Below are 63,545 nucleotides of genomic sequence, written 5' to 3' on the forward strand. Positions count from 1 at the left end.
TCGATTTTTCGCCCTAAAATTATGAAATTAATATTATTTATTAATTTGTCATTAATTTTAAATAAAAATTTTAAATTTTTATGCGATTCGTTCATATAACTTGCACGCACAAAGCAATGGACGCTTCGTGTTACCCTTAAGGGGTGTTGTATAGTGCGGGCATGCGACGACGAGCAAGGGAGCTCGTCGCCCGTGCGGCACGAATGCAATGAGCAAGGGCATGGTGCACGAGCACAAGGCAGCAGCCCTGCCTTGTGTCGTGTGCCACGAGCTATGGATGAATGGGCATGGGCGAAGGCAAGGCATGGCAGTCGCGTGTGGACAGCAAGCGAGCTGCGCCACAACGCGCACTGCCTCGCGCAAGCGCGAGCAGCCTCGCGCGCAGCGAGCGCAAGCTCGCGTGCCACGAGCGCTGCGCCCAGCGTTGATCGCGCGCAGCGAGCAATTGCTCGCGCACAGCGAGCGATGGCTCGCGTGCATCAAGCGCTGGAGCGCGCGCAGCAAGCGCTGGCGAGCGCGCACAGCGAGCGATGGCTCGCGTGCGTCGAGCGCTGGCGCGCGCGCAGCGAGCACCACTTGTGCGATGGCTTGCGATGGGAGATGCAGCAGCTATGCGACGAGCGCATGGGCTGCGCGCACATGGCCAGCGATGGCTGTGTGTGTGTGGCCCATGGGCGTGCGATGCGTAGGATGTTTGCGTTGCGATTAGATCGTTTTGAATGTTTAATTTGAAATTTTCAGTTTACGTAATTTTAATTAATTTTAAAATTAATAATTTAAATTATTTTCTTGGATTTTAATTTTGAATATTATAATTATAATAAATTTTATTTATTCTAATTATTTTACTAAAATTAAAATCATGAATTAATTTAAATACGACTGAAATTAAATTAAACTTTTTGGATTCAATTATAAATCTATATGAGCTTTAAATTTTAATTAAATTTGTATGTTTCCGGTTAGACTAGAAATACATTTTTATGTTTAAAATTAGTAAAGCATATGAATTTATTGGTTTAAGTGGGAGCCCTTTTAGTCATAAACTCTTGATTAGGTCTACAAATCCTTAAGGTTAAAACAACTTGATTAGAATTAATTGTTAGGTTATGATTCATATGACAGTTCATAAATCATGCGGAAAAACCATAAAGCCAGGAAACATATTATTTACACATAATCATTTAGCATAGTTTAGATGCATACTCTTTGTTGCGTGCCTTCCCTAGCTGCGCCCGAACCGAACAAGAACAAGTCTTTAGGACTCCAAGTGTCGTCCCTCCGTAGATAGTCCACAGCACGTCCGGATCCGCCTTAAGATTGACCAACTAGAATCGCCCTTAAGGTTCTAATATTTTCGGTTAGGTAGGCAAGAATATTGGCTGATTTTTCTGCTTAAAAATCTTGGTTTTGAATACTTAAAACTTGTGTATAAATAATGACCCCTAGGCCTTTATTTATAGAGTTATGGAAAAGGAATCGTAATCCTAGTAGGATACGAATTAATTGAAATTAGAATCCTACATGAATTCTATTAATTAATTTATCCAATTAGGAATAGAAATTTAATCATACACTAACTCTTGTAGATTTAGGAATCACGCATGAGCACAGACTCACACACACACGGCAGCCACAAGGGCTGCCCATGCGCGTGCGAGCAGCAGCCCACGCAGCGCGGCCCACGCATCCGTGGCCCTTGGCGCGTGCTGGGCCTGCCTTGCGGTAGGCCTGGGCGCTGCCTTGGCTGGGCTTGTGGCGCGCGTGCTTGCTGGGCGATGGCCCGGCTTCGTGCTGGGCCTTCGTCCGGCAGGCCTCGTCCGATGCTAATTCGTACGATACGCTTCCGATTAAATTTCCAGTTCCGGAATTTATTTCCGATACGAACAATATTTAATATTTCCGATTCCGGAATTATTTTCCGATTCCGGTAATATTTCCGATTCTGACAATATTTCCGTTTCCGGCAATATTTCCGATTCTGGTAATATTTCCATTTCCAATAATATTTTCCGATACGTACCATGTTTCCGTTTCCGGCAACATCTACGACTTGGATAATATTTCATATTTCCGATACGATCCATATTTCCGTTTCCGGCAATATCATCGTTTCCGGAGTATTCATTTCTTGCCTGTGACGATCTTAGCTCCCACTGAAACCAAGATCCGTCGGTTCCGAATATTCATAGATGGAGTATTTAATGCCATTAAATACTTGATCCGTTTACGTACTATTTGTGTGACCCTACGGGTTCAGTCAAGAGTAAGCTGTGGATTAATATCATTAATTCCACTTGAACTGAAGCGGCCTCTAGCTAGGCATTCAGCTCACTTGATCTCACTGAATTATTAACTTGTTAATTAATACTGAACCGCATTTATTAGACTTAACATAGAATGCATACTTGGACCAAGGGCATTATTTCCTTCATTAATAAGGACTGAATAATTGGTAGATTATTGGTGCCCTTGATTAATTGCTGCAAATGTTTACGTGATGCATAATGTGTTTAACTAACCAGCTATGTGGGCCATTCATGATAATGAATGGGTGAATGGTATATATTGTATATGTACTGTTTTGCAGGTTATGAAGTGACTAGTATGGCCCAAATAGGATAGAAAATATGGTCTACGTACCATTAATTTGAATGTAATTGGTCTAAAGTACCAAAGTTGTTTTTCAAATTCAAATATGGTCTGCGTACCATCAAATAGTTGTAATTAGTTTTAATTATAGCTTATCCTATTTGAAGAAAATGGTGCCTCCCACGGAGATTTTCAAGACGGACTTTGAAGTCAAAGCTTCAAGATGAAGTCGGGCCATACTAGATCACATTTATCTTATGCATGCTTTAAGTTATTTATTGCTTTAAATATGTCTTAATTATGCATAAGATTGTGGCTTGATTATGTTGCATGATTAAGGATTTTAGTTCACTTAAAATCTAACCAACATAGTAAGAGCCTTAAGTTCCAAACTTAAAAATTGAGTTAAAAGGTGCCATGCCAAAATATACACTTGCTTGGATATCCTTTACATCAATCTAGTAATAGTTTTCGCTCAGCGAGGTGTTACTTATTGGTCATAAAGGGGAAAGGTACACAAATAATTGTGAGTACATGTTAGTTTTGGTGAAACTCAACGATATAAGTAAGGAGTCATTTTATGTCGTGGCAAAATCGATAGGTTTACCTAATAAGTTCTTAGACGTACCTATCAACCAAGAATAGTTTCTAGACTATTAGCAAAAGGCTTTTGCTTACCTAAGATGTTTTAGGATTAAGTCGACAAACTGTGCTTAGTTCTTCAATGATTTTAGGATCTTGGAATCATTTTATTCACACCTGCCGGAACACATAACTTGAATAAAATGCTTAATAAACATTGAATTATGCATGTATGCTAGAATTTAAGTTTATTAAGAGAAACTGTGAATGGTTATTTATTTGTTTATTCTTTTCAATTGTAGTTTTAATATGGCAAACAACAATTCATTCAACATTCGATCAATTCTCGAAAAGGAGAAGTTGAACGGGAAAAACTTCCTTGACTGGCAAAGGAACTTGCAAATAGTTCTTATGCAGGAAGAAAAGGAGTATGTCCTAGATGAGGCGATGCCCGAAGCCGCAGGCGACGGGGTCACTCAGGCAGCCCTCAATCGTTGGATTGATGCCAACAAGGATGTGAAATGTCTAATGCTCGCCACCATGAGTGCGGATCTGCAGAAAACGTTCATCAACTCAGATGCTTTCACAATCATCAGTGAGTTGAAAAACATGTTCCAAGATCTGGCTCGAGTCGAAAGATTCGAGACTCATAGGCAAATTCTTGAGACCAAGCTTAAGAAAGGCGAGCCCGTAAGTCCACATGTTCTCAAAATGATTGGACTCATTGAGAATATGAGTCGGCTGGATCAGCAATTTTCTCAGGAAATGGCTATAGACACCATCCTCCATTCTCTTCATAGCGGGTATGATCAGTTCAAACTGAACTACAGTATGAATAGTCTGGACAAAACGCTCACTGAGCTTCACGGTATGCTGAAGACCGCTGAAAAGACGCTCAAAAGTGATAAGCAGGATGTGCTTATGGTGCGTGGGGGCAAGTTCAAGAAATCTGGAAAGAAGAGGAATGCTAAGAAAGGTGGCGACAAGGCCAGCCCAACTAAGCAAACTGGCGCCAAATCTGTAAAGAGGAAGGTCAGTCAACCCACTTCTGAATCCGAATGCTTCTACTGCAAGAAGAAGGGGCATTGGAAGAGAGATTGCTTGAAGCTAAAGGAAGATCAGAAGAACGGAACAGTCGTTCCATCTTCAGGTATTTTCGTTATAGACTGTATACTTGCTAATTCAACTTCTTGGGTATTAGATACAGGTTGTGGCTCACACTTATGTTCCAATCCACAGGGACTAAGAAGAAGTAGAAAGTTAAGCAAGGGTGAAGTCGACCTACGAGTGGGAAATGGAGCACGGATTGCTGCATTAGCTGTAGGAACTTAATTTTTGTCGTTGCCCTCCGGGCTAGTTTTGGAACTGGAAGAATGTTTCCATGTTCCAAGTCTTACTAAAAACATCATTTCAGTTTCTTGCTTAGATGCTAAGGGATTTTCCTTTTTAATAAAAGACAATAGTTGTTCGTTTTATTTTAAAGAGATGTTTTATGGATCTGCTAGATTAGTCAATGGACTTTATTTATTAGATCACGACAAACAAGTATATAACATAAATACCAAAAAGGCCAAAAAGAATGATTCAGATCTTACCTATCTGTGGCATTGTCGATTAGGCCATATAAACTTGAAACGCTTAGAAAGACTTCAAAAGGAAGGAATTCTAGAACCATTTGACTTAGAGGATTATGGTAAATGCGAATCATGTTTACTTGGCAAAATGACAAAGCAACCTTTCTCTAAAGTTGGAGAAAGAGCAAATGAACTATTGGGTTTAATCCATACAGATGTATGTGGACCAATGAGTACAAATGCTAGAGGTGGTTTCAGCTACTTTATCACTTTCACTGATGACTTCAGTAGGTATGGTTATGTCTACCTAATGAAGCATAAGTCTGAATCCTTTGACAAATTCAAGGAATTTCAGAGTGAAGTAGAGAATCAATTAGGCAAGAAGATTAAGGCACTGCGGTCTGATAGAGGCGGTGAATATCTGAGCTATGAATTTGATGACCATCTGAAAGAATGTGGAATTCTATCAGAATTGACTCCTCCAGGAACACCACAATGGAATGGTGTATCGGAACGGAGGAACAGAACCTTGCTAGACATGGTCAAGTCAATGATGGGTCAGGCCGAACTTCCATTAGAATTTTGGGGACATGCACTAAATACAGTTGCACTCACTATAAATAGAGCTCCGTCTAAAGCTGTCGAAAAGACTCCATACGAATTATGGTTTGGAAAGCCTCCAAATGTGTCTTTTCTTAAGATTTGGGGATGTGAAGTATACGTCAAACGATTAATTTCAGACAAACTTCATCCAAAATCTGACAAATGTATCCTTGTGGGCTGTCCAAAGGAAACAAAGGGGTATTACTTCTACAATACATCTGAGAACAAGGTATTTGTTGCTCGAGATGGTGTCTTTTTGGAGAAAGATCACATTTCCAAAATGACAAGTGGGAGAAAAGTAGACCTCGAAGAAATTCGAGTCGAACAACAAACTCTAGAGAATGCTCAAGATGACATTCAAGATGAAACTCAGAGATCTTTAGAAGAATCTGGTGAGAATCATGGTCAATCTAGAAATGTTACCCCGCGTAGATCGCAAAGATATGGATCTCAACCGGAAAGGTACTTAGGTATTTTGACGAACGAGAGCTATGACGTTCTATTACTTGAAAGTGATGAACCTGCGACTTACAAACAAGCTATGACGAGCCCTAGCTCCAAGCAATGGCAAGAAGCCATGCAATCTGAATTAGACTCCATGTCTGAAAACCAAGTATGGGATTTGGTCGATTTGCCAGATGGCTACCAAGCCATTGGAAGCAAATGGGTTTTCAAACTGAAAAAGGACAAGGATGGGAAACTTGAAGTTTTCAAAGCTAGATTGGTTGCAAAAGGTTACAGGCAAGTCCACGGTGTGGATTACGATGAAACCTTTTCACCAGTTGCAATGCTAAAGTCTATTTGGATAATGTTAGCAATCGCTGCATATTACGATTACGAAATATGGCAGATGGATGTCAAAACTGCTTTCTTAAACGACGTTTTAACAGAAACTGTGTTTATGACACAGCCTGAAGGTTTTGAGGATCCAAAGAATGCTAAAAAGGTATGCAAGCTAAAGAAGTCAATCTACGGATTGAAGCAGGCATCCAGGAGCTGGAATATACGCTTTGATGAAGCAGTCAGTGACTTTGGTTTCATCAAGAACGCAGACGAATCTTGTGTATACAAGAAGGTCAGTGGGAGCAAAATTGCTTTCCTAGTATTATATGTCGACGACATATTACTTATCGGAAATGACATTCCTATGTTGAACTCTGTCAAGATTTGGCTTGGGAAATGTTTTTCGATGAAGGATCTAGGAGAAGCACAGTACATATTGGGCATCAAGATTTACAGAGATAGATCTAAAAGGATGATTGGACTTAGTCAAAGCACTTATATCAATAAGGTGCTTGATAGGTTCAAGATGGCGGACTCCAAGCGAGGCTACCTACCCATGTCTCATGGAATGACTCTAAGCAAGACTCAGTGCCCAAAAACACTTGATGAGCGTAGACGAATGAATGGGATTCCATATGCATCATTGATTGGTTCAATAATGTATGCTATGATATGTACACGCCCGGATGTTGCGTACGCACTCAGTGCTACAAGCAGATACCAGTCAGACCAAGGAGAGGCGCATTGGACTGCTGCCAAGAACATTCTGAAGTACCTGAAAAGGCACAAAGATGACTTCCTGGTCTATGGTGGAGATGATGAAATAATGGTTAAAGGCTATACGGACGCAAGTTTCCAAACCGACAAAGATGATTTCAGATCACAGTCGAGGTTTGTCTTCTGCCTCAACGGAGGAGCAGTAAGCTGGAAAAGTGCTAAGCAAAGCACCATTGCGGATTCTACAACTGAAGCGGAGTACATTGCTGCACATGAAGCAGCAAAAGAAGCTATATGGCTAAGGAAGTTCATAGGTGAACTTGGTGTAGTCCCCTCCATTAAAGGACCAATAGCCCTGTATTGTGACAATAACGGAGCTATTGCACAGGCAAAGGAGCCTAGACACCACCAGAGAGTCAAGCATGTACTTCGTAGATTTCACCTTCTACGAGAGTTCGTTGAAAGAAAAGAATTCGAGATAAGCAAAATTGGTACTGATGACAACATATCAGATCCATTAACTAAACCTCTGCCGCAGGCGAAGCACAACTCGCACACTGCAGCTATGGGAATCAAGCATATTGGAGAATGGCTTTGATGTCTCTGTTTAATGTTTTAAATTTTTAGAGTTTAAATCTTTGTAAAACATTATTGGTTAATCATTCACAATAAATGAAAAGAATTCATTTTTCCATTTAATTTGTGGTTTATTAAATGATGAGTCCCTTCAATTTGACGATATATTCAAGATAGACTGTCAGGACCAGTCCTGTGACTAAGAAATGTCTATCAAGTGAACTTGAATGTCAAAGGTTGAAAATGGTCCCTAGTCGGAGTTTTCTATAAAATTGGACGCATAGAAAACGTTAGACGATTAGAATGCAAGATGACTAGTAGTTCTGTTTCTTGAACTATGTGGACATGGCAATGTCATAATCATTTGCATAGATACTTACTTTGGGAAGACTAGTATCGGACAAGACCTATGAAACTTTACTGTAAGAGATGAGAATCTGTCATAAGTAAATTTCATTAAAATTATTAGACACTAAATCCTCAATACCTGAGTGATTTGAGATTACTTGTTTGAGAACTGGTTGCTTTGACGTTGACCAACCGTCGCACCGTAAAAGGAGGCTATAAAGGCAACGCTCAGGTAATCACCTATCAAACGAAGTCTAATCTCAAGATCGCAAGATTGGGATTGTCCTCCCATAAATCGGGATGAGATGCTTAAAAGTTGTACAAGGCCACTCGGAGAGCTAGAAACTGTGAAATGCATGGCCGTGCTCGGATGAATCATAGGCTATGATTATCTGTTTATTTGATCAGTTGAACTCTGAAACCGAGAAACACCTCTGGACATAATAAGGATGACAACTCTTACCTTATGTTCAAGAGCAAGCATCAAGCGACAAAGGAATTAGGAAATGCACACTTGTCCCTAAGGACAAGTGGGAGACTGAAGGAAATAATGCCCTTGGTCCAAGTATGCATTCTATGTTAAGTCTAATAAATGCGGTTCAGTATTAATTAACAAGTTAATAATTCAGTGAGATCAAGTGAGCTGAATGCCTAGCTAGAGGTCGCTTCAATTCAAGTGGAATTAATGATATTAATCCACAGCTTACTCTTGACTGAACCCGTAGGGTCACACAAGTAGTACGTAAACGGATCAAGTATTTGATGGCATTAAATACTCCATCTATGGTTATTCGGAATCGACGGATCTTGGTTTCAGTGGGAGCTGAGATCGTCACAGGCAAGAAATGAATACTCCGGAAACGATGATATTGCCGGAAACGGAAATATAGATCGTATCGGAAATATAAATATTATCCAAGTCGTAGATGTTGCCGGAAACGGAAACATGGTACGTATCGGAAAATATTATCGGAAATGGAAATATTGCCGGAATCGGAAATATTGCCGGAAACGGAAATATTGTCAGAATCGGAAATATTATCGGAATCGGAAAATAATTCCGGAAACGGAAATATTAAATATTTGTTCGAAACGGAAATTAATTCCGGAATCGGAAATATTAAATGTTGTTCGTATCGTAAATGAATTCCGGAATCGGGAATTTAATCGGAAGCGTATCGTACGAATTAGCATCGGACGAGGCCCGCTAGACGAAGGCCCAGCACGAAGCCAGGCCATCGCCCAGCGAGCCGCACGCAACGCACGCCTCGACCAGGCCCAGCGCAAGGCCAGGCCCAGCCAAGGGCGCGCGCGCGCACGCAGCACCGCACATGGGCTGTGCGCTTGTCGTGGGCCGCAAGGCCTGCGCGGGTGCACGGCTTGTGGGATGCGTATGCCGGAAATCCTAATTCTATTGGGATTCGTGCGAAGATTAAAATCCTAATCTTATTAGAATTGCTTTGTTATTTAGAGTCCTAATAAAGTTCTAATTAACAAATCCACATCCTAGTAGGATTACAATTCCTTTTCCATACCTCTATAAATAAGGGCCTAGGGGTCATTATTTATACATAAGTTTTCAAGTATTCAAAACTAGGATTTTTAAGCAGAAAAATCAGCCATAACTCTTGCCCATTTTAGCCGAAAATAATAGTACCTTAAGGGCGATTCTAGTTGGTCAATCTTAAGGCGGATCCGGACGTGCTGTGGACTATCTACGGAGGGACGACACTTGGAGTCCTAAAAGACTTGTTCTTGTTCGGTTCGGGCGCAGCTAGGGAAGGCACGCAACAAAGAGTATGCATCTAAATTATGCTATATGATTATGTGTAAATAATATGTATTCCTGGCTTAATGGTTGTTTCCGCATGATTTATGAATTGTCATATGTATCATAACCTAACAACTCTGACACCCAGGACACACCCAAGTCAAAGAAAGACTCTAAGCCCTAAGCCAAGCATATGCAACCCAGGCAGATCAAACCTCCCCAGATCACATATAGGACATAGAGCAGAGCCAGACAAAGCTGCATCAGTCCAAGAAAGGACCCGCAGGCTAAACGACAACGACAAGGAATAAAGTACATCGCCGTCATACACGTGGCGGCATCCGAATAGGCCAAAGTACAGAATAGTACGCCTATAAATAGCACCCACATCACTCATGATGGGACACATTCTTACACACGGTACTTGCTCCACCTTCTCTCTATATTCCCTCTCTAAAGACTTCTTATCTATTTGCTGACTTAGGCATCGGAGGGGGTTTCCTCGGTTAAACCCCCGAGGTTAGCTCACGTTTGCTCTGCTTGACAGGGCCAAGGCACTTCGGAACGTCCTCCCAGTTCCATACTCGGAACAGATAGAATGATATATTTTAATCAGTTGAACAATTTTGTTTAATTTCATGGGATATATTTTGTTTAACATGATAATTTATCTATGTAATAGGATTATACCATAGGATCAAATTAGTTATAACATATATATTTTAGACTTACTGAATTTATTTCCAACAGAAAGTAATGTCATTAAATAATGGTAATGACCCTTTATTGAAAATACTTAATACCCAAAATTAAACAAATTAAGAGAGTATATTCTATTATACTCTTTAATTTTGGCATATTAAGTATCATAATATGTTAATAATTTTATAATACTTATACTTTTAAATAGGGCCAATGATATATGTCATATTATAAACTTTAGGTTAATATTTGCCATCTTAACATAAACTTTTATCGTATACTTATCGCAATGTAAATAATTAGCGTTATTTCAGTAATTAATCGTAATAAGTATAATATGAGTTCGTGAAACAATTAGTTCAAATTTTTTACCAGTATATCATGAACTACGCAAGATTGGAGGTGAGGATATCATGAGACTCAGTGGCGTAAATCCACTGTAGCACTGCTGCATCGAGCCATGTTCAGAGACTAAGGTTGGTAGCCTTGGAGGCTTTGTAAGCGGCGAGTTCAGTAGCATCAGTGGGGGGGGGTGAGATGTGCTCGAGGACATTGTGTACCCTCCTCTGTACCTTAAAGAGCGTGGCCCACTCATAACCAATCAACAAAAGCAAGATCCCCCTTTTAACCCTAACATACAAAAAAACCCAGTTCATATCTTTTTTCATTATTCATCAATACCCTAGTGAATGAAACCAATCAAAACAACAAAAGTATGTGAGAGAGAAAAACGAAGATGCATACATTTCCTGGTGCGAGCAGCGGGGTAAGCACATGCAGAACAACGGCTCTTCTGAAGATGGAAAATGCAGCGGCCACATCGCACACACACCTGTGGGTCTTGTTCCTTCTCTTACCAAAACTCCCTGTTCCTTTCCCCTACTCATAATAAAATGAGATAACTAATTAGACCTTTATTTGATTGATTGTTATTGTAGAAAATTCTGTGTAGCCAAAACAATGAAAATGTCAGGAAAAAATATTGACTTTGTTTTCTTTGTCAATATGAAACATTACAAACACAATGATTGACCATGTCAAAACACAAAAAATATAATCTATTTTTTCAATCTCTATTAACATTCATGCCCAAAAATTGAAAAAAAGTTGCCAAACGCAACATAACATTCATGCCAAAACATTCATGAGAAAAGAAATCAAGCATATTAAACAGAAAAAATTGAAAAAAAAATGCAAACTACACCACTACAAATGATTAGCTACTAAACAAAACGTGTCAAATTATTGATAACGGTTCAACTACACCTTTCAAAAGATTGGTTCAATGTAACCCAAACGATTGCATATATCAACTAAAGTTTCAACAACACCTCCAAAAACTTAAACAAATGAAATCCAAATTAGCAAACACAATGACTGAATTATTAGACAATTACCTGGCGCTGCTGTCTATCTTCGGCTTTCGCCAGAACCATTTTCGATTTCATATCATCATAAACACCATCATAATCAAATACGGAAGGGTCTTCTTCTAACACTTTCTTGTACTTCTCCATAACCTACAAACAAATGAGACAACTTTCACCATTAAATTCCCACTCCTAAATTCTAATGGAAGAAGGAATTATCAGCTTGATAGATTATAATACTTTTCCTTATAATCAAAACCTATCATACTAAACTCAAACCTGAACAAATTCAATCATATTCAAATGCCTTTTCCGCTACAAACAGCAAGAAATTTGACAGATTTGCTACTACCCAGAAAACATTGATTGTTTTTAATCAAAATCCCATATTTGATTCTTTAGAAATTGCAGTTCAAGCTATCAAATATTAGATTCCTACCAATTTCACATTGCTTAATTCAAATAAATCTAACAATTTCAAGAATAATCGCACTGGGAAAAAAAAGTTCCAATTTTTTGAACAATCATCGCTGTCGCCAAACCCGAACAAATTAAGAGAGGGAGGGAGCTTACCTCTTTGAAAGCGAGAAATTTAGGGTACATGCTCGCGATGATGTCTGGGCAAGGTCGGCGGACCAGATATATACTCCAATTGAATTCGAATCAAACTAAAAAGTGAAGAAAAATACTGGTAAATCCCCTAATTTATTATAGATCTTCAACAAAATCTGCAAAATTATAAATAAAAATAAAATAAAAAAACGAATTGACAATCACTCACCTCACCTTTCTCGCGCAGAAAAATCCTTAAAACCCTTTCAAAACCCTACAATGTTCCCCTGGATGATCAAATAACCGACCCAATTCAGCCTGTTGAACCAAATGTTGAGATTTCTTTCGATTCCAAAGTAGAACAGTCAGGTTTTAGCTTTGTAGAAGAATCGAAAGAATCTGGTTTGAGACAATTAGGAATTCAACCGCTCAAATTTGGTGGAAGAGGATTAGAGGAAGAAGATCGAAGAAGATGAAGAGGAACGAAGGAGAAAACTGGAGGAAGGAGAGAGAAAATGGTAGGGATGAAGGACAGAGAAAACGGTGGAGCAGGGTTAGGGTAATTTAGGAGAGAGGCTCAGCACGATAAACAATTATAGGAGGGTATTTTGGTATTTTTTGTTGGGGACACGAAAAGTGTATTTACTTATTTAACCCTCAACTCTTGGCTTATATCTGCGCTTGTGGGAGACTGATATCCCTGAATATATCTCACATGTAATAGCTGCAGAGATGAATGATAGTTTTCCTCTTTCCCGTCAAAAAAAAAAGGAAGAAAAGTGGCTCCACAAGGCAAACCCTAGTAAAACCCTAGTTTTTCCTCGAGAGAATTACTCTTATATTTTTTTTCCTTTTTATATTATCATATAAATGACTTAATATTCCGTCAAACATTGTGCCCAAATATTATTTTAACCAATTAAATTTAGTGGGGCATTTAATTTCTCACACTTTTTCATTGGGACATTAAATCTTTCTTAGTTTTTCATTTTTAGATTTTGTATAAAAGTAAAAACATTATAAATAAAAGGGACGGTGGGAGTACAAGGTTTCTCCCTTCGTTTTTTTAATGGTTACACTTTGTTTTTCACGGTCTTCGATGCACACATATGACCATTAACATATCTAATTATATATGAAACTTTTTATAAAATTTGATATTTTAAAAATACATATTGATAGGAATCCTACAATCTCAAACAAATTGTTCTGATATTTGTAATAGGGCAAGAATTTACTGTCAATTTTATAAAGTTTGACCATAAAAACCAAGTATACCATAAAACTAAATAAAAAAAAAACCGGAGGGAGTATGACCTTTTAGAAAATACCATGTACTCCATATGATATGATTAATATGTACTTTAGTATTTTTTTTTGAGAATTTAAAAATTTGTTAAAAAAAAAAAAAAATTTATAGCACAGACGGCTACAAATATTCAAGAAGGCCTTGATATTGAAATACATAATATGTATTATTTTACAACGTCGTATACTTTTAGATGTGTTTGTTTCTATGCACAAATGTAAATAAAGAACTTGCATGCAATGAAAAAAATATATTCAGTTTCTTGAATATAGGCAATCTAATTTTGGCAAAAGTCAACGACGGATGGTCGTTACCTTTCTGTAATCAATTAAGTTAATAAGACAAGAACCTAACAAAAGAATGAATGATGATAATCCAAAGTACAAAAGATTCAGTGGAGGAACTATATGCTGAAACAAGGAGTGGAAGAGATTCAAGAGGAAGAATGTGTTTTAACTTTGAACTCTTCCAATTAACCATCACCCTTGATAGTGCAACAACCATCGATTGTATCCAACAACAAATTGAATTTACAAATCTATACTATTATTAAATCACCAAGGTAAGGAATGTCATGTTGTCATGTGTCGCTGTGATTTGGCAAGTGATATGACGACGTGTCATGTCAAATGCACACATGCATTACTCAACTTTATTATCACAAAAATGTTAATAACTTAATATCAAGGTTTGAACTCATGACCTCTCATTAATAATGTAAAGTTTTAACCATCTTTACAATGATATAACATATGTCTCTAAAGTAATGAAAAAAGACAAAATTCAATCTTATAAATATTAAACCTTTAATGCCAAATACCTATTTGAATACTAACCTATTATAAAAAAAAAAAAATTACTTTATCTTTTTTAATTACTGTTGCACTACTTCTTTAGCTAAGTTTTTATGTGTTTTTGCAAAATTATACGAAGTATCATTTTTGTTATTCAATTAACCTTTTTTAATTATTGTTGCACTACTTCTTTAGCTAACTTTTTGTGTCTTTTTTCAAAAATATATCATTTTTGTTATTCAGATTTTAATAATTGATGCATTAAGAAACTTCTTGTGTTTATAAGTGAATTAGAAAACAAAAGCTTTTGTGTAAGACCGTCTAACGGTTAGACCAATTTTTTTGTACTAACTAAACTAGTGTAAAACATAACTATAAGTAATAAAATCATAACTAATTGAATAACAAAATAGTTAAGATATAAACACTACAAAATTATGCATCAACTAGAGATGGATTTTGAGACGGATACAATAAACGTCTCAAAATTGAGACGGATTACTAAAATTTCATCTCTAAATTAAAATTGAGATGGAATTGTATATGGAGTTTCAAAAGTTCCGTCTCAAATTTGTAATAGATTTGCAAGAATTCCGTCTCGAATTTTTTTGAGACGCCCTCTATAGAGACGCCCTACTTTCCTCTCAAATCCGTCTCTAAACATCATTTTGAGACGGATTTGGACTATATAGAGACGAAATTTCTCGTCTCTATAAAACAATTATTTTGTAGTGAAAGACAAATAGTTAAATTTATGAGTCGAATAGTTATAATTTTCGAACAAACTTATTAATAACTAAAACTCATAGAATTTTAACTAATTGATCTCATTGCTTAACTAATCAGTTTCATTGTTTAACTACTAGGTTCGGTTGCATAACTAACTGGTTTCGTTGCTTAACTAATTGAATTTCAAATTTAACTAATTGGTTTCAGCGGTTAACTAATTAGTTAAAGTTCATGCATAAAAGTGGTCTAACCGTTAGACCGTTTTCTTAAAAGTTTGTAATCTTTTAATTAAATACGGACGACTATGGAAGGTGTACCATTAATATGGAGGAATTATTTATTTTTCCGATCTGGATTTTGTTTTAAGTGAAATTTTACTACACAGAATAGTTGATCTCGTGTTAGAATGCATGACAATGTTGTAACGCATAACTTTACAAAACTAGTTCCTTTTTAGATTGAATAAGTACGGGAAATCATTATTTTTGGGAGATTTTACTGTATTTACTTGTAGGAACTTTGTCCCTTGACTAAATCATTTACTATGTAGATTTCGGAGTGGCTTTCCTAGCCCTCTTTAATATGAAAAAGAACTACTAGTATCTTTTTGTAAACATATTTAAAGTAGATATCTATATACTATATATTAAAATGCGTTATTAAATAAGTTTATGAGCCACGTGACACTCTCTCAACTAGCATTGGTTTTTAGAAGTTTTTCTATGATATCATCATTTTTGTAATTAATATCTAATAGACAAATTAAAAGAAATTACTACCTGAGTAACAGCTTAATTAAATAAAATGACAAATTAAAGAAATTACTACCTGAGTAACAGCTTAATTAAATAAAATGACTAAAGTGTGGTCTTCTAAATAATTATCTTTAAATTAATTATCTTCAACCCCATTCTTCCAATAAAGAAAATCAATCCTAGAAAATCAATCAAGAAAATCCAAGCAAGTATTCCAGCGGCTTCTGATGGTTGGCGGACGACACCTTCGAAGGTGGGAATGATTGAGGGAGGATCCAAATGCGCAGGTATGAGATTGAATTGATTGGAATGAGTCTAGAAAGATGGTGAATTGGGCTAATTTTTTTAATTAGGTGCTAACTGCGAAAATATTGCTACTATAGAGAAACTTTTAAAAAGTAGTGCTATTTGGGAGAAAGTGAAAAAGAATTTGTTACCAATGAGAATTTGCAAAAGTTAAATGCTAACAATGAGAAAAACCCATAAAATAAAAAGGGAAATGATTAATAAAATTTTCAAATAAGAAAAATGAAAATGTTACTAATGCAGTAACCCGGGGCATCGTCCGGGCCTAAAAAATAGTTAAGGGTTTAATTTGCGTGAATAAAGAGAGATTTCAGAGGTAGAATAATGCTTGTTGTTTCATTGAAATTCTTCAATATATCTTATACAAGCCTTACACAATACCCTTATATAGGCGGTTGCCCTTGCAAGGATCCCATCTAGATCTAGCCCTATTATGAAAACAATAGCTAATACAAAAAGACAAGAACTAGGAAGGTGCCACCAACTTTCCTGTTGCTTATAATGCATGACAGTGCACATAATGATAGGAAATTAAAACAACAGAAAGTAAATACTACTGAATTAAATGGGTTCCTTGTCTTATAATGATAATCATAGGCGTTATAACATGCCATTATACACTCATTCTTCAACATTCCCCCTCTAAATTGGTGTTGAGGTTTAGAGTGAACTTCAATTTTGTGCAATAGAGACTTTTTGTTGATACACATGCAAAACTTTAGTTAAATTATCAGCTAGAGTTGACCTTTTGATGAGACATACCCAGTCTGAATCTTCCCTTCATTTCTCTTGCCTCTAATAATGTGGCAATCCACCTCCACATGCTTGGTTCGTTCATTTAGCACAAGATTTGCCGCAAGAGAGAGAGTGAGGTGCCTTCTTGTCACATTTGATGACAACAGATGCAAGAGATTTTAGGCCTAATTCTTTCAACAACTGAGATATGCATAGGACGTCATAGGTTGTCAAGGCCATGGACCTGTATTCAGCCTCAGTAGTGGACTTTCATACAACCCCTTGTCGTTTTTACTTCAAAGACATAGGTGGTTTTCCTAGAAGTACATTGAATCCTGTTGTAGACCTTCTAGTAAGAGGACACCCTTCCCAATCACTATAACAACAGGCAGTGAGGTTAACTGTGTTTTCAGAAGCAAGTAAAATCCCTTGACCTGGTGACTGCCACAGATATCTAAGGACCCTTTTTTCTACTTGAAAGTGAACACTAGTTGGAGAATGCATGAATTGGCTAAGAACATAGACAGTGTAAGAAATATCCGTTCTAGTGAGAGTTAAGTAGGATAACTTTTCAACTAGCCTCAAGTAAACTTGTGGGATCAGGGAGAATATCACCCGAGTTATGCACAAGTTTTTCTTTGGGATTCATGGGAAGCTTTAATGGTTTGAGATGATGAGCACCATATTCCTTGATCAAATCAAGTGAATACTTCTTGTGATAAAAAAAATCCCTTGTTCTGACCTATCAACTGCAACGCCAAGGGAAATAACTAAGTTTTCCCATATTTTTCATGAGAAATTCGGAAGAAAGTGAAGCTTTTGCTTCTTTGATAAACTTTTCACAATTTCCTATTAGAATGACATCATCCACATAAACCAGAATTTCCACGAACTTTTCCTTTGTATTCTTTGGAAACAAAAAATAATTGGTTTTTGCTGAACAATTCCAAAGCCTTTTAAGTGCGGTAGACAACTTGGAAAACCATTTCCTTGGAGCCTTTTTTTTGTTCGTATAAAGTCTTAATCAATCTGAGAACCTTTTGTTTAAATTATCAGAAGATTTCTCACTCTGATGTAGAACAACTCCTTTACCAGGTCCTGGATATATATCCTTGTGAACAGTTTCATTCAAATCTCCATGAAAAATACAGTCTTTACATCCATTTGTTACGTTATCCAACCTTCCATGGATACCACTTCAAGCAGTGCTTGGACAACTATCAACTTTTCTACTAGAGCAGATGTTTGTTTGTAATCGAGCCCATATTTCTTCAGATGTCCAAAAATCACAAGCCTTGCCTTGTGTTTATCAATCAGACCATTAGAATAGAATTTTTTTATGTAAATCTGTTTGTTCTCAATAGCTCCTTTTCCTTCTGGGAAATCATTGATCTCCCAAGTATTGTTTCTCTCCATTGCTTGCAACTCCTCATTCATAGCATCTATCCAATGTTTCCCTTCTTGTACTGCCTGCTTGAATGTTTCAGGGTCTTTATGTTTCTCAACCTTAGCCAAACAGCATGAAAAAATCTAGGTTTAAGGTGTATGAATGACCTGTGTTACGGGTTGCACAGAGGCATATCTAGTTTCATGTAACCTATCCAGTTTGGCCTTCTTGTAGGCCTTGTAATTTTCTGAGCACAGGAGTTGTGTGAGCCGGTGAGTAAGCCATTGGAGATGTTTTTTCAGGTCCTATCTCAGTTGTTGAAGAATTTTAGAATTTCTGGTATACGTGACAGGATCCGGCCAAATTGAGATTGGTGTTGTTGAGGTTCTCTGATTATCTACATCATCAAGTGGAAGAAATTGTGTTATCTCATCAAATGAGAGAGAGTATGGAAATATATCCTCATGAAATTTCACATTTCTAGTTACAAAAGTTTGAAGTGTAAACAAGTTAATCAACTTTTGATTTAGGGGGTATCCCAAAAACACACAAGAAACACCTCTAGGCTTCAATTTATCCTTATGTATTCCAGGATTATATGCTACTGCCAAGCATCTAAAGGTCTTCATGTTGTTGTAATATGGTTTTTCTCCTGCACTTTTTCATACGGATTTGAGTTATTCAACACAACAGTTGGTAGCCTATTAGTGATATAGGTTGTAGTCAAAGCACAATCAACTTAAAAGTTTGGTGGAAGTCCTCTCGAAACCTTAGCGCCCTTGTCATTTCCAAATTGTTTCTATGTTCAACTCTTCCATTTTGTTGTGGTGTGTCAACACAACTTGTTTGGTGAACGATTCCTTTTTCAACAAATAATTTCTTGCAATGTTCATCATCTAATTATGTTGCATTATCTTATCTAATGGTCTTTACACTTGCCTCAAAATGTGTCAAGGCAAACTGAATAAATTCCTTGTTCATACTCAATGCTTCAGACTTGAAGTTCATTTGATGAATCCATGTTTTCCTTGTGTGGTCATCGACAATAGTAAGGAACTATCTAATTCCTTTCCTTGAATCCAATTTATATGGACCCCAAGTGTCCAAGTGATTGAGCTGAAAAGGCTTAGCTGCACAAGACTTGCTCGACTTATATATGGTTGTTTTATAAACTTTGCCAGAGGAAAAGTCCAACAAACTTCGGCTTTGTCTATTTTCGGTTTAGACAATCCAATAGCATGATTAATTCTATCCAAGGGTGCATGACCAATTCTATGGTGCCATATTACAGCCTTAGAGTGAGTTCCTTTTCTTGCTTGTATATCGGAAATTCCAACCTTTCAGTGAGCATTGTGAGCTGATGTATCACCAACAATGTGGCTCTTTCCTGTGCTTGCAAGTGCTTTCGAGACTTTATAAACCATCTAAGGCTTTACCGAGACTTGAGAATTTCAAGGTTTTTTCAACAAAACTCAGGATAAAATTATACTTTGCAATTGTCTTTTGACACCAACTTGTTTACAGACAACAAGTTGTGCTTAAATTCATGTACACAAAGTACATTTTTTAGAGTTATGCCACTATTTAATTGCACACTACCAACAAAGTGACTAATGATTTTTGTATGTCCATTAGGAAAATTAATGCTAGTGTTTCCCTGCGCTTTCACATAATTAATTAACCTTGAAAATACAGTGATCATATGATCCAAAGCACCCGAATCAATGATCCACTCATTATACACAGATTTACAAAATGAAAGGAAACCATCCCATGTGATCCATCTCATCATCAGTTTCAAATTCAACTATAGGTGTCTTAGGATGATTTGGAAAAAATTTAATATGCCTTTCTAGCGGTTGAGTAGTTAAGGGTGTTGCACTAGAGGTGTTGTCATTATTGCCCTGAAAATTTAATTTGCAATGCTATTGCCTTTCATACCCTTCTGCCATTTGTTTCCACCAGAACTTCCGGGCACACTAGTTTTAAGCGTTCCTTTCTGCTAAGTTTTAAACCTAGGATACCACTTAGGGTATCTTGAAGAAAATATGTCCTTGCTCCAAGTTAGCATTTAATGCATTTTATGCTAAATCTAATAAATGCGGTTCAAGATTAATTAAGCAAGTTATTTATTCAGTGAAATCAAGTGATCTGAATGCCTAGCTAGATGTCGCTTCAGTTCAAGTGGAATTAATATTATTAATGCAACAACTTACTCTTCACTGAACCCGTAGAGTCACACAAATAATACGTGAACAGATCAAGTATTTACGTGAATATAATATTCAGTAAATACTCAAACAATGGAAATGGGAAATGATCGATGTTGGTTTCAGTGGGAGCTAGCCAAACCATCAAAAGGCAAAGACGAGAATATTTTTCTGAAACGAAGATGTTGGCGGAAACGGAAATACGGTTCTTATCGGAAATAGAAATGTTACCACAATCGCAAATATTGTCAAAAACGAAATTATTGTTGGAAATGGAAATATTTTCAAAAAGGGAAAAATAGTCGGAATCAGAATTATTGCCGGAAACAGAAATATTGTTGGAATCGGAAATATTTTTGAAAATAAAAATATTGTCGGAATCGGAGATGTTGTTCGAGCCGAAAATATTAACGAAATCGAAAGTCAAATCGGAAACACGATCATGGGTCGGAAACACGACCATGGGTCGGAAACACGGGCCAAAGGCCGCTTGCAACACCACCCATGGAAAGCGCAAATGCTAGCCAAGCATCAGCGCATGGCCTAGCGCAAGCCTGGTCAGCGTCAACGCCAGGCCAGCGCCCACACGTGCAACAACACAACGCCAACCTTTATGGTAGGCCAACGGGGCGCACAATGCGCATGGGACTGCGCTACGGCAAGGCAGCCCACGGTTGGCTTGGGCATCAAGCCAACTTGCCGAGCAAGTTATGTAGGCCACAAGAATCTGGTTTTGTTTGAGATTAGGATTCTAATGTTAGATTCCTAATCTACCTAAAGTTCATAGTTTCCTAGATCTACCTTAGTTCTAAGTATCCTAATCCTAGTACACTAGGGTTTGTGGAAATTCTACAATGTTCCGTACACTATAAATATAAGCCTAAGGAAAATTATTTATGAATCACTTTTACACAACGCACAAGCGTCACGTGAGAATTACAATTCAAAGAAGAATTGTGATTTTTCCCATCACCTAAAAGTGAGATTCTGAAATCCTAAAAACCTTATACTGAGATTCTAGTTGGTCGAATTTAAGGCGGATCCGGACGTGTTGTGGACTATCTACGGAGGGTCGACATTTGGAGTCCTAAACTTGTTCTTGTTCGGTTAGGTAGCAGCTAGGAAAAGCACGTATCACAAATTGTATGTATACCTAAATTATGCTCACTAATTATGTGAATTTTACTTCGATTCTGGAAATTTTGGTTTTTTCTCATGTAAATTAGATTGTACACAACCAAACAGTGGTATCACGAGCCTCTTGTCTAATTACATAATCAATTAAAACATGGATTAAAGTTTATAAATTTGTAAGTAATTAAAGGGGTGAATTGATTTTGTTGTAATTAATTTCAAATTCTATGCGATTATTTAATTATATGTTCGCAGGAATTTCGACAATTTTGTCAATAATCATAGAAATCTTATGATTTTATAGTGAATTTCACATGTAAACGACGTTTTAAAATTTTGACAAAAATATTATTTTTCGACCGAACCCAGAATTCCCACATTCGAAGCCTAACTATTTCCTCCGTTCCTTAAATATTGCACCATGGTTGACTTTATGCTTCCCAACGCATACTTTGACTCTTAATATCTCAAATTATGTATAAGTAAAAATTATTAAAAAAAAAAATTATACTTAGAAAATATATATTGACACGAATCTAACAAGATCTCACATGACTACAATTTTTCTTAAATAGGAATCACAAAAAATGATCAAAAGTTTACTGTGAATAGTGTAAAAACCAAGATGGTACGATATTTATGGAATGGAGGAAGTATGACTTTTCAAAGGTTTTAGTTTTTTGAAAGCACAACTATAATTTTCAATGATGTTGCAATTTAATATTTGTGAATCTTGTGTGTAATTCTTTATTTGATAATTGACCTACTGCATATAATTAACAATTTTAAGAATTAAATTTGTTAATTATGTTACCTAATTCATAATTGTAATTAATTTGTTGAATTTTCGAATAAATTGGATTTTGATTCGATATACTTAATTGATAATTTAATTGGGATCCAATGATTAAAAGACCACCGAAAATTGTTAAAGATTGAAACTTTAAAATTTTATTAACCCTAATATTTATCCCAAATAATTCATGTAATCGGAAATTAATTGATTATAATTGTTTTTATTCTTTGCCTAAAATTCATGAAATTTATACGATTTATTTATTTGTCATGAATTTTGAAAATTATAAAAATTTTGATTTTATTAAAAATGTTCAAAAATTTCTACGCACGAGCAAGGTTGAGCAAGTGTAGGGCATAGGCGCTGATGTTTGGTGGGGGCGTGCAACTACAAGCAAGGGAGCTTGTTGCTCATTCGGTGCCTGTGCAGCGTGCAATGAGCGCTACGCGTGCGGTGAGCGAGCAAAGCTCGCATGCTGTGCTTTTGGATGGATGATGATGAGCGACATTTATGTCGCTATAAGACCTTGTTTCCTATCCTTTTTTATTTAGTTTTGTGCTTAATTCGTCTTTTTATTTTGTGATTTTAGTCTTATTTTTAGTTATTAGTTTCAATAAAAATAATTCTTAGTTTCTAACCTTTTTTCTTAGTTATGCATTGTTTTTATTCTTTTACTTTTCTTAGGTACTTAGACAAGTTTGAGGGAGAAAAAGAATCTTAAGGCATGTAGTGTGCCAGAATCGCTGAGTACGCGCCCGCACAACCACAAAATTGGAATTCCAAGGAAAATCAAAGTTGCAGTGTCGTGCGCCCGCACATGTTTTGGTGCGCATGCACATGTTTTGGTGCGCCCGCACCTTCACGGAAACCACTTTGTAAAAACATTCTGATTGTCGCCACATTCGACTTTCCAGAGTTGTGCTCCCGCACGAGAAATCAGTGCTTCTCCCCATCGTGAGGGTGGTATGTCTTATTCCCCCTACTTTTAATTTTGGTGCTTTACAAAATACTCTCTCAGCAATCATGAATGGGCAAGCCGAGCAAGCTAATGTCATACCATCTCTTGCCTCTCAAGATCGGCGGGAGATGTCATCTTTTGACTCCTTTGACTCCTTTGATTCCTCCTATTATGGTAGGAGGGTGTATGTTTTCCACGTGTATAAGGGGGATTTTGACCCTTATGTCAACTATCCCTATCTTCCACCCCAACAAGGGCCCGTCCCTAGTTGGAACGATGATCATACACCCACCTATCGTTATTGGACGGGTCCTTCCCAATTGGGTGTCACTCCTCCCTCTTTCCTTCCATATGATTCTTCTCCAATGGGGGGGGGGGGATGACTACTGTGGTGACCCTATGTACCCCTCGATAGTGCCGGATGATCGATCCGATGATTGGCCCGTGGATTACACCCGCGGTTGGCCCGAGGGTTACACTGGCGGTTGGGATGCCCCGAGAGGTGTACCTCCCCAAGGCATGTGCGCATTAGAGCCTTGTTATGATTGGCCCCCCTATTCTGATGCTCTGAGACCCGATGTAGAACCCACCTTTAACTCCATCTGTTTACCGATGAGGAGGCAATTGCCTACCGACATCGGAAAACGAAGGAGTGGAAGGCAAGGGATCGGAAGGGCAAAGGCCCTAGAACGAGTGGCACCTAGGTGCCATTCTTCCTGTCGTCCCCCATCATTTTGTTTGTGATGGTATACGCAAATTTAGTTTGGGGGTGAGGTGTGCTACAAGGGGGCTAGATATGCTTTGATTGTTTCTGGTCTAGCTTTCTTGGGGAGGGGGGGTTGTTTTAAGCTCCATGGTCTTGGTGGTTACCATTTCTTGCCCACTTGTGTGGGACTGCTATTGCTTGTGATTTCTGATGATGATTCTTGATGATTTGATCTTTTGTAGGCTTTTGTGTTCTAATTCCGGTTTATTGTTTTTGTTCCTATTTATTTTAAGCTTTCTTTTATCACACATCCTTGATTTGGATGTCATTTATTCCAACCCTTGCCGCGCCCTACGGTTGTTATGGTGAGTTTGAATGAGTTATTCGGTTCTTTGCGGGACTTGCTCGCAAGACACTTCCAGTCACCCCGCACGGCTTCCAAGAAGAATTCCTATGGTTTTCTCATCTTCATCCGTACGCCCACATGGAAATGTCGTGCGCCCTTGCCTACCCCCTTTTGTGCGCCTGCAACAGCTACTGTGTGCCCGCATGGTCCTCAACAGAGCTTTAATTTTATTTTAGTTTATTTTTTTCCTTTTTATGAAAGACTATAAATTGTTTTCTTTTCCCATTTTTTGGGACACATTCAAATATTCAGAAATTCTTAGAGGTTTTGGAGAGAGAAACTTTAGCTTAGGTTTATTTCTCTTTGGAGATCCAATCTCAAGTGTAAAACATTGAAGCTTCTTAGTAAATTTCTTTTCCTTTAATCTTGTTCTTCCTTGTTCCTCTATTTATTCTCCTTCATTTTTTTCCCTTCTTATTATTGTTGATTTCCATTAAATTGAGAAAATCCCAAAACATGTTTGATTGATTTTGATTGTTTAGATTTCAATTTTGATTCACTAGCGTGATTCACTTTTGTAGACATTGTTAAATTTCTCACTTTAGCTAGATTGCTTGTTGCTTCCATGGCTATAGAGTAGTCCCTTACTAGGGGTAGGGGTTAGACTTGGGGTAGTAATTGGGAAATTAGAAGGGGAATCATTCCAATTTTATGATTAAATTGTGATTTGATGATTTGGATTTCCTTGTCTTGCTAGGTTAGTAGTTACAAATGCTAAACTAGCTGGTTAGTTGGAGTGCTTGTTGCTAGTTTGTAAAGAAATTGAGGATTAGTAAAAGCATATGAGGTTAACTTGCAGTTATTTTGAATCTCTCTTATCTTGTGGTGAATCGAAAGCTTGCTAATGAGATTAGAGGGTTAATGCTTCTAGACGAAAGGTGTTGAACGTTATTTGTATGGTTACCCCCTTTATATGTCAAGTCGTTGCATTATCAAGCATGTGTATCCTTCGCCTTTTCCCAATGAATCCATGTAAAGCCCCAATCCCCTAGTTTTGTCTTTCTTGATCTCTTTATTATTTGTTTGTTAGCTTGTTAGTGAACCTATTCTCCTTTTTCCTTCTAAAGCTAGCTCGTGTTTTAGTTTGTTAAACTCTATCCTCCGCTCTCTTGGAAAAATCCTGAATCTTACCACCATAATCAATATATTGTGTAGGCTAGGTGTTCTATAAATATGTTTTATTAAGAGGTCTTTGTTAACGACACAAAAACTTTTCAGGGGCTCTTTTTTCTTCTCCTCCCCTTTTGTTTCATTCTTCATTTTCTTTCCTCTCACCCACGAAAAACTGCAGCTCTCACACCCGTTTTGGCCGAATTTCCTTCCCCTAATTCTCTCATCTCTTTATCAAAACCTCCTCACATCTCTCACAAATTTTTACATGTCTTCCACTAAACCTCATAAATTCATCCAATTCCACTTCCAAATACCACTGGAACAATCAAAAATCTGATTTTTCAAAGGTTAGGGTTTCAAACCCACGTTTCATATTTTCACATTTGGGGAACTTTGGAGCAAATTTGAGCTTGGAGGAGTACTATGAGACGTTTAATCATCACTTTCCATTTTCTTTGGTTATATTTTTCTTCTCCTTACTTTCTTTATACTCCTAATTGGTGTATTCTCTTATTTTGTGCTAAATTGATTGATTTTTGGGTTAAGGTGTTGTTGATATTGAATTGTTGTGGTGTTATTGGTGAATTGGGTCTGGTTGTTTCTCTTGTATTGTGTTGTTGGTGCTTGTAGTATTGTTTGTTTGGTGGAGAATTGTGTGGAGGATTTTTATATTGGAGGTTGTAGGTGATTGTTGATTGTTGGAGGTTGTAGGTGATTGTTGTTTGTTTTATTTTGTTTATTGTTGGGTTGTTGTGATTTGGTGGTTGGTATTTTGTGGTCTCTTGTCTATCTCATCATGTTTAGTAAGAATAAATCCAAGAAGAATAGAGTACCCACCAGTTCAAAACAGAAAGCGGTGAAACCGCCCGGTTTAGAGACTATGTGCATCGAATTTGATGACCCGACTTCATAGGATATTTTTCAAGGGCTCTATTACCGGGCCATCCGCCTAACTAGGTTCTATAATGTGGATGCGATAACCAAGTTGGGAATAAAGACCGAGGTTGAGTATTTGCTAAAAAGTCTCGTTTGCGAGCACTTCATGACTGAAAAGTGCCGACACTTATCGAACATTAACCTTTAAGTTCCTTTCTTCGGCCGGGGTGAATGTTATTGGTGAGGTTGTGCAATTAAGCTTTCAAGTGTTCAATGAACCTCATACTTTTTCGGTAGATGAGATCAACAAAATGTTTCACTTCCCTACCCTCGATGTCTACTCTCATCATTCAGAGCTCTTTGCATGTTTTCCGGAGTACGATGAGCAATCATGGTGGAAGTATCTCACGGAAGAGAGGGAATTTGTTTCCTCTTCCGCTGAGGCTTCTTCATACATTCACCCTGCTATGTAATATGTCTCCCGCTTACTTGTCTTTTGTAATTTCTCCAAGCATAGTGCAGGGGCATTATCTTTATGGAGTTGGGGGCATTCTGGTTGGCCCACAAAGGAGATGATCGGGAATCCCGTAATTTTGGGTCTTTAATTATGAATTGCATCATTGACACACGCAATAGGGTGTCCCTCTCTGGTGACATCCTTCTAGGTGGGATAATAACTTTGATTGTAAGGGGGCTTGGAAATGACACATACACGGAATATATGCAAGTTTTGTTAGGTTATGAACAATCTAATTGCATGCGGAAAAACCTTAAATTTCCAGAATCCAAATTAATTGCACATAATTAATAGCATAATTCAGATTACATACTTTGTGATGCGTGCCTTCCCAACCTTCTCCCAAACCGAACAAGAACAAATTAGAACGCCAAAATGTCGTCCCTGCGTAGAAATTTCACTGCACGTTCGGATCCGCCCTAGGTTCAATCAACTTGGATCTAATATAAGATGTTTATGGAATTGGTATTTCACTTTTGTGATAGGAAAATTCAACTGAATTGATGTATGAAATTTATGACCATCAGTCATATATTTATAAGAAAATAGGAAAACCTAGGTAGTCTAATCCAACTAGTACTAGTAGAAAAATTGCCATGTGCTTCCCTTCAAGTGCGGCTCATTTAATAAAAAGGCAGCACTTGAGAGCACAAAATAAATAAATTAAAACTACATTTTCACAAGTGCGGGTCATTTTAGAAAATAAGCAGCACTTGAGTCAAGTGCGGGCTCATTTATAAACAAGCAGCACAAACATTTTTCCCAAAATAAAAAAAAAGAAGGTGTCTCAATTTTTTTCATTTTCCCGCTCTTCATCTTCTTCCCTCACATTCTGTCTCCGTCGTTCCGCGAAACGAAGAAACTCACTGCACACTCGCTCACCCATCTCTTTTGTGCCTCTCTCCTCTTCCTTGTCGCCGCTGCGCTCTACTCTTCCTCCTTCCCCCACCGCCGTCGCGCTCTGCTCTCCCCTTATCTCTTCTAGGTTTGTAACTTAAAACCTAACTTTTATTGATCATTAGTTTCAAGTTTAGATCTTAGGTTTTCTAAATTAATTTCTTACTTTGGTTTAGATCTTAGGTATTATATGTTCTTAATTGAGGTGGGGTTTGCAGACCTTACATATAGTTGCAGAACTATGCAAAGTTGATGATGGGAGATGATAAATAGCCGGCGAAGGTGATGGGAATAGCAGTAGAGAAAAAGATCAGGAGCTTCTCATACCATCGTTGACTGTTCCGACATCCATGACGATTCTTCTAAAGTTATCCCTTTCGTTTATTCTTCCCACCTTTATGGGTGAGAGGTTATTCTCTTTCTCTCCTTTTTGTTCGATCTATTTGGGGATTTCTTTAATTTTACTGGATTTATTTTTATTTGTCATTTGCCTTTGGAAAATTTTATGTATTTGGATTTTCATTTTATTTTAAACTTTCTATTTATTGTTCTTTGATTTCTGCTGTGAGTTTACTAATTTGGGGATTATGTGATAAAATCATAGTGTGATATATGAAAGGTTCTATATTGGAGGATAAATTTTGATCTAATTCCTTTTCCTTTCTTTATTGATTGATGTACTATATATTTTTGTTGTTGGTATAGTTGACTTAAAAGATGAGGTTGATCATTAATCCACAGCCATGACAGGGGTTTTTGCTTATAATTGGTTGTCTTAGCTAGTTTTCATCAAAGGCTTAAATTGGTTAGGATACCGTTTGAGTGAGATAAAAAAACAGTAGTCAATTCTGCTTGGAAGATATTATTGTTCAAGTCATACGACCAGGTCTATCTTAGGCCAGTTAGACATCAGTTTGCATCAGTTCTGGTAGGTTGCAGTTCAAGTGTGAAGTGTCACTACGTCTTGCCAGTGTCAATACTCAATAGCTTATTGGTTCCACCTGCAATCAAGTCTATGCCCTTTCTACATACATTACTATATATGTTTCATTCTGTTGAAGTTTTCTGCGTACTATCTTTTTGTGAAATTCATAATTTACTTCTTATAGGGATTTTAATACAAGTGAGAAATGATATTTACTAGCTGAATTTTCTCTTATGTTTTCTAGTTGAATTTGCAGTTCATGTCAGTTAGATTGCTGAGTTTGGAGTTTCTTTTAGAAGCCTCTTTTTACCGTTTGAGCAGTATTTGAGTACATATAACAAATAGTTATTTATTGAAATGAACTTTTCTTTACAATTTGATTTTTTCTTACTATCCATGTGATTCTAACTTTTTGGTGGTTACAACTGATTTTTTGGATAAAGGTAGTGCATGTTAAGATAATCAAGCTAGCGCTACGACTTGCGTACATCAATCTCAATGGCTTCAGTCTACTATCTCAGGTACACATTCTGATTTTCTGTTAGTCTTGCTATTTAGTTTTGATGATTCAATGACTCCTTCCTTGATGTGTTGTATGAGGTCTATGTAAGCCTGGTAACATCTGTAGCTTTCATTGTTGCAAGAGCTTTGCTTTTACAGAGGAAATCCATGCTTTGCACAGGCTATCAATGCCGTGTTCGGGTTGCTTTATTATGGTAATCTGCCTTGTTCCTGGGTCAAGGTTCAATGTGGTTTATCACTACCAGCCCTGAACACAAGTATAGTTCTGAACTCTGTCTATATATACTATACGATGCAATTAATTATTTTTTAAGATGAAGTTGTTTCAATCAGAGTTGGTTTTTATGATGTAAAATCTGATAAAGTCAGTAATACCTTGTACAGAATTTAAATAGTGGTCTACTGCCTGAAAATATAAAATAAGGGAGGAGTAACTGTTTATCTACGAGACTACGGGTATTATAACAATCTGTAGAAGGTAGTCTGTCTTAGAACCCCAAGGATAACTTTTGGTTTGTGGGAATTGTTTTACATTTATCCTTGTCTGTCTGCAATTGCGCGTAGGTATTACTAGAGCCCCAAGGATAACTATTGGTTTTTGGGTATAGTTGATTATGACTGGTTGCAATAGGTATTAGGTACTTGAATTGAGTCATGATTTTCTCCCATATTTCTCCTCGGAAGCTTTGATTGTAACATATAGAAAACATTATATATGACTTCTATATCATATTATTGAACAGTCAAAACTGGTGGAAAGTTTTGAGTAAACTTTCAGATAATATTGTGTAAAGACTAAATATATAACTTGAATTCTAGATTTAGAAGAGCTATGCTTGGAAGTACTCACTGATTGATTCATCTTTAAATTATTCAATAACTAGATTTGATTAAGAAAGGGAATTATCATATCAGAGATTGCTAGAGTTTTTGTCTACTTTAATTTGATATTTGTTGTTAGGCTCATTTTATTATTGGCATTCTTCTTTCCTTTGCTTGTGTACTTAACTAATACATGTACTAGTTACTTGTATTTGAAATGAAAATTATCAATGGTTCAAGTCAGTGTGACAAATTTTGAATACAGGTCAACACGAGATCTTTTTTTCTTAGCTACATGCATGTAAATTATGCTCTTGGACACCTATTTTACTTCCCAATATAATAATTTTATATTCAGGTTCTCTCCGTTTTACTTCCTTCCCCCCTCTAGATAATCTGGATCTTTCTTCCTTTATGTTGGTTTGCCTCTTTAATTCCAAGTGTGTTGCTAGAAAGCAAGTGGCTATACTGTGTTGGAAAGTCAGAGGCTTGAACTTGTTGTTTGTTCTGTATTAGACAGCTTGTTGCTTGACATAAATATGATTGCACTATACATGCATTAGTAAGCTGGTATCTTCTGTTTTTTTTCGTGCTGCATTATAGCTAAAGTACGTTAATTAATATAAATCTGTTTGCAGACCGAGATTCCACCATAAGGAATCCTCCAGCTTTTTCAGGTTTTTTGTATTTCATTCCTTTCCCAAGATTGTCATGTTGCTAGTAAATCGTTTCTCACCTTATCTATTATTGCACCTTTTATCAAACTTTCAGGGGAGTCCAGGGATGTTACGACATTAATGCAGAAAAAACTCGTGAAGAGAACTAGACTTGAAGGGTATCCAGTTGCTTTACAGCCAAGTACATTTTTTATGATGTAAGTTAAGCCTGCCCAAATTTTCTATAATGAAAGTGATATTCTCTTTCATCTTCTACTGCCAAAGAACAATACAATCTGCCAATGATTAGGTGGTTGCAGCCCCATTTTTCTTTGATCTCCTTTCTGAGTATAACGTACATAAATTGTACCTTGAATATTATGTTTATAAAAGTACTTGACTAGTACAAGTTTTACTTAGCTTACTGTCATGGAAAATTATGAAATTATATGTGTTTGCTAAATGCAATTGTACATTAAAGGGTTGAACATACAAGTAAAAGAGTTCAACTTGTTGAGTCTTAGGTTCATTAGTTGAAAGTTAGGAACGAAAAAACACATTTTAGACAAAATATGACCTATAATAATGAAACGAGGCTTAAATGTGCATAACTTGACCAAAGTAGGTGAGAATGAGTTTGAAATATTAAAATAAGTCTAATAAACATGTAAAGAGTTGAAAATATTTATTTAGGTCCAGTAGTTGGAAGTTGAGGCCGAAATAAGCCACTTTAGTCAAAATGTGACCTATAATGATCAAACGAGCTTTAAATGTGCATAACTTGACCAAAGTAGGAGAGAATGAGTATTTGAAACATAAAACTAAGTAAATTAAACATGTAAAGGACACAAAATACTTTAAATGGTTTATTAGTTGAAAATTGGGAGCGAAATAAGTCATTTTTAGTCAAAATGTGACCTAAAATGAACAAACTAGCCTTAAATGTTCATAACTTGAACAAAGTAGGTGAGAATGAGTCTTAGAAACATTAAAATGAGTATGATAAACAAGTTACGGGTTTAAAATACTCATTAGGTTCATTAGTTGAAAGTTGAGACCAGAATAAACTATTTTATTTAAATGTGACCTATAATGAACAAACGAGCCTTAAATGTGAATAACTTGACCAAAGTAGGTGATAATGAGTCTTTGAAACATAAAACTAAGTAAATTAAACATGTAAAGGACACAAAATACTTATTTAGTCAAAATACTTATTTAGGTTTATTAGTTGAAAGTTGTGAGCGAAATAAGTCATTTTTAGTCAAAATGTGACCTAAAATGAACAAACTAGCCTTAAATTGAACAAAGTAGGTGAGAACGAGTCTTAGAAACATTAAAATAAGTATGATAAACAAGTTACGGGTTTAAAATACTCATTAGGTTCATTAGTTGAAAGTTGAGACCGGAATAAACTATTTAAGTTAAAATGTGACCTATAATGAACAAGCGAGCCTTAAATGTGCATAACTTGAACAAAGTAGGTGGGAATGAGTCTTTTAAACATAAAACTAAATATGTTAAAATATAAAGGGTTTAAAATAATTAGTTAAGTTCATTAGTTGAAAGTTAGGAGTGAAATAAGCCATTTTTATTGTTATACAATTCATTATTAATGTTCATTATTAATTGGGAGCAAAGTTTTACTTTATTATACGATACAATATTTATAATACAACTAAAGTATATATTTCTTTTTTGATGGTCGATCTTCTTAAGGTATTCAACAATCCGAGGAGCAACCCTTCACTACGGAGGAGATAAATGAAGTTCGAGATAATTTGGCAAACTTCATTAAGAGATTGTCTTTGATATTTTCTTGTAGTGAATCATAGATTGTGAATTCTAGTTTTCCATATGATTGTAGTGTAATTGATTTTTATATTTACAATTATATACTATGTAATTTAATTATCTATATAATTGGATACTTGTTTTATGTGATTTATGGAGGTTAACTAGTGGGCGTGGTCTAATTGTATAATATATATAGCAGGGATATCAGTTATATAACAAAATTCTATATCAAGTGCGACTCATTTATATATCAAGTGCGGCTCTTTTTTATGCTTGTGATGCCCATTTTTATGTCAAGTGCGGGCTAATTTCTAAAATTGGCAGCACAAAATTTGTCAAGTGCGGGCTCATTTTCAAAGTTGGCAGCACAAACTTTGTTAAGTGCGGGCTCATATTGCAAAATTGGCAGCACCAAATTTGTCAAGTGCGGGCTCATTTTGTAAATTGGCAGCACTTGAAGTATCAAGTGCTGCCAGTATTTTGGCAGCACTTGAGAAACATCAAGTGCGGGCATGCCATGTGCTGCACATGTAAAAGCCCGCACTTAACCCCTTAAAATGAGCCCGCACTTGAGCTTTTTTCCTCTAGTGTAGGATTATGGAAGTTTGGGATACAATCTCAAAGACCTAGGATTAGGAAACCCGACCAGCTTGTGGCCCAAGCTACTTGCCGCTTAAGTAATCTTGGCACCCAAGCCTTGATGCTCGCATACACCGCATAGCCCATGCGCGTTGTCCAGCAGGTTGGACGTTGGACCTGGCGATGGTGCTGCGCGTTGGGCATGTGCCTTGTGCGCTTGCGCTGGCGCTTGTCCTTGTTCTCGGCCCTGGCGCTACACTTCGTGTGACGGGTTTCCGAGCAATTGACTGACCTTTCTTGTTGGCCTGTTGCTTGTCGTGCTTCCGATTTATTTCCGTTTCCATAATTTATTTCCGACTCGAATAATATTTTCGTTTCCGATAATATTTCCGATTTTGACAATATTTTCGATTTCGGAAATGTTTCTATTTACGACAATATTTTCCGATACGAACCATATTTCCGTTTCCGGTAATGTTCGACTTCAATAATGTTTATATTTCCGTTATGAACCATATTTCCGTTTCCGACAATATCTTTTTTCCGGCAAATATTCTTTCTTTGACTTTTGATGATTTGTTTAGCTCCCGCTGAAACCAAGATCCATCATTTTTCGAATATCCATCATTAGAGTATTTACCGTATATAATAATCACCTAAATACTTGATCCGTTCACGTACTATTTGTGTGACCCTACGGGTACATTCAAGAGTAAGTTGTGGCATTAATAATATTAATTCCACTTGAACTGAAGCGACCTCTAGCTAGGAATTCAGATAACTTGATCTTACTGAATAATTAACTTGGTTTAACCAATACTGAATCGCATATATTAGACATAGAATTAAATGCAAACTTGGACCAAGGGTATATTTCCTTTAGTCTTCCACTAGTCCTTAGGGACAATTGTGCATTTCCTAATTCCTTTGTCGCTTCATGACGGCTCATGAATATAAGGTAAGATTGGTCATCCAAAGGTATTTCTCGTTGTCAGAGTTCAACTGATCAAACAAATAGATAACCATTGCCTATAATTCATCTGAGCACGGCCATGCATTTTACAGTTTCTAGCTCTCCAAGTGGCCTTGTACTTCTTTTGGCATCTCATCCCGATTTATGGGAGGACAATCCCAATCTTCCGATCATGAGGTTTCATTTGGTAGGTAATTACCCGAGTGTTATGGGGCAACGATTGACCGTCAAAGTAAAGTTCTCAAACAAGTAATCTCAAATCACTCAGGTGTTGAGGATTAATGTAACACCCCTAATAATTCCTTGCCATTTAAAAACCAATTTTGAACTCCAAATAAGGAATTACTAAAGTATCACCGCCACCGTGATAACGGCTAAGGCTATTACCAGAATTACGCAGCGGAATAAATAAACTTTTAGAACAATAATAATAGTTAACGGCCTCCATACAAGTTGGAACCATAACCGGCCATACCAAAATACCATAAAATGAAATCCATTAACTAATTGAAAGCGTTATAGTCTAGACTAATTAAATCAATAGAGTTTAAAACCTTGCAAGAGAAACAACTCGCTCAACCAATCCCCATGCTAGATAACTTCTCTTGCAAGTCATCTCTAAAAACTTGTTATTGATAGATTACTCCCCAATAATGAAAATGCAATTGATGGATCATCATAGGGTCATTAAGTCAAAGGCCATGACCGAAACACAAAGCACGTAATCAGCGAAAGCTGAGTACAAACAAGCTAGAATGAAATCCCATATCTATCATGCTTCATTCCAACGATAAATTAGATCACATGCAAAGGCCAACTAAGTAAACAATTCATCAAGAAGACAAGACTCGACTCTCGACACGACTCTTGACTCATAGATTAATTAGAATAAGCTTCGAACGAGCCCAAAATAAATATCCATTACGGAAGAGTGTTGGGAGCCAACCAAACACTAAAATAAATATCCGTTGCGGAAGAAAGTAACCATGTCGGACCATACCGACGGAATTCCAGCGAATAAAAGAATGAAACAACGTCTTGTATCATTCGTAGGAGTACAAGCCCATTGGCAAGGTACTCCCCCCATTGTTCATACTCAAGGTATATACATTGCAAGAGTTTTGAAGCTTGTTCTGGTTGCACTTTATGAAGGAAATAATGCCCTTGGTCCAAGTATGCATTCAATGATAAGTCTAATAAATGCGGTTCAGTATTAATTAACAAGTTAATAATTCAGTGAGATCAAGTGAGCTGAATGCCTAGCTAGAGGCCGCTTCAGTTCAAGTGGAATTAATGATATTAATCCACAGCTTACTCTTGACTGAACCCGTAGGGTCACACAAATAGTACGTAAACGGATCAAGTATTTAATGGCATTAAATACTCTATCTATGGATATTCGGAATCGACGGATCTTGGTTTCAGTGGGAGCTGAGATCGTCACGAGCAAGTGAATACTCCGGAAACGATGATATTGCCGGAAACGGAAATATGGATCGCATCGGAAATATAAATATTATCCAAGTCGTAGATGTTGCCGGAAACGGAAACATGGTACGTATCGGAAAATATTATCGGAAATGGAAATATTGCCGGAATCGGAAATATTGCCGGAAACGGAAATATTGTCAGAATCGGAAATATTATCGGAATCGGAAAATAATTCCGGAAACGGAAATATTAAATATTTGTTCGAAACGGAAATTAATTCCGGAATCGGAAATATTAATATTGTTCTTATCGGAAATGAATTTCGGAATCGGGAATTTAATCGGAAGCGTATCGTACGAATTAGCATCGGACGAGGCCTGCCGGACGAAGGCCCAGCACGAAGCCGGGCCATCGCCCAGCAAGCAAGACGCACGCCAACACGCACAGCCCATGGCAGCGCCAGGCCCACCGCAAGGCAGGCCCAGCGCGCCAAGGCGTGGCTGCGTAGCGTGGGCTGCATAGCGTGGGCCAAGCGCACGCACGTGTGGGCGCCCTCGTGGCTCCGTGCGTGTGTGTGTTTGTGTCCATGCACAATTCCTAAATCTATTAGGATTTGGTGTATGATTAAATTCCTATTCCTAAAAGGATTATTTAATTAATTAGAGTCCTTGTAGGATTCTACGTTTAATTAAATCGTATCCTACTAGGATTCCAATTCCCTTTCCAAACCTGTATAAATAAGGGCCTAGGGTCATAATTTATGGACATGGGATTGAAGTATTCTAAGGGTAAGTTTTGAAAGAAAAATAAGCCAAACACTTGCAAACACTTAACCGAATTTCCTAGTAACCTTAAGGGCGGTTCTAGTTGGTCTAACTTGAGGCGGATCCGGACGTACTGTGGACTATCTACGGAGGGACGACATTTGGAGTCCTAAAGGCTTGTTCTTGTTCGGTTCGGGCGCAGCTAGGGAGGGCACGCTACAAAGTGTATGCTCCTAAATTATGCTAAATGATTATGTGTAAATAATACTTCCTCCGTCTTTTAATACTCGCAACGTTTGGACTTTTGCCACTATTCATATAATCTACTTTAACTATTCTTAGTGCTTTTTATATAAGATAAAACATAGTCATGTGTGATCTTGTTAGATTCGTCTCAATGTGTATTTTCAAAATATCAACTTTTTATAATTTTTGCATAAAGAGAATTTAAGATATAAATGATCAAAGTTATGCATTGGCATGCGTGAAACTAACAAACGTTGCGAGTATTAAAAGACGGAGGAAGTATGTTTCTTGGCATTAAGGTTTTTCCGCATGAGTTATGCTTTGTCATATGTATCATAACCTATCACTTTACGTTTATTAATATTTTATTCACAAAGTCAACTCAAGACATAAACGAGCAAAGCATTTAATAAACGATCAACCAAACAATAATCTTTTTTAGTTCATTAGGACTTGTGATCAAACACATTCAATATTCAAGTGAAATTACTCCCATTATTCCTTCTCAACATATTGTTGAGTTCCACGACATGCCTGTTAACATGCGGGTTGTGCACTAGGCACGAAAAGTCCGTAATTCAATTTAACTTGACTCATTCTACATATGCGGTGGCTAACGTGAGCGTATCCTTCATATGTACTTAATAAACATGGCTCGAAAGTCGACCTAACATATATGTTGTCTTACATGAGCATACCCTTCATAGGCATTTACTACAAAAACACTATATATAAGCCGCCAAGGCTCACAATTCAAGGTACGTCCAATTTATTGCCTTAACACTACTTTCTAGTGAACTCTCTCTAGAATTCGAACATAGTGCTTACTTAGGCATCGGAGGGGATTTCCTCGGAACACCCCCGAGGTCAATTACTTTGTCCATTGTTGTGCAGGTAACTTCGGAAACTACACAGCCAAGCAAGCTAGATCTTCCACATCGACAAAAGGGCCTTCGATCCAAACCCCCATTGTCCTAACACCGGAACAAGCTTAAAATGATTATCTTTGACTCATTTGGGATTACTTTCTGTTAGAGTGAAAAGTAAAATTAAGTAAGTTTCATGATAAGTTTTTACAAAAATAATGGTAGCATTTTTAACTGAATTTAATTTATCCAAAATACAAGGGTTAACATGGTTCTAATATAAATATAAGTGGAAAAAGGAGAAAAATAAATTTAATTTAAGGCAATATGCAGCCCAAACAGCCTTTAGTGTATATATCGAAGCCGTTAATTTAATTATCTGGCGTCAATATTCTGTCACATGGTTCTTTGATATCACATAAATGTCTTAGTATTCTGTCAAAATTTGTACATAAGAATTATTTTAACCATTTAAATTCATTGTGCAATTTAATTTCTCACACTTTTCCACTGAGTCAATACATCTTCTCATTTTTTCAATATCAAATTTTTGATAAAAGTGAAAACATTATAAATAAATGTAATTTGGCTTGTTTGAATAATAAATAGATGAATCTCAATGCACATTAATTAATCATTAAATCCATGTATAATATCAAACATAAAGAAAAAAAAAGAAACGAAAGAATTATAAAACGCCAAATGTCCAATATCCAACATTAGACCTGTCAAAAATCGACCCGACCCGAAAACCGACCCGAACCCGACCCGAAAATACTGGGTCCTGAACAAGATTTTGTGACCCGTAACCCGATTTTATCCGAACCCGAGCAACCCGAAAAGTAATGGGTCAAAACCCGACCGAACCCGTTTTGGACCCGACCGATTGAAAATCATTGTATTTATACTAAAAAATGAGATTATGAGAAAATTTAAGCATAATAAGCACGTTGTTTTTACTATTGTTGTGTGTAATATGATTTTATTTATACTTATACGTCATTTTATAGTTGAATTTGACTAAATATAAACTTGTGTAGGAAAATTTGTTAATTTCTGCTAATACTTTGTATATTTATCACCTAAATTAATGAAAATATAATGCGCGTTTTAAAATCTCTCAACCCGTTGGGTCGACCCGAACCCGAAAGTTCTGGGTCTTGAACAAGAATTTGTAAACCCGAACCCGAAAATGACCGACCTGATTCAACCCGAACCCGAAAATAATTTTTTACAACCCGACCCGACCGACCCGTTTGACAGGTCTATCCAACATCCATCCATCATCTCTCATTCTCTCCTAATCCTCATACATATCTATGTGACATAGTGAGTCACACTATGAATCCGAGGAAGTCCAAATACATGCCAGGCATGTATTTGCAAAAACATGCCAACTCCAAATAAAAAGGTAAATCTAAATGGTAAATATTTTTGGGGGGAAATGTAAAACGGTATTGTACACTTGTAAAACGGGGTGCTGACTTGGCATTGCTGAGTTAGCGATTCATTAGAAAAATGGTATTGGTATTACAAAAATGGTACTAAACTTTTTCTAAATGAAATTCATTTTCCTTAAATGGTACTCGTTTTGTACTAAATTTTATAAAGTGGTATTAATATCACAAAAATGGTGCTAAATATTTTTAAATGGTATTCATATTACAAAATTGACAGTAACGGGATCCAAGTTGGCAAACGGGGTTGACTATTCAACCATTTCAAAATGGCTGGGAAATTACAAACAAGCCCATGGCATGTATTTCATAATACATGCCTGGCTGCGATTTTGACGCCCTCCTATGAATCCTACTCACGCATCCCACACACACCCCTAATTTTGACTTTAGATTCCCAACGCTATTTATTAGGATTCGTCTTTTTCCCTTAATTTTGGTATTGGATACCAAAAACTTTCCCTCTTTAATGTTACTCTTATTACTACAAATATTGTAGGGACTAGCGACTACTAGTTCTCTAACCTCTTCTAAATCACCCGGGATCACTAAATTGTGCCACGTTGCATCTCCACTGAAACAAATAAATGGACTATTACGCGCCTGACTTTTACATACCAAACGCGTCCAGTTTAGTGGCACAAGTAACCTGACATAGACGAGTGTCATATAACTACATAAGTACATAATCTTAAAATATAAATTGTTGTAATATTCTCTCCTTCCTATCTTAATTGCTACATTTATCTGTAATTGTCACAATTTACTTTTAACATTTTCATATTAATAATGGACCCCACACCTCTTCATTAGCAAAAAAAAAAAAGTTCCAAAGAAATTATCTTTTTTTCTTTTCTTTTTGTTCTTAAAGTCCAGGACAATGATAGAGTGACCCTAGGGTTAGTAACCCTTTTAATATAGAATTTTGATTGGTTATAAATGCATAGAAACTTTACTTACAACACTTTCTCTCTCCAATTAATTATGCTTATATATTATAGAGTACTTTATGTTATGTATTTTAGAGGTTGTCAACCCTTAGGGTTAACCAAACATTTTCCTAAAGTCCGTCAAGAACTCATTTGTTGCACTTAAATTAAGACGGAGGGAACAAAAGATTTTGTTTGTCATTCAATAATCCGGGCGAAAACTCATTTATTGTAGTTAAATAGGAGGTTGTTTTTTCGCATATCAGATATGTGTGGAAACACATATATGATTTAAAAGACAAACAGCTAAAAGACAAAAAAAGAAGTATCATTCATGTTAAAAAAAGTACAATTCTGTAAAAAAAAGTACTATTCTGTAAAAAAAAAAAAAGTATCATTCTTTAAAAAAAAAGTACCATTTTTGTTTTAAAAAGTATCATTTAATTTCTTTTTTGTCCTTTTTTCTATTTTGTCTTTTGTTCTGATATGTATTTGCCTATACATATCTGATATGCGCTTGTACTTCCTCAGTTAAATAGAGACGGAGAAATAGAAAATTTAGTTTGTCAATAATTTAAATGACGTGGCACGATCTGATGAGTTGGAACATGAAATGAGATATAATTTGGGACACACGATCCGGACAGTTTAAAAATGAAAATGTTATAAATAAAACCTTGGCTGCTACGATCCCAACACTTCTCATCATATCTTCCATCAAACTAAATAATAACCAGAGTTCCCCTTCCCGCTGGGGCTACAACCATGGTCACTCACAACAACAACATCAACAACATCAACAACAACAACAGTTTGTACGTCGAACAAGGCGGACATGGTGGAAATGTTCACGATTTCGACAAGAACCTCGACGACGATGGCCGTGGCAAACGAACCGGTAAACCCAACCCTTTCCACCCACGACCCACCTATCATTGAAACAAACCCATCTGGAAAAACTATCTTTATCTCCGTTTTTACTTTCTATTTTTTTTGAGTTTGATTAGACCAATAATTTGATTAGTTGCAGGATGTGAACTGTGTAAATTGGGGGAGTAAAAGTAGTTAGCAGGAAATTGAATTTGGATAACATAGAATGCGAGGGAGGGGACATTTCGTAACGTTTTACGTTTACTGGCTTTGAATTTGTGTATTCATCAACAGCAACAGAGCCCAAAAAGCAATTTATATTTTAATTGCATTGGTTTGGTTTGGTTTGGTTTGGTTTGGTTTGGTTGTAATAGAATTTATATTTATTATAAAAATTTGAAGAGCAGTTAATAAAATAATTATGTTTGTTATAGGGACGGCAATGACGGCGAGCGCGCACATAATCACGGCGGTGATAGGGTCAGGGGTGTTGTCGTTGGCATGGGCGATAGCGCAGCTTGGATGGGCAATTGGACCAGCTGTTCTAATTGCTTTCTCATTTATCACATACATGACCTCTACTTTTTTGGCCGATGCTTACCGCTCACCGGACCCTGTTACTGGCAAGAGAAACTACACTTATATGGATGTTGTCCGTGCCAATTTAGGTATTTTTTTCTTTTTACTATTTTTTCCTTTAATTTGACGTACGAAAAAAAGAGGTTTTTAACTTTGTTTACTTATTCTGGTCTGATATGATATAATTTTTCTAGCTTTTCATCTGCTTATATTGTTTTAAAATGTTTTATGTGAATTTTTTATGCTTTTTTGGTCTAATTTGTCATTGTGTGAATTTTTCTTGTTTGATTTAAAAATAATAATTAATAAGCAATTAAAATTAAAAATACATATCCTAAAAGAATGTTACTTTCTTGATTTATGTTATCCTTTTCACATTATTTTTGACTAATTAATGGTACAATTTTTGTTGTTGAAGAAAGTTGGTACTCCGTATAACTAACAGATGAATCTAAAATGATGTTGATCTATAATTGGAGTATTTAATACGCCCTTAATTAAATTAAGTGATATGAACCACTCTGTATTTGACATGTTATAAAAATTATGTTTGTTTTTGTATCGATTCTTAATTCTATAATGTGGGAACAATATGTAAAAATGTGTTTTAACCAGATGAAGTAGTAGCTTAGATACATGTTGGATACATATGATGGTGTAATTGAGCACATTCTTGTCATGAAATTCTGGATAGATGCTTTCATGACCGTTACACTTGCATTTATATTCTCGTGCTCATTCTTATCTACAACCGTATTTCAATATGGTATACTCCGTATTACACAAATGGCTAAATGGTACTCCAAATTCACTAACCGTCAATCCATTATTAGAATGTGTTAAAATTATTAGAGTCAATGATACGAGAGTTGATTGCACATTTAAAATTGACTTTTACACTAATTTTGTGTGACAATGATTTTGGATTTAGTATCAATTTTGAGGCGTGAAATAAAAGTCTAGGGAGATGGAATTTGGATTAAAATCCGAGCATGGAGGTCTTTTTCTTTTTTCTTTTTTCTTTTTTTTTTTTTGGCAAGGGTGAAGTGGGGTAAGTTAATGTGACATTACTCGTTGCTCTTCATAGAAATAGCTTTGGGATTTTCATGTATTTAATTAAGTTGACAGTTTTTTTGGGTGCCTATTTAATTTGACAGTTTGTTGAACGTTATTTATGTTATTCGTTCAGGTGGCAAGAAAGTCCAATTATGTGGCATTGCTCAATACATCAATTTGGTAGGCGTATCAATTGGATACACAATTACTGCCTCTATAAGCATGGTGTAAGTCAACGGTTTTCAGCTCTTTAATAATTTGCCACTTTATAACCAACTTGCAATTATCAAACCTAAAAGTAAAACAAAAAGACACGTGTTCTTTCCATACTATGGTCCAACATATACTCCCTCTGTATTTATTTAAGAGATACACTTGTCTTTTCCGACCGTATTTATTTAAGAGATACACTTGCCATTTTTAGTAACTTATCAACCCCATCATCTAATTAAATAATATATCTATATCCCACTCCAACCCCCCACTCCCTAAAATGACATGGTCCCCACTTCTTTTTCTTATTAAAATATCTACTCAACCCCACTTGTTTTATTACGTCATTTCATTCAATTCTTTTTCTTAATACCCGTACCAGTCAAGTGTATCTCTTAAATAAATATGGATGGAGTATATATATATATATATATATATATATATATATAAACATAAAATTAAGAAATCTATACTATATATTAAAAGACGTCTATAAGAAAGCATACGTTCCATAAAACTCGTTCTATGAAAATTTCATATACATTTAAAAAAAAAATTCAAACATGGTTCGTGTAAGGTTTGAACCTTTGACCTTAAATTTAAACAATAGAGTTTTTACCACTAAGCTATTACACGTTTCATGTTATCATTGCAAAAAATAAATATAAGTAAATGTGAATGTTGTTAATGTAGTAACCCGGGGTATCGCCCGGGTCCAAAAACTAGTAAGCAATTAAAAAAAGGGCCGATATTGATAGGATGAGATAAAATTTTCTAACGGGTATTCAGAAAAGAGTTTTTTTCACAAGTATCCCATCCAAAACTGTGTCGTTCACAAGTATTTCTAAGTTTTTTCAACTTAACCAAATTTATGAAGTTAATAAAATTTGGGGTAAGTTTTTTAATAATATTCTTGTTCCTAAAAGATTTTTGAAGGTAAAATTAGTTCATTAATTTGTTCCTAGAAGATGTATCTATTTAATTAATACCTTTTAAATATGTGTGTTATTAAAATATTAATAGTGATGTAATACTATTGGGAATGAAACAGAGCGGTAAAAAGGTCAAACTGTTTCCACAAATATGGGCACAATGTGAAGTGTAGCACATCAAACACCCCGTTTATGATAATATTCGGGTGCATCCAAATATTGCTTAGCCAAATCCCCAACTTTCACGAGCTATCTTGGCTTTCTATGGTGGCAGCTGTTATGTCCTTTACTTATGCTTCTATTGGCCTTGCTCTTTCCATTGCTAGAGTTGCTGGTACGTACTATATATTCCTTGGACCACCTTTCTACATATATTCCCTCCTTGTTCTTTTTTATTTTTTATTTTTTATTTTCTATTTTTATAATTGTGTTAAAATGTACTATAATGTATAAATATTGGGTTTCGAAGGTCACGGAATGGGGAGGACATCATTGACAGGAGTAACGGTAGGAGTAGACGTGACACCCGCAGGAAAAGTGTGGGCGAGTTTCCAAGCTATTGGCGATATTGCCTTTGCCTATGCTTATTCTAATGTCCTCATCGAAATTCAGGCAAGTATATTCAACCCAACCTTCTCTTTTATTTTGTTGCCCTCTTATCAATAAGAAAGACCATGAAAAAATTGTACATGCCGCGAACTTGCGCTATAGTTTACGGTCATATAGAACCACTTGACTAAGCAGTTTACTATTAGTGTCTTCAATCCATATATAGTCAGGCAAAGTAGATGTAATATCATTTCAACCAGCAATCTAGCAAGGATATCTTCGTTTGCGTTGTTGTACAATCATCATAATACAGAGGAATATACTAAAAATACTCTCAATTCTATGTAGACAATCACTACTCTAACTATTGAGGGGAAGATTTCGTAATTTAACAACATTCTAAAACTAAAGCGCACACTAGAAAGTGCTTCGAAAGGTGTCAGCAGGTGCGCGGAGCCGGAGCCCGGCATGTTCGCCCGCTGGGCTGAGTGTTCGCCCACTGATCAGTCTTCGCCTTTAGATAACAAAAAGTCTCCAAAAGCATAGCTTTAGCTATTACATCTGAGCATAATAATATGTTGATTAAACAAGTGATAAAATCAGAACATGGGAACATGTACTTGATGAGGTGAGTCATATACTCATATACTTAGGTGTCCCTATAAAAAAAACCAAAAAAAAATTCATTTGAGAGAAATTAAATCAAATTAAAAATGATGTTTAATGAAAGGACATATATCCAAAGTAGTCGGTAATTTGTTGCAAGAATTTGGATTGTTACACTTAAATTAGGGTCCATAAAAATAATGAATATGGGGTCATACTATTCATGGAGGAGGTTGACAATCGATATGGTGTCCCAAATGTTTACATGTGTGATGTGACACACCAAACTAGCCTAGGGATGTGTGCTTCCTCACCAATCACCGTTCCGGTTGTGAGTGTGACACGACTTTTTCCATTTCATCACTAGTCTTCTCCTATTGTCCTAACCCCATGGCTTCTAATTTGTAAAGTTTTTTTTTCGGATTTTTCATGAAATGACCCCGAGGTTTGCGTTAATGCACCAAATACCCCTAATGTTTCTAGAATGCACCAAATACCCCCGAGGTTTAAAACAATAACACCAAATGCCCTTAATGAGCATTTTCCGTCCATTCCGTTAACTCTCTGTTAGCGTGAATTTACTTTTTTGCCCTTACTCAACCATTTTCTCTCCTAATCCTAATATTAAAACTTAATTATATTAATTAAACCCCCCAAAAAAATAATTAACTACTATTATTTTTAAAACAAACCCAAAAAAGAAACCCAAAACTCTTTTTTGGGATCTTCTCTAATTAAACCCAAATTTTACAAAAAAAATAAAAAAAAATAAACATTCTTGAACTTCCTTCTATTGCATTTCTTCTTCTTCCTTCTACTGCGTTTCTTCTTCTCTTCTTCTTCTTCTTCTTCTTCACCATTAAAACGCATCTCTCATCTTCCTCACCATCATATTAATTTAATCCAGTGTATACTTAATTATATTAGTTAAACCCAAAAAATTAATTGCCTCAATTTAAAAAAAACCCCAAAAGTTTTGTTTGGGATTTCTTTCATAGATCTGAATTTTGAGGAGATGCGAAAAACGCAGGCTAAGACAAACGCATACAGAAGCTTGCGACGGTGGTGGTAGAGGAGGCTGCGACGGTGGTGGTGGACCCTGCGATGTAATTGCCTCAATTGCGGTGGTGGAGCTTCTTCACCCTCAATCTTCGATTGAGAAGACCCACCATATCTGATTTATTCAATGAATTTTTTGGGTTAAAGAAAGAAAAGAAGAAGAAGAGGGTGGTTGTAGGTCTGGGGAATATAGATTGGAATCCCCCAATATTGTTGATTTGGGGATAATATTTTTGTTAAGGTTTGTGAATTTTGAGGAGGTGCGAAAATCAAATGTGATTGTTTTAGGTTGAGTTGATCTGAATCTTTGAAAGGGGAAGCAATGGGGTTGGAGATTTTCAAAAAGCCCAAGGAATGTGAAGGTGAAATAATGGGTTAACAATGGAGATTGAAAAGGGAAAGAGAAAGATACAGAAAGATAAAGGGAAAAAAAAGAAAAAAAATTAACTTAATTTTAACGGAAAGTTAACGGAATAGACGGAAAATGCTCATTAAGGGCATTTGGTGTTATTGTTTTAAACCTCGGGGGTATTTGGTGCATTCTGGAAACATTAGGGGTATTTGGTGCATTAACGCAAACGTCGGGGTCATTTCATGAAAAATCCGTTTTTTTTTTAATTCAACAACAAATCCCCCATTCTTCTTGTCAAAAAAAAAAACAAATCTCCCATTAGTCCAATTCTAAATTCTCCATGGTAGTTTTTATTGTATGATAGTTTTTATTGTATATATGGATATAACTTCCATCATATTCTCTTATATTTTACACTCGGGTTGAGTACATGGTGTAGGATGATATTATACTTAACTTAAAAGTGTGCTACTACTTATTGATACAAGTTAAGTATTTACCTAGTACGTAATATAGAAATATATAATTCGTCACTCCTTACTACGTTAAACTATGGACCTACATAGTCTTGCATTAGTTGCAATAGTTAAGCCTTAGCCCTGGCTTTAGGTAGGAATCATATTAAAAATGTTGCCTCTTCGTTAATTTCTACTTCGTATTAATTAGAGCATTTGCATGAGCATCTATCACAGGGGAATTGAGCATGCATGCGGCATGCCCATGTACTTTAATTTCTCTACCCTCATTTATTTAAGCCACATTTGCCTTTTCTTCTGCCAATATAAACATAAAGTTTGCAGTATAATACTCCATCACTAAATTAGGACTCACACTCACTATTTCAGGCCGTAATTTATTAAAAATCACAATTTTATTTTTAGTAATTTTTGTACCCCATCATCTAATTAAATAGGATTATTCTTGTGTGGATCTGGTCCACGATAATATTAGTGTGAACTCAAAATCAATACTTTTCTCTAACACCCTATCTACATTCATAATGACTTTTATTGTTCGTATAGTAACTATAATAAATTAAACACTAAAATTCTTAGACACAGTAACCATTTTTTGAAGCATAGTAACTCTATGTTTTAAAAATCGAATCGTGACTTAAATCACATTATTCAACACAACATGTCCGATGGGGAAATGATATATCCAATGAAGAATTTCACTTCTTCCAAGGAAATCAACTTAAACAAATATTGGATTTCTTTGGAAGAAGTAAAATTTTCCTTGGATTTATCACTTCCCGTCCCGATGACACTGATTTGATATTTTTTCATAGTAATCCTAATAAAATGCAAAAAAAATCAGGAGCAAGTTGTTGACTTAATTTTAAGGCATGATCCACAATAAATTTAGTGTGGACCAAGTCCATTTAAGAATGGTTGAATTAAATAATACATTAACTTATCCTATAACCCACCACCACATTAAACAATTCATTTTAGAAACCCACACCATCAAAGTTAATGGTCCCAACTTGTTTTAATTTGAATAAAATATTTACCCCATCTCCACTTGCTTTATTATTTTATTTCATTCTATTATTTTTCCTTAATACTTGTGTCTGACTATATGTGACTTCTAATAAATCACAGAGGGAGTAAATTTTATTAAGGTAGCTCCCTAAAGTGACAAAATTCGACAATTCAGAGTACACAGTAAAGTTAGCGAAAAATGATAGGAAGAATATATAGGCAAGCGTTGTATTTCACGCTCTTGTCAACACAAAGTCATGTTTTCTCCGTCACCGTTTGCGGTATTATTGTCGTCAAAATATCGTGTCTTTCAATAATATAATTAGGGGTATATTATTTGACGTTGTGACTTGGTTTGTCTGAAAGATTAATTATTAATAGATTACTTGTCAAATTTGAATTTGGATTATTCGATTACTATCACTCCTAGGTTGAAAAGTCTTTGGATAGCTAATTCTTCATATTTTTCAATTAGTGTGTTCTAGATCCAATCCTATATTCTTAATAAACCACATGTTATTGTGTAAATTCAATAAAAATTTCCAACATGTTAATTTGTATAAAAGATCATTTTTAAAACATCACATTAAATAATTGTGAGTTTAAAATGGCTCTTAAAATCTTTTCGCTTCCTTATTATAAAGTAAAAGTTAATTATCCCGAAAATACTTATATGCAGTTTCAGAGATTATGTTGCGTATTTGTGTATGTCCGAATTCCTTACCCCGTTTATTATGAGAGCTTATTTGAAGATACTTAAGTAACGAAGTTTAGCTCTCTTCCTCCTCTACGATGTCCTGCCATTATGACATTCATGAGATAGGACCCAGTAAAAACTCATCGTGTCCTTCAGTAACACAATAAACTAGTAAACGGTGCCCAGAAGGCAATAGTGCATGAAATTTTGAGTGTGAAGCGGTTACATAGGCAGATGCAGCACGTGCCGTGGATCGTCATCCATGCCATTGAATTCAGCAACATTGACCTTGGTTTTCAACTGTCCGGCTTTAAATATGCCAACTTTTTTTTTTATGTGAAATATGCCAATTTCTTCAATCATAATTCCACCCTTCTTCAAATTATTTCCGCCGACATTCCATAAAATTCGTGACCAACAACACGTAATTCTCTTGCTTTCTTATTTTTGGCACAAATAACTCACTATGTTAATTTTTAAATTTTAGTGTGAATGAGTAATAATGGTAATATAAATAACAAATTAGGGGTGAAAAGCTTTGAATCTTAGACTCTTTGTGCATAAGCTTTTAGTTTAACCAGTAAGACAAGACCTTATTAGTACCATGAGTTTCTCCATTGTTATTTACATGATATAATTGATGATGACAACAATATTAAGGAGAGGTAAAAAAGAAAGTTAAAGGACAAAAGTGTCCCTTAACAACAACCAACCAACTGTCATTTTCACCACATTATCAGAAAAGTAAGGGTAAATATGAGGACAAAATTCACCGTACAAAACTTTTCCATAATAGAATTGTATCAACTAAAAAAGAATTTGTGTAAAAAAAATTGCGTCATGTAAATAAGAATGGTGCAAATATTATAAGTTACTGTGAAGAGACAACAATCATATGTAAAATCTCATGTTTTATTATAAGACAATACTCTTAATTGTTATTCACATATGAGTTGTATTAGAAAAAGATGAAAAAACATACGGAGTACTCCGCAATAGTTTACCTTGTAGATCGAAGAGTAGCTATAAAATCTCGTATGACTATATTTTGTAGTGCAAGTAACAATAAATTATTAATTTTGTGCAAAGTATGGTGAGACTTTCCATCATTAAAATTTTGAAATTTGGTATTTTACATTTGGTTTTGGAAGATTTGTGGTCATTACATTTCATTTTAACTAGCTCTTGAGCCCGTTTTAAGAATGGACAATTACTGGTTATTGAACTGTCTTTTAAAATTCTAATTTTTGGAGGGCTTGTATTTGAGTAGAAATACATGATTTAATAGAGGTGAGAAATTTGAAGGTTAAAAGAATATATAAAATTAAATTATAGATGAATTAATAATAGTGTTAAAGAAAGAGATGAAGTGGAAAAGATTGAATAATGTTATATGAATTAAAATTGAATGGAGAAGATGAAGTGAAAGAGGTGTTAGAGTTGTAAAATATAAACATGAGAAACAATTGAAAAAATAAATGATGGATGAAAAAAAAGGAATGCCACATGTCAAAGGATGAATGAAAAAAGGTGATACCACATGTTATCTAAACATCTATGATTTTGCTTTTTAAATACTGAGGCTCTGTTCTCTTCACCTTATTTTCATTTATTTCAGGTCTGATAAGATAAGATAAAATAAGATAAAATAAGGGCCAATAAGATAAGATAAAATAAGATAAGATAAGTTCAGGGTCAATAAGATAAGATAAGATAAGATAAGTTCATGGCCAATAAGATAAGATAAGATAAGGTAAATATCACATAAGGTTACACTATAAGTTTCAATAAGATAAGGGTCAATAAGATAAGATAAGATAAGATAAGATAAGGGTCAATAAGTTCAGATAAGATAAGATAAGATAAGGGTCAATAAGATAAGATAAGATAAGATAAGATAAGATAAGATAAGATAAGATAATTTCAGGGCCAATAAGATAAGATAAGATAAGATAAGTCAAATTCAGGTGAAGAGAACACTACCTAAGTATAGATTTGTAATTTGTTGTGTGCATATAGAACCTGTTAGTCCTTAAAAAAAAAATTCAAAGACTTTAACTAAATGGAGCAGTAAGCTAAAAGTTCCCTCAAGATATACAAGTAGTTCGTATTTAATGGATTTGAAAGAATTTTATTTAGCCATGGTAAACCAAATCTTTTTAATTGATTCCTTATGGATCACACGTTTGTTGGACCAGTGAATATTGAACTTAGGCCATAAAATATGTTCTCCCTTGCCACTTTTAGCAGGAAATTATCTTTCTGATGGTCCACTTGATATCTCTCAAAATCTAGTTTAGTCCAAATGCATTGTCACAATCAAAATTGTATGGCCACCAATAGATAATACTTATAGACTTATAGTAGTGGGTTAAACTTGAACTAGACCTTGACCTTCACCTTCACCTTTTGGCATAGCGTAATCTCCCTTAACATTAGTACATGTTAGTTATAGATGTTTTTCAAGGTTAGGTAAGATTGTTCTTTCATTTTCAGCTGATTGTTGCTTCAACTCGTTATTTCTCTTTCTTCTTTGATCATATCAGACTAGACTAGACGAGACGAGAATGATACACGCTAAGTTATACCTGATTTGTTTTATTATAATTGATTGAAAATTGATTTAATGCTATCACATGCCAAGTGTTTTAAGAAACACGGTCTATGTTTAGATCTAGGAGAAAACGAAGTTGATTTCTTATAGTAGCTTATTATGTCTTTATTGTATCGGTGATATTATTCTTTAGCTTCAATGATCGATTGGAATACTTCGTATATTTTAAGGCAGGCAATAGCACATGGGACAAGTTTAGGGGAAGCGGAAAACCAACCCTCCAAAGAGTGACATGACCATCTTGGTTTAGGGATAAATAATTGACCTGATAGTCAATTTGAGATTGAAAATTACTTCGTAGAAGATATTATACATATGTTTGTTTGTTTTATGCTGACATATGTGCCGTGCAATAATTTCTCTTCTGAAATTAATTAATAAAAATATTTGACAGAATAACAGTTTAGTTTGATGGGTTTAACAGGACACACTAAAGTCATCCCCTCCGGAAAACAAAGTAATGAAGAAGGCATCCTTGATTGGAGTATCCACAACCAGTCTTTTCTACATCCTTTGTGGTTGTTTTGGATATGCGGCGTTTGGTAACAAAGCCCCTGGAAATTTCCTGACTGGGTTTGGATTTTATGAGCCTTTCTGGCTCATCGATTTTGCCAATATTTGCATTGCGATTCATCTAGTTGGTGCTTACCAGGTACGTACTCCTAATTAATTTATTAATTAAGTTTAACGTAACGTGAATAAATTAATCTTAAATTGTTAATATATTTGTATTGCATAATATATGTATATATATATATGTAGGTTTTCACACAGCCTGTATTTAGCTTCGTGGAGATATGGTCGAAGAAGCATTGGGCAGAAAACAAATTCATTACAAGGGATCACCCAATAGAGATTCCATTTGGAAATGGAATCTATTACTTGAACTGGTTTAGGCTTGTATGGAGGACATCTTATGTGATAGTAACAGCAATATTAGCTATGTTATTCCCATTCTTCAACGATTTCTTAGGCTTACTAGGATCACTATCGTTTTGGCCATTAACAGTCTTCTTTCCTGTTGAGATGCACATTTCACAAGCTAAGGTCCCCAAATACTCAGCTAAGTGGATTGCTCTCAAAATGCTTAGCTTTGTCTGTCTCATTGTGTCCTTGATAGCTGCAGCAGGCTCTATTCAGGGTCTTGTTGGTTCTGTCAAGAAATACAAGCCGTTTCAAGCACAAGATTAAATACTCCTTTTCCTACTATTTAGGTTGTTATGCCCCAAAGCTGGCGCTGTTGACTGTTGTAATAGACTGGTTGTTGTAACTTGTAAGCCTCCACCATGAGTGCCTTTGTTCTGTAATTAATGCCATGTGATAATCAATGGCTGTTTTAATGTCTCAACTACCAAACATAATCCTTTATTTTTCATTCCAATTAAGTACAGATATTCCAGAACGATAAACAGCCAAAGAATTCGGATGAACCCAAGTTAACTAGCTACTCCACCAGTGTTGTTTATCCGTCATGATATCTAAAAGGTTACTGTCATTGTTTTGGTGTCCAATTTGTATCCCACATTGGGCCCTATTATCGCCAAGCCCATGATTAGTTGCTGGACGGCATAATAGGGAATTGAAGCAAAGTTTTAGCTACACCACGGGACAGCCAACGCTGGTTATATCCTTTTCAAAACAGCCAACACTGTTTAGGAGGATGAATTCTGCAAGGTTGTTAGCTTCGTTGGAGCCATGAATTCTGTGGTTCCGAGGTAAAATTGGGATATGAGCTCTGCCTTGAACTCTTCTCTGTTAGGTTATGAACAATCCAATGTCATGCGGAATAAACCATAAATGCCAGAATATAATCCAAATTAATTGCACTTAGTAAATTAGCATATTTAGTATACATACTTATTGATGCGTGCCTTCCCTAGATGCTCCCTAACCGAACAAGAACAAGTTAGAACGCCAAACATCGTCCCTCCGTAGGAAGTCCACTCTTTGCGGGGCAGGCTCGTCGAGCGATGGGCTGGCCCGTCGCTCGTCGAGCTTCAGATTTATTTTTTCAATTTTGAAATTTATTTACATTTCGAACAATATTTACGTTTCCGTCAATATTTCCGATTCGGTAAAATTTCTGTTTCTGGCAATATTTCTATTTCTGACAATATTTCCGATGCGAACCATATTTCCATTTTCGACAATATCTTCGACTTCGATAATATTTATATTTCCTTTATGAGCCATATTTCCGTTTTCGGTAATATCTTCATTTCCGGCAAATATTCTTTCTTTGCCTTTTGATAGTTTGTGTAGCTCCCACTAAAACTAACACCCATCATTTCTGAATATCCATAAATTGGAGTATTTACTGAATATAATATTCACCTAAATACTTGATCCGTTCACGTACTATTTGTGTGACCCTACGGGTTCAGTCAAGAGTAAGTTGTGGCATTAATAATATTAATTCCACTTGAAATGAAGCGGCATCTAGCTAGGCATTCGGTTCACTTGATCTCACTGAATAATTAATTTACTTAATTAATACTGAACCGAATTTATTAGACTTGGCATTAAATGCAAACTTGGACCAAGGGCATATTTCCTTAAGTCTCCCACTTGTTCTTAGGGACAAGTGTGCATTTCCTAATTCTTTTATCGCTTGATTTCTGCTCATGAACATAAGGTAAGACATGTCATCCTTATTACGTTCAGAGGAATTTCTCGGTGTCAAAGTTGAACTGATCAAATAAACAGATAATCATAGCCTATGATTCAGCTTAGCACGACCATGCATTTTTCAGTTCCTAGCTCACCGAGTGGCCTTGTACAACTTTTGGCATCTCATCCCGATTTATTAGAGGACAATCCCAATCTTGCGATCTTAAGGTTAGACTTTTGTTTGATAGGTGATTACCCGAGTTGCTGTTATAGCCTCCTTTTACGGTGCGACGGTTGACAACGTCAAAGAAACCGGTTGTCAAGCAAGTAATCTCAAATCACTCAGGAGGATTAGTGTCTAATAAGATAATGAAATTTACTTATGAAATATTTTCGTCTCTTACAGTCAAGTTTCACAGGTCTGTCCGATACTAATCTTATCAAGTAAGTATTATGCAAATGATTGCGACATTGTCATGTCTACATAGTTCAAGAAACAGAACTATTAGTCATCTTTCATTCCAGTCGTCTAACGTTTTCTATGCGTCCACCTTTATAGAAAACTTCCGACCAGGGACCATTTTCAACTTTTGATATTCAAGTTTACTTGATAGACGTTTCTTAGTCACTGGACTAGTCCTGACAGTCTATCTTTAATATATTGTCAAATTGAAAGGACTCATCAATTAATACTAAATCAAGATTAAATATATGAAAATTCATTTCATATATGATAAATGTTCAACCCGAGTGTTTTATAACCATGGGCCTCTAACCCATCTTTAGAACAATTAATGGATTTCAAAACTACGTTTGATTTCCACTGCCACAATGTGAGTGTTGTATCTTACTTGTTGCATAGGTTTAGTTAGCATGCCTTGCCAATCTTAATATCCTTTTCTTCGAATGCCTTTCGGGATAGGATGACAAGATCTTTTGAGTATGTTTAATGCGATTTAGTATTTCTTGCTTCAATAGTGGTTCTACGCATTTTACAATGAAGAACCATTAAGTTAGCAGACATGTGATCCACCCAAGTTCAGTGAAGAACTCTTTAACATAAAAAACTCTGTTTTATTGCCCTCTTAGGCAATAATTACTTAACTTCAACTGTGTAGGTTGCAAGTGATGCTATGTTTGGATTTTTCTTTTCCAAGCAGTTCACTGGTATGTGGAAGAATTTCCTGTTGTATCTCAGAACATAGAAATTAATGTTTAATTTCCCACGCAACAACTCATGATCTTCAGTCTATGTTGCCATTTCAAACCACGATGCATATAGTTCATTATTGTCAATGGTTAACTCAAAAGGTATCTTGTTTGATCCTTTGCTAGAGTTTATGCGTGTAGCATTAATATATAACATGCCTTCATTTCCTTGAGTCAATAGCTATTCCTATTTACCTTTTCAAGAACCATATGTCTTTCTTGATCTCAATCTAGTTTATCTTTACTTAGATCAATAGAGATTGGTATATGTTGGTCATGTCTAAAGACAGACGATACTTTTTTGGCGATACTCATAATATATCATACATGATAAATTCTTTTGCAGAATAATTCTCAATTGAATTCTTTTCATGTAACTTTTTATATATAATATAAGTGAAGAATCTAATTTAGATTCTTTGATGTTTAACTTAGTAATTGCTTATACACAGTTCAAACATTCATTACTTAGATTTATTCACATGGGTCGTATATCTCCTACGGAGTGTTTCGTTTTTTGATTTAGTAAATGCCATTACTCAATCCAAAACAATAAATTAAGATCTTAATATCCAATATGTACTAAGTTTCTCCTTGGTCCAACATTGATAAATAATTTCAAATCTAAGTCATTAGCATTTGAATGTTATTTTACAATAGAGAGATATGTGTGATACACATATGACGTGTTGAGTTTTACTCCCACTAAACTTCTTATATATCCATAAGATTCATGTACATTTTATGAAACTAAAATACTTTATTAGTTTCACTACAATGTAGATCCAATTCCCAATTGCTTCCTTAAATTCATACTTAGATTTCATAATCTAGCATTCATTTCAAGCATTATTTGGATCCACAAATCCTATGACATGTCATGTACATAGTTTCTTCCAACATTTGATTGAAGAATACGTTTTGTGATCATCCAATTGTCATATGTACCAATATGCAATAATTGCTTGATTTATAGACTTGAGCATTATGGTTATGCATGAGGTTTCAACACAATCCATGTCGTGAATTTTCTTGTAACCTTTAGCAACTAATCTAGCTTTGTGTGACAACACAATTCCATGTTTTGATGGTTTTTATCCTTAAAATTAAGTTGAAACCAATAGGTGTAAACCGTTCTTGGAAATCAACAAAATATCAATATTATCATCAAAACATTGAGTCTATATATGGCCTCTAACCATTTTAGGGAATATGTCTTTCGTAATATCTTTCTTACAAGTCACAAACTCATTAATCTTCATGATAATAGTTTGACTACAAGTTATAGGTTTCTTCACTATCTAGAAGAATCTCATAGCTTCAGTGTCCTGAACTCTATGCTTACATGGGTGTAGAACATAAAACAATAGAATATCAATAGCCACTTTGAATGCACTATTACAAAAATGCTTTTAATAGCGCTTAATATTGCGTTTTACAATGCTTCCTGAAGCGCTGTTGATGGCTCCGCTATTAAAAGTAAAAGGTTCTTTTAATAGCGCTTTTCAAAAGCGCTATAGAAAGTACTGTTACAATAATTCAAATGTTTCTTTTATAGTACATATAAGCGCTATTATAAGTGTGCTATTTAAGGTTTTACCGCCAAGTTTTAAATTATTTTATAACAGCGGATGTATATAAAGCGCTACTAAAGTGATTTTTCTTTTTAAAAATAAAATTATAATTTCGCTGGCTGCAATATATTTCATTTTATACCATAAAATAACGGTACATGTTTCAAAATAACACCACATATTGAAGAGTATATTAAATAGTTGAATATTAATTTCCAAGCCTCAATGAATTCTTTTTGCAATTGTCACCCTAATAAAATCGATTACATAGACATGTTCTAAAATAAGAACACAAACATTAAACAACGCAAAATACAACAATTAACAGAGTTGTATATTTGTTGGTTCCTTCCGTACATAACCTAGGTAATATACAATTGTTGAACAAGGCGCACCCACTGAGTTCTTACTTCGTCAATCTGCTCTGTCATAACTTGGAAAATGGCAATCTGAAAAGTACTGCAAAACAACACGGTAGGATATTCATACATATATAGAGTGGATAAAATTAAATACTAAAGAATTAGCATGATCATTGTTAGTTTAGATGAACAACACAAGAGGGGGGGGGTGAATTAGTGTTTGTAGATGTTGGATCTACTTTTTCGCGGAATTAAAAACATTAAGAGATAGCAAGAGAGATTTTAGCGTGGAAACCTCTCTACCCTAATAGAGAGGAAAAACAACGGCCCCTTGGGGACTTAAACCCGTTTACTAGTTAGGCAAAACGCAGTTCCCTAAACACAGTTCTTAAGGAAATAATTCCCTTGGTCCAAGTATGCATTTAATGTTAAGTCTAATAAATGCGGTTCAGTATTAATTAACAAGTGAATAATTCAGTGAGATCAAGTGACCTGAATGCCTAGCTAGAGGTCGCTTCAGTTCAAGTGGAATTAATGATATTAATCCACAACTTACTCTTGACTGAACCCGTAGGGTCATACAAATAGTACGTAAACGGATCAAGTATTTCATGGCATTAAATACTCCATCTATGGATATTCAGAATCGACGGATCTTGGTTTTAGTGGGAGCTAAGATCGTCAAAGGCAAACAATGAATACTCCGGACACGATGATATTGCCGGAAACGGAAACATGGATCGTATCGGAAATATAAATATTATCCAAGTCGTATATGTTGCCGGAAACGGAAACATGGTACGTATCGGAAAATATTATCGGAAATGGAAATATTGCCGGAATCGGAAATATTACCGGAAACAGAAATATTGTCAGAATCGGAAATATTATCGGAATCGGAAAATAATTCGGGAAACGAAAATATTAAATATTTGTTCGAAACGGAAATTAATTCTGGAATCGGAAATGTTAAATATTGTTAGTATCGGAAATGAATTCCGGAATCGGGAAATTAATCGGAAGCGCATCGTACGAATTAGAATCGGACGAGACTTGCTAGACGAAGTCCCAGCACGAAGCCAGGCCCGCGTCCAGCAAGCCAAGCGCCCAACACAACGCTGCCAAAGCCTCGCCAGGCCCAGCGCAAGGCCAGGACCAGCAAGGCCATAGCGCGCGCGAGCTCGTGGGCTGCGGGCTGTGCATCTCGCGTGGGCCGCAAGGGTTGCACGGGCTGTGCGGCTCGTGCTCGTGCTCGTGCAACTCTTCTGTTCAATACGAATCCTAAAGCTAATGGAATTCGTTCTATGATTAAATCCTAATCCTAATAGATAGAATTTGTTTAATAGAGTTTTAATGAGATTCTAATTAAACTAATTGGTATCCTAATAGGATTCTAAATCCCTTTCCATAGCCCTATAAATATGTGCCTAGGTTCACAATTTATGGACGAGTTTTCAAAGGTAAGATTTTCAAGCAAAAATCAGCCAAACACTTGCCACATATTAGCCGAAAATTCTAAGTACCTTAAGGGCGATTCTAGTTGGTCAAGCTTAAGGCGGACCCGGACGTGCTGTGGACTTTCTACGGAGGGACAACACTTGGAGTCCTAAAGACTTGTTCTTGTTCAGTTCGGGCGCAGCTAGGGAGGGCACGATTTAATTAGGTATCCATGATTAAAAACCACCATAAAAAAAATTGTTAATTTTGATAAATTTTAAATTTTTATGACCTAGATTTGAATCCATGTTAATCGGAAATTAATTGATTAATAAATTTTCGATTTTTCGCCCTTAAATTATGAAATTAATATGATTTATTAATGTGTCGTTAATTTTAAATTAAAATTTTTCAATTTTTATGAAAATCGCTCATGAATGTTGCACACACAAAGCAATGGTCGCTACATGTTACCCTTAAGGGGTGTTGTATAGTGCGGGCACGCGACGACGAGCAAGGGAGCTCGTCGCCCGTGCGGTACGAATGCAGCGAGCAACATAGCATGGCGCGCGCGAAGCATTGGTGCTGGCCGTGTGTACTATGCGATGGGCGAGGGCGACGAGGGAAGGCACAAGCGACTAGCAAGACGCGTGTGGGAAGCGATGGTGCTGCGCCACAGCGCGCCTGGCTCGCCCAAGCAAAGCAGCAGCAGATGCGACACAGCACAAGACTGCGCGCAGCATGGCCAGCGATGGCTGCGTGTGCGCGTGGCGTGTGGCTGTGTGTGCCTTGTGCAGCGATCGATCGAGCGGGGCGCAGCAGGCTCGTGGCTTGATGGGGCTTGGGCACAAGCCCAAGTACCTCGTCTTGCGACAATTGATACGTTTTGATTTTAATTTGAGATTTTCAGTTCGGAAATAATTTTAATTAACTTTAAAATTAATAATTTAAATTGTTTTCTCGGAATTTAATTTTGATTATTATAATTATTATGAATTTTAATTTATACTAATTATTTTACTAAAATTAAACCTTGAATTAATTTGAATTCGTTTAATTCAACTGAAAATAAATTAAATGGATTCGATTATAATTTTATATGAGCTTTAAATTTTAATTAAACTTGTATGTTTCCGGTTAGACTAGAAATACATTTTTATGTTTAAAATTAGTAAAGCATATAAAGTTATTGGTTTAAGTGGGAGCATTTTTAGTCATAAACTCTTGATTAGGTCTACAATCCTTTAAGGTTAAAACAACTTGATTAGAATTAATAAGGACTGAATAATTGGTATATTATTGGTGCCCTTGATTAATTGCTGCAAATATTTATGTGATGCATAACAATGTGTTTTACTAACCAGCTATGTGGGCCATTCATGATAATGAATGGGTGAATGGTATATATTGTATATGTACTGTTTTGCAGGTTATTGAAAGTGAATAGTATGACCCAAATAGGATAGAAAATATGGTCTGCGTACCATTAATTTGAATGTAATATTGGTCGAAAGTACCAAATTTTATTGCTTTTAAATATGGTCTGCGTACCATCAAATAGTTGTAATTAGTTTAATTATAGCTTATCCTATTTGAATAAAATGGCGCCTCCCATGGTGAAATTCAAGACGGAGTTTCCAATCCATTTTCAAGACGGACTTTGAAGTTGAAGCTTCAAGATGAAGTCGGGCATACTAGATCACATTTATCTTATGCATGCTTTAAGTTATTTATTGCTTTTAAATATGTCTTAATTATGCATGAGATTATGTCTCGATTATGTTGCATGATTAAGGATTTTAGTTCACTTAAAATCTAACCAACATAGTAAGAGCCTTAAGTTCCAAACTTAAAAATTGAGTTAAAAGGTGCCATGCCAAAATAACACTTACTTGGATAACCTTTACATCAATCTTAGTAATAGTTTTCCGCCATAGCGAGGTGTTACTTATTGATTCTAAAGGGGTAAGGTACACAAATAATTGTGAGTACATGTTAGTTTTGGTGAAACTCAACGATATAAGTAAGGAGTCCTTTTATGTCGTGGCAAATTCGATAGGTTTACCTAATAAGCTCTTAGACGTACCTATCAACCAAGAATAGTTTCTAGACTATTAGAAAAAGGCTTTTGCTTACCTAAAAGATTTTAGAATTGAGTCTAAATACATAATGTGCTTAATTCTTCAATGGTTTTTAGGGTCTTGGAATCATTTTATTCACACCTGCCGGAACACATAACTTGAATAAAATGCTTAATGAACATTAAATTATGTATGTATGCTAGAATTTAAGTTTATTAAGAGAATCTGTGAATGATTATTTATTTGTTTATTCTTTTTCAATTGTAGTTTTAAACTATGGCAAACAACAATTCATTCAACATTCGATCAATTCTCGAAAAGGAGAAGTTGAACGGGAAAAACTTCCTTGACTGGCAAAGGAACTTGCAAATAGTTCTTATGCAGGAAGGAAAGGAGTATGTCCTGGAAGAGGCGATGCCCGAAGCCGCAGGCGAAGGGGTCACTCAGGCAGCCCTCAATCGTTGGATTGATGCCAACAAGGATGTGAAATGTCTAATGCTTGCAACCATGGGTGCAGATCTGCAGAAAACGTTCATCAACTCAGATGCTTTCACGATCATCAGTGAGTTAAAGAACATGTTCCAAGATCTGGCTCGAGTCGAAAGGTTCGAGACCTATAGGCAAATTCTTGAGACCAAGCTTAAGAAAGGCGAGCCCGTAAGTCCACATGTTCTCAAAATGATTGGACTCATTGAGAATATGAGTCGGCTCGATCAGCAATTCTCTCAGGAAATGGCTGTAGACACCATCCTCCATTCTCTTCATAACGGGTATGATCAGTTCAAGCTGAACTACAGTATGAATAGTCTGGACAAAACGCTCACTGAGCTTCACGGTATGCTGAAGACCGCTGAAAAGACGCTCAAAAGTGATAAGCAAGATGTGGTTATGGTGCGTGGGGGCAAGTTCAAGAAATCTGGAAAGAAGAGGAATGCTAAGAAAGGTGGCAACAAGGCCAGCCAGACTAAGCAGCCAGGCGGCACCAAATCTGAAAAGAAGAAGGTGAGCCAACCCACTTCTAAATCTGAATGCTTCTATTGCAAGAAGAAGGGGCATTGGAAGAGAGATTGCTTGAAGCTAAAGGAAGATCAGAAGAATGGAACAGTCGTTCCATCTTCAGGTATTTTCGTTATAGACTGTAAACTTGCTAATTCAACTTCTTGGGTATTAGATACAGGTTGTGGCTCACACTTATGTTCCAATTCACAGGAACTAAGAAGAATTAGAAGGTTAAGCAAGGGTGAAGTCGGCCTACGAGTGGGAAATGGAGCACGGATTGCTGCATTAGCTGTAGGAACTTATTATTTGTCGTTGCCCTCTGGGCTAGTTTTGGAACTAGAAGACTGTTTCCATGTTCCAAGTCTTACTAAAAACATCATTTCTGTTTCTTGCTTAGATGCTAAGGGATTTTCCTTTTTAATAAAAGACAATAGTTGTTTGTTTTATTTTAAAGAGATGTTTTATGGATCTGCTAGGTTAGTCAATGGACTTTATTTATTAGATCACGACAAACAAGTTTATAACATAAATACCAAAAAGGCCAAAAAGGATGATTCAGATCTCACCTATCTGTGACATTGTCGATTAGGCCATATTAACTTGAAACGCATAGAAAGACTTCAAAAGGAAGGAATTCTAGAACCATTTGACTTAGAGGATTATGGTAAGTGCGAATCATGTTTACTTGGCAAAATGACAAAGCAACCTTTCTCTAAAGTTGGAGAAAGAGCAACTGAACTATTGGGTTTAATCCATACAGATGTATGTGGACCAATGAGTACAAATGCTAGAGGTGGTTTCAGCTACTTTATCACTTTCACTGATGACTTCAGTAGATATGGTTATGTCTACCTAATGAAGCATAAGTCTGAATCCTTTGAAAAATTCAAGGAATTTCATAGTGAAGTAGAGAATAAATTAGGCAAGAAGATTAAAGCACTGCGGTCTGACAGAGGCGGTGAATATCTGAGCTATGAATTTGATGACCATCTGAAAGAATGTGGAATTCTATCAGAATTTACTCCTCCTGGAACACCACAATGGACCGGTGTGTCGGAACGGAGGAATAGAACCTTGCTAGACATGGTTAGATCAATGATGGGTCAGGCCGAACTTCCAATAGAATTTTGGGGACATGCACTAAATACAGCTGCACTCACTATAAATAGAGCTCCGTCTAAAGCTGTTGAAAAGACTCCATATGAGTTATGGTTCGGAAAGCCTCCAAAAGTGTCTTTTCTTAAGATTTGGGGATGTGAATTATACGTCAAACGATTAATTTCAGACAAACTTCATCCAAAATCTGACAAATGTATCATTGTGGGCTACCCAAAGGAAACAAAGGGGTATTACTTCTACAATACATCTGAGAACAAGGTGTTTGTTGCTCGAGATGGTATCTTTTTGGAAAGAGATCACATTTCCAAAATGACAAGTGGGAGAAAAGTAGACCTCGAAGAAATTCGAGTCGAACAACAAAATCTAGAGAATGCTTAAGATGACATTGAGGATGAAACTAAGAGATCTTTAGAAGTATCTGGTGAGGATCAAGGACCATCTAGAAATGTAACCCTGCGTAGATCGCAAAGATATAGATCTCAACCGGAAAGGTACTTAGGTATTTTGACGAACGAGAGCTATGACGTTCTATTACTTGAAAGTGATGAACCTGCGACTTACAAATAAGCTATGACGAGCCCTAGCTCCAAGCAATGGCAAGAAGCCATGCAATCTGAATTAGACTCCATGTCAGAAAACCAAGTTTGGGATTTGGTCGATTTGCCAGATGGCTACCAAGCCATAGGAAGCAAATGGGTTTTCAAACTGAAAAAGGACAAGGATGGGAAACTTGAAGTTTTCAAAGCTAGCTTGGCTGCAAAAGGATACAGGCAAGTCCATGGTGTGGATTACGATGAAACCTTTTCACCAGTTGCAATGCTAAAGTCTATTCGGATAATGTTAGCAATTGCTGCATATTACGATTACGAAATATGGCAGATGGATGTCAAAACTGCTTTCTTAAAACGGCGTTTTAACATAAACTGTGTTTATGACACATCCTGAGGGTTTTGAGGATCCAAAGAATGCTAAAAAGGTATGCGAGCTTAATAAATCAATCTACGGATTGAAGCAGGCATCAAGGAGCTGGAATATACGTTTTGATGAAGCAGCCAGTGACTTTGGTTTCATCAAGAACGCAGACGAATCTTGTGTATACAAGAAGGTCAGTGGGAGAAAAATTTCTTTTCTAGTATTATATGTCGACGACATATTACTTATCGGAAATGACATTCCTATGTTGAACTCTGTCAAGATTTGGCTTGGGAAATGTTTTTTGATGAAGGATCTAGGAGAAGCACAGTACATACTGGGCATCAAGATCTACAGATATAGATCTAAAAAGATGATTGGACTTAGTCAAAGCACTTATATCAATAAGGTGCTTGAAAGGTTCAAGATGGCAGACTCCAAGCGAGGCTACCTACCCATGTCT

General features: G+C 36.1%; 1 protein-coding gene and 1 long non-coding RNA gene across 6 annotated transcripts; both read left to right on the plus strand.

Annotated features, from left to right (window-relative positions):
• The first annotated feature begins 27,662 nt into the window (after window positions 1-27,662).
• On the plus strand, window positions 27,663-32,667 carry LOC110805353 (uncharacterized). Of its 5 annotated transcripts, XR_008930484.1 has the most exons (6): window positions 27,665-27,886; window positions 28,017-28,207; window positions 29,167-29,502; window positions 30,706-30,744; window positions 30,839-30,941; window positions 32,443-32,667. It is a non-coding gene; the product is annotated as an uncharacterized lncRNA (long non-coding RNA). The 5 variants fall into 5 exon arrangements; XR_008930485.1 differs by having other exon boundaries at window positions 27,664-27,886; window positions 29,167-29,244; window positions 29,368-30,941; XR_008930487.1 differs by having other exon boundaries at window positions 27,663-27,886; window positions 27,975-28,207; window positions 29,167-30,941.
• Window positions 32,668-40,453: 7,786 nt separating this feature from the next.
• On the plus strand, window positions 40,454-52,127 carry LOC110801992 (amino acid permease 6). The gene is made up of 7 exons (XM_022007416.2): window positions 40,454-40,663; window positions 41,070-41,303; window positions 42,404-42,497; window positions 43,535-43,749; window positions 43,885-44,027; window positions 51,204-51,431; window positions 51,542-52,127. Exons 1-7 carry the CDS (start codon window positions 40,531-40,533, stop codon window positions 51,968-51,970), a joined length of 1,476 nt encoding a protein of 491 aa, XP_021863108.1. The 5' UTR covers window positions 40,454-40,530; the 3' UTR covers window positions 51,971-52,127.
• The last annotated feature ends 11,418 nt before the right edge of the window (window positions 52,128-63,545 follow it).

This window comes from Spinacia oleracea, chromosome 3 (assembly GCF_020520425.1).
Source record: "Spinacia oleracea cultivar Varoflay chromosome 3, BTI_SOV_V1, whole genome shotgun sequence".
In the NCBI taxonomy this organism is placed as follows: domain Eukaryota; kingdom Viridiplantae; phylum Streptophyta; class Magnoliopsida; order Caryophyllales; family Amaranthaceae; genus Spinacia; species Spinacia oleracea.

What these genes read in the sequence shown, in the direction of transcription:
- LOC110801992 (XM_022007416.2), top strand. Translation starts at nt 40,531, where the DNA reads ATGGTCACTCACAACAACAACATCAACAACATCAACAACAACAACAGT. An exon ending in ACTGCCTCTATAAGCATGGT is followed by an intron (nt 42,498 to 43,534) that starts GTAAGTCAACGG and finishes GGAATGAAACAG; the next exon opens with AGCGGTAAAAAGGTCAAACT. An exon ending in TTCCATTGCTAGAGTTGCTG is followed by an intron (nt 43,750 to 43,884) that starts GTACGTACTATA and finishes TGGGTTTCGAAG; the next exon opens with GTCACGGAATGGGGAGGACA.